At 37.7% G+C, this 71,856-nt stretch overlaps 3 protein-coding genes across 36 annotated transcripts; 1 reads left to right on the plus strand and 2 right to left on the minus strand.

Moving 5' to 3' along the window:
- Nucleotides 1-10,391: 10,391 nt before the first annotated feature.
- LOC107827161 (uncharacterized) lies at nt 10,392-23,689 on the minus strand. Of its 30 annotated transcripts, none has more exons than XM_075241001.1 (12): nt 23,513-23,689; nt 22,760-22,862; nt 20,473-21,864; nt 19,234-19,329; nt 18,984-19,130; nt 15,355-15,458; nt 15,089-15,263; nt 14,580-14,642; nt 14,445-14,487; nt 13,254-13,842; nt 11,061-11,223; nt 10,392-10,665 (listed from the first exon to the last, which is right to left on the minus strand). In XM_075241001.1, the coding sequence occupies exons 5-7, from the start codon at nt 18,986-18,988 to the stop codon at nt 15,097-15,099; spliced, it is 276 nt and encodes a 91-aa protein (XP_075097102.1). In that variant the 5' UTR covers nt 18,989-19,130; nt 19,234-19,329; nt 20,473-21,864; nt 22,760-22,862; nt 23,513-23,689; the 3' UTR covers nt 10,392-10,665; nt 11,061-11,223; nt 13,254-13,842; nt 14,445-14,487; nt 14,580-14,642; nt 15,089-15,096. The 30 variants fall into 30 exon arrangements, 27 of the variants coding, with proteins under 27 accessions (XP_075097102.1, XP_075097104.1, XP_075097101.1 ...); XM_075241003.1 differs by having other exon boundaries at nt 13,617-13,842; nt 22,760-22,962; nt 23,513-23,661; XM_075241000.1 differs by having other exon boundaries at nt 22,760-22,962; nt 23,513-23,661.
- Nucleotides 23,690-23,837: 148 nt separating this feature from the next.
- Nucleotides 23,838-39,176, plus strand: LOC107811632 (transcription initiation factor TFIID subunit 10). 2 transcript variants are annotated; one of them, XM_075241014.1, is made up of 7 exons: nt 23,838-24,113; nt 24,229-24,293; nt 25,148-25,210; nt 37,879-37,936; nt 37,998-38,048; nt 38,481-38,519; nt 38,781-39,033. In XM_075241014.1, exons 1-7 carry the CDS (start codon nt 24,015-24,017, stop codon nt 38,859-38,861), a joined length of 456 nt encoding a protein of 151 aa, XP_075097115.1. In that variant the 5' UTR covers nt 23,838-24,014; the 3' UTR covers nt 38,862-39,033. The 2 variants fall into 2 exon arrangements, with proteins under 2 accessions (XP_075097115.1, XP_075097116.1); XM_075241015.1 differs by lacking the exon at nt 38,481-38,519 and having other exon boundaries at nt 38,781-39,176.
- Nucleotides 39,177-41,193: 2,017 nt separating this feature from the next.
- Nucleotides 41,194-46,811, minus strand: LOC107776109 (uncharacterized). Of its 4 annotated transcripts, XM_075240771.1 has the most exons (5): nt 46,654-46,750; nt 44,538-44,586; nt 43,508-44,449; nt 41,876-41,912; nt 41,194-41,569 (listed from the first exon to the last, which is right to left on the minus strand). In XM_075240771.1, exons 3-4 carry the CDS (start codon nt 44,368-44,370, stop codon nt 41,876-41,878), a joined length of 900 nt encoding a protein of 299 aa, XP_075096872.1. In that variant the 5' UTR covers nt 44,371-44,449; nt 44,538-44,586; nt 46,654-46,750; the 3' UTR covers nt 41,194-41,569. The 4 variants fall into 4 exon arrangements, with proteins under 4 accessions (XP_075096872.1, XP_016451421.1, XP_075096871.1 ...); XM_016595935.2 differs by lacking the exon at nt 44,538-44,586 and having other exon boundaries at nt 46,654-46,811; XM_075240770.1 differs by lacking the exon at nt 41,876-41,912 and having other exon boundaries at nt 46,654-46,751.
- Between the last annotated feature and the right edge of the window lie 25,045 nt (nt 46,812-71,856).

A 71,856-nucleotide genomic window follows, 5' to 3' on the forward strand; every position in this document is an offset into this window, starting at 1 on the left:
CTGCCCTCAAATAGGATATGTTTGGGTTCATCCGCCCTCAAATAGGATATGTCGGGTTCATCCGCCCTCAAATAGGATCTGTTGGGTTCATCCGCCCTCGAATAGGATATGTCGGGTTAATCCGCCCTCAAATAGGATCTGTTGGGTTCATCCGCCCTCAAATAGGATATGTTGGGTTCATCCGCCCTCAAATAGGATATGTTGGGTTCATCCGCCCTCAAATAGGATCTGTTGGGTTCATCCGCCCTCAAATAGGATCTGTTGGGTTCATCCGCCCTCAAATAGGATCTGTCGGGTTCATCCGCCCTCAAATAGGATATTTTGGGTTCATCCGCCCTCGAATAGGATTTTATTTTCAAAGTTATTGTTAAAGACAGGCGCCCACCTGAATAACGAGAGGAATACATTTCAGTCTTTAAATTTCTTGACAGGCGCCCACCTGAATAACGAGAGGAATACTTTTGTCTGTGCATTTCATATTTTAGGCGCCCACCTATATAACAAGGGAATACATTTTGTGTCTTTACCCATAGGAGATGCATTTCCTCCTAAGTTTTAGTTTTACCCATAGGAGATGCATTTCCTCCTAGGTTTGTTTAGTTTCACCCATAGGAGATGCATTTCCTCCTAAGTTTGAGTTTTACCCATAGGAGACGCATTTCCTCCTAAGTTTAAGTGTTACCCATAGGAGACGCATTTCCTCCTAAGTTTAAGTTTTACCCATAGGAGACGCATTTCCTCCTAAGTTTAAGTTTTACCCCCTAGGAGACGCATTTCCTCCTAAGTTCATTTTAGTTTCACCCGTAGGAGATGCATTTCCTCCTAAGTGGTTGTTAAAGAAAAAAAAAAAAAAAACAAGATACCAAAAAAAATGATGACCTAGTCTGATGAACCTTCTCCTAGGATCAAAATCTTAGTCCGATGAATTTTTCTCCTAAGATAGAGACCTAGTCTGATGAACCTTCTCCTAGGATCAAAATCTCAGTCTGATGAATCTTTCTCCTGAGATACCAAAAAACAAAAAATCTTAGTCTGATGAATCTTTCTCCTAAGATACCAAAAAGAAAAGACCTAGTCTGATGAACCTTCTCCTAGGATCAAAATCTTAGTCCGATGAATTTTTCTCCTAAGATAGAGACCTAGTCTGATGAACCTTCTCCTAGGATCAAAATCTCAGTCTGATGAATCTTTCTTCTGAGATACCAAAAAGAAAAAAAACCTAGTCTGATGAACCTTCTCCTAGGATCAAAATCTTAGTCTGACGAATTTTTCTCCTAAGATAGAGACCTAGTCTGACGAACCTTCTCCTAGGATCCAAATCTTAGTCTGATGAATCTTTCTCCTAAGATACCAAAAAGAAAAGACCTAGTCTGATGAACCTTCTCCTAGGATCAAAATCTTAGTCCGATGAATTTTTCTCCTAAGATAGAGACCTAGTCTGATGAACCTTCTCCTAGGATCAAAATCTCAGTCTGATGAATCTTTCTCCTGAGATACCAAAAAACAAAAAATCTTAGTCTGATGAATCTTTCTCCTAAGATACCAAAAAGAAAAGACCTAGTCTGATGAACCTTCTCCTAGGATCAAAATCTTAGTCCGATGAATTTTTCTCCTAAGATAGAGACCTAGTCTGATGAACCTTCTCCTAGGATCAAAATCTCAGTCTGATGAATCTTTTCTCCTAAGATAGAGACCTAGTCTGATGAACCTTCTCCTAGGATCAAAATCTCAGTCTGATGAATCTTTCTTCTGAGATACCAAAAAGAAAAAAAACCTAGTCTGATGAACCTTCTCCTAGGATCAAAATCTTAGTCTGACGAATTTTTCTCCTAAGATAGAGACCTAGTCTGACGAACCTTCTCCTAGGATCCAAATCTTAGTCTGATGAATCTTTCTCCTAAGATAACCAAAAATAAAAAATCTTAGTCCGATGAATCTTTCTCCTAAGATACTAAAAAAAAAACATTTTGAAAAAAAAGTCATTTTCCTAAATCGAGGCGCCCACCTGTATAGCGAGAGACATACATTTCAGTCTTTTTCATTACAAGTGTTGAAGTTGGGAGCCCGCCCGTAGAACAGAGGAATACATTTCAGTCCTTACATTTCAAGCATTGAAGTTAGGCGCCCACCTGTATAACAAGGGAATACATCCTAATCTAGTGTTTGGTTCACTCTCAGCACTGCATCAGTAGTATCAGTGGGCTACGATTTTGCTAACGACTCACAAACCTTCCCAGTACAAACTGGGTTAGGAAATTTTGTTTGTTTTGTTTGTTTTGATTGTCAGGGGCCTGCCTGTAGAGCAGAAGATTGTTATATGTCAAAGATTGAAGAAGTTAGGGGTCCGCCTGTAGAACAGCGGGATCGTTCAAAGTCAAGTCGTAACCCATTGGGAGGCAGAAGGCTGCAACAAAAATCCCTAGCACTCAATCCAAGATAGAAGCGACAAGAATCTCGCCCCAAGAATGCGAGTCAACAGTCTGAGAGGGTCAACAAAAGCTAGTCACAAAAACAAAAAGAAAAAAGAAGAAAAAGAAAAAAGAGAAAAATGAATGAATCCGAAGCACGGATGAGGAGAACAAATGTGATCTGCTCAAGAACTAGCGCCTACAACTGGCAAGTGTCAAGGTTCAGATCCAAAGTCTGTATGAAGCACCATTCAAGACTCAAGACCAAGTTTCAGAAGACTTAAGAGATAGGAATCCTTGTAACTAGTAGCTGATAGGCTTAGTTAGTCTTTTTCAGTTTTCATTTTTGTTGTAATGACAGGACCGCGGACAGGAACCTCCACGGAACGACACCTCGATCGGCTCTTCACCTCGGTACACTTCACTATCTCTCTCATCCCGAACTACACGTGGCCTGATTCCTGTATAACCAAGGATATGTAGGCAGCTCGGATACCAGGGCTCGGTCACATTCCCTCCCTTTCCTGAAGTGTAGTCCGTCCAAGTAATGGTCGGGTCAAAAACACGGCTAGTCGTTCTTTGTCGGAAAACTCTTCGTGTTTCCAGTCAAAGAGGGGCAGCTGTAAGCACGTGATTTTTGACCCTCCCCGAGAATTTTCACATTTTTAGTGTGCATATGTGAAATTGGGTCTAGTATAGCTATTTTAACTATTTTTACTTTATTTCATTGCAAAAAAAAAAAATTACAAAAAAAGTATATATATAAATTTTAGTTTATGTATCCCTCATAAACTCGAAAAAATCAAAAATTGCACTTTATTTTGGTACTTTATATAAATTCGAAAATTAACAAAAAATATATATATAATTCTATTAATGTTTTGAAGTCATTTTAATATAAAAAATATTATTTCATATTTTTGTCTTTATTAAAAAAAACGAAAATTACAAAAAAATAGTTTTATTAATATGTTATAGTTATTTTAACTTTGAAAAATACAAAAAAATATTACTTCATATTTATCTTAATATTTACGAAAATTACAAAAAAATGGTTTTATTAATATTTTTGTAGCTATTTTAAAATCTTGAAAAATATTTAAAAATATATAGTTTTGTTTAAATACTAGTCTTATTTTTGGTAGTTATTTTGCTTACATAGGACTAGTTAAGCAACGTGATCCTATTTCTCGGGTCCGGGCAAAAGAATAATATTCGGGTTCAAACTACCCGGTTTTAGGCCTAATTTTCGGACCTAGCCCATAATAAACCGTGTCCAGGACACGTGGGGAACCCCACCACGCGTGGGGGACATATGCCTCGAACCCCACCACGCGTGGGGCTCATTTTTTATGGGCATTGTATTACAAATACACGGACAAAACATGAAAGGAAGGAGGGACTTTTGAAAATTTGGAGATATACTACTGTTCATGCTTCTTCTTCAAGAAGAAGAAGAAGCAAATACCCAGCTGAGTCCCCGTCAACCTGCTGCCCCCTGTGCCCCCCCGGGCGCGGAAAAAGGAGGTGTGACAGTGGTGATACTATAGTGGGAGGTTTGGAGAGATCAAGGAGGCCAGAGCTATGGGAAGAAGAATTTGTCAATGCCAATGCCTTTGCAAAATTTAAAGAATGGTGGTCGCAAAGGTCGCTCATTCTTGAGCGTCCATTCTTGATGAAAGATTTGAACAAGCACAACCCCGATGTCGTCGATGTCGTTAGGCAATTCCAGGAGTGCAAAGGATGGAAATGGTTCACCCACAGCATTCTAGATGCAAATTAGCACTTGGTCAAAGAATTCTACGCCAACGTTGCTCACATCAAAAAGGGTGCCAAGGTGACAAAAGTCCAAAATCTGAAAATCCGTTTTGACTCATGTGCACTGAACTCATATGTAGGCTTTGAAGAAGTAGAAGTAGTGCAATACTTGGAAAAGCTAGTTATGGGCAATGTAGCTCGTCCTTGGCTAGCTGAGATTCTAGTAATCCGAGGGTCAACACCTCTGTGGCTCACAGCAAGGGTTCCAATAGTTCGAGCCACCCTAAACTTTGAAGCAAAAGGGTGGCAGACATTTATGTGCAACCGCATTGATCTGTGCCTCAATGAGAACATCCTCCCACTTCTCCGTGCAGTTTTGGTGGCATCCATTATGGCTGGGTATCCGATTAATATTGGTGCCATCATGTCCACCAACATCTCTTTAGATGTCTAGAAAGGTGAAAGATTATATCCGTACTCGAACTTCCTCACTGAATATTTCAAGGATTAAAGGGTGGAGCCGAGGCATTATGACACCAAGGTAAATGCCAAGAAGACTTTCTTATAGTACCACCTCCAGGGAGCTGACAACCCGAAGTTCAAGGGTAAAGCTACTACCTTCGTTATCCAGTATGAGGAGCTAGTGGTAGTGGTTACTGATTCAGCTGTCGAGTCTTCCACAGTAGCTGGTCCTTCCACCGGGACAGCAGCCATGCCACCTTCATCTTCCGGACCACCTGTTTCTGCCAGACTATCAGTTCCATTATCAGTGTCGGCGTCATCTACTTATACTCAGACTGTGCTGCGAGTCTCCTAGACACTGGCCAGTCTCAACAACTGGATGCAGGCAACTACTACAAAGCTGACTGACATATCCAGTGTTGTTACAGTACAGTCCTCAGCCCCAGCAGCCCTAGTAGAGCCACAGGTACCTCCGTCAGTGGAGGAATCATTGAAGAAGAATTTGGACAACCAGAAGACCATTATGGACACTCAAGAGACGCATGGGAAGGTCATTAAGGATTTAGGAAAACAGGTCAAGAAGATGCGGAAGTCTCAAGCATCAAATAAGTCGCTGGAGAAGCTGAGAAAAGAGATTGAAAATATTACATTTGCCGGAGATTTACCATTGGACCTACTTATGGAGTCAGCAGCACCAGCAGCACTAAAGGCAGCAACCGGCCAATCTGAGGAGCCAGTTGCGACTGCCCACATCGTTGAGGAGATAATCCAGGTGCTCAGCAACGCTGTTGTCCCTCAGCCAAGTGATGATGAGATACATCTAGAGACCGAGGGTGCTGAGGATCCCATGCAGACTGAGACAACATAGGGAGTTCTCTTAACTCTCTACCCTTCCCTATTCTTATTTTTTTTAAGCATTGGGGACAATGCTTATTTTTATTTGGGGTGGTCTATTTTGATTGATTGACCTTGACATCTGAATTTTGCATGTAATAACTCTTATACTATTTTTCTTTTATCTTTATTTTCTCTTTGGTATGTATATATTCTTCCCTCTCATTTGATGTATATAATCATTCCCCTATGTACATATTCATTTCCTTTTGGTTTGTATATTAATTTATCTTGTTTTCCGCAGTTTATTTCATAGCTTCTTTAGTTTGTCTTTCCTTAGTAGTATAACTTCTTATTTGCCTTAGTAGATTCTTTTTAATTTTTTAGTTTTTTTTGTTGAGTGAACAATAAGCCTTTGGTTTTCTTAATGCCATGGTTCTTTCCAAAGGTGGATTTTATGTGAACCAGATGGCTCTTCCCAACGATAGATGGCGTGACAACCTTCTTAAGGGATTGAGTCCGTTTTCTTGTATGTTTTGGCAAATATAGTAGTAATGAATAAACGGGGTCTCAAGCATGCTTCACTTGGTACCAACACATTTACCTATGATTGTATGATTAAAAACAAGTTGTTGGCAGAAAATAGCTCTAGTTGTGACCCTTTTACTCTTGTGTTGACTTAAATAGTCATTGAGTGGTTCAGTCGAGCCATTTGTGATTCTCAATCTAACTAGGGTTTATGTGGGCCCTCGACTCTGTTCTCTTTAGCAATCCAATAGCATGAGAGGTGAGGTATTGGATTGCAAGTCCAAGCACCCGTGCTTATAGTCTAGAACATGCCCTGAAGTTTTTTCTAGGCAAAATTCTAAGTGTAGCTTGGCTTGAGAAATGATTGTAGGCTCTCCTTGATCCAATTTGAAATTTGAAATCTTCCATAGCCTACCAATGTGATGTTCCTAGTCAACCATTTTGAGTCGAAGTCCTTTTTCTTTCAATAACCATATTACAAGCCTTTATCCGTTTTGTAATGACCCTCTCTTGGCACCCGGTCTTTCCTTAGCATTCTTGAGAAACAATTGACAAAAACATAAGTTTGGGGGAGAGGCTAGGAGTTTGAAACTGATAAAAGGTACAAAGAAGAGAAAGAAATGAAGAAAAGGGAAGGCAAAGAAAAGAAAGAAGGAACAAAAAGAAAAATTCCAAAAAGAAAGTGAATAAGGTAGTAAGTTGAAGGAATTCAAAGAAAATATTGATGAAAGGCGTGAAGTAAATAGAAAAGGAAAAAAATGAATGTCATGATCAAGAAAGAGTGACGTTACGCCCCTCTAGTTCCTCCGAGGAAGAAGAAAATGACTCAAAGAGTCGAGAAAGTATGAGCCGAAAAGAGAAAATGGAGTGCTTAAGGAAAGATGAAACCATTATATTCCAACAAGTCCTACCTTGGTCAAAAGCCTTCATTACATCCCCCAAAAGTCCTATATGATTTCAAATTGAGAGCTTACATTAGTGGTGATTTACATAAGGGGCAAGCTTATGGTACTTAAACCCAGACTTGTGAAGTTCTTTTGAGAGAGATGAGCGAACTTTTCACAATCCTTGTTCCGGGTATTACATTCTAAAGTGAGATTTCGTAATGGAGAGAAGAGGAGGAGGAGTTTAGGATCCACAATGACCTACATGAAAGAGCGAGCTTCCTTGATGAATAGAGTCAACTCTTGATACTTTAGTGTCACATTAGAATTATTGTACTCAAAAAGTCAAATCATTGCGTTGTTGATAATTCATATGTGTTGTGGGTAATTGTTAGTCCTAATTGATGTGTGATTGATTCACCTTAAGCCAGCTGAAATATCTCTTTTTTTTTCTAGTGGAGGTGGGAATTGCCTTATTTTCTTGAGGACAAGCAAAAGCTTAAGTTTGGGGGAGTTGATAAGTAGGAATTTTGACCAATTATTTGCTCTCTTTTACTTGCGATTTAGCTCAAAAATGCTTAAAGGCATTCCCGGAAACTAACAAAATGTGCTTACTTGCAGGAATATTGGGAAACGAGCCAAAAAAGTCAAAATCAACTCATAAAGGAGTCAAAAGTAAACAAGAACCAAAATAGAGGCAAAAGGGCTACATAAGAGATTCAAAGAGTTAGTTTTTGGGCCAACTGAAGGCATGCAGACCACACCATAATTGTGCGGCCACAGAAGTACAAGTGCGGCCACACTCAAAATTATGTGGTCCGCAGAAGACAGAGATCAGAGAGATGAGAATTCTAGAGTCAAGCTAGAATGCGGACCGTACTATTTTTGTGCGGGCCGCACAATCAAAAGTGTGGTCGCACAAATTTTTATGCGGACCGCAGAAGTCTCAAAGTGCCAAGCCCAAGTTCCAGAATGCGGACAGCACTATAATTGTGCGGTCGTAGAAGCTCAGTGTGTGGACCGCACACATAATTATGCAGTCGCCCAATCTTCGTAGGGGCATTTTTGTTAGATATTTTCAGCTTAGTATAAATAGAATTTTTAGTCATTTTTAGGTTAAGTTTTATTTTGAGAGAGCATCTGAGCCATTTTCTTTACTGTTTTAGAGTAATTTTGTACTAGATTAACTTCTAAACATTAGATTTCCTTTCTCTAATCAATTATTATGCATTCTATCTTAATTTCTTCTTATTTCTTCATTTTTGATGAGTAGCTAAACTTCTAACTAGGGTTGTGGCCCAACCCTAGTGTGGGTACATAATGAGTATTTGGTTTAGGGCTTGTTTGTAATTGAGTTAGTGATATTTAGCCTTGTTCATGCTTGTATTCAAGAATTAATGATTGCAAACATTGATTCATGCCTATTTGACTTAGTCTCTACTTGAGAAAGGGTAACGGATGCGAAAGTGTTATATTCCTGTCTCTAGAAATTCTAGAGAGAAGTAGGAGGTTCTCTTTCTGAACTAACCCATTGTATATAATATTTCTATCTATTCTTGATGGCTTCTAAGGTTTTGGTTTGATGTACGTTTGAGGTGTTTGTAGTTGTACTAATTTAGATTTTTAGAGGTATATTGTCCTTTGACTTGAGTGGGCTATTTTCACTAATAGTTTATGTTGGGACATCTTCTTGGGTGGTGGAATAATCCAGATCCATGTTGTTGCTGCCTGTTTCTGATTTGATCTTATCATCTAGAAGGTTTTTTGTTTGCTCTTTGTTCCTAGGGCTTACAGAGGGATGTCCATTGGGCGCAGGAGTTTTGGTGGCCTCTTCCGTGTCTTTTGCAGATCTGGGCTCTTGGTTATTGAATTTAGGTATTAAATGCTTAGCAGAATGAAATACATCTGATGGGCTTGGGTCATTGACCAAAGTTTTATTAGCAAACTTTTGGTTTTGGTGTCCTAGGTTTAATTGATTAATTGTGCCGTTATTGGAGGCTGCATTAAATACCTCACCATGCTTCTTTGTAGTCTCTTCACTGGTCAACACACTACCCGATGTGTTAAGGGAGTTTCCATATAGTTGGATATTTCAATATTTTTTCGTCTAAACTCTTGTTTCTGGGGTTGCCCTAGTTTTGCCTCTAGTGATCCTAAGTTACTTTCCATCGATGCTTTGCCGCTGGATCTAGTTTCTTGTCTTGGTTGTCTTTGTGGCGTCTTGTGGTTTCGCCTTGTATGTTCTTGTATTTTTTTTTTTATCTTTTCTGGTGTGTAACTATAGTTCATTGGCCTATTTCCTTAGTTAAGGTTTCTAGTTCTTGAGTTTTTTCTTTGTTTGTTGGGTTCTTGGCCTCTATAGGTGTTCTTATGTTAGGGCAATTCTTTTGTGTGTGTCCAAGCCTTCCGCATGATTCACACAGTAGGTTAAAGCCCTCGTAAGCTATTTTTGGTAGTGATTTCCGATGATGATGTATGTTTTGAGGGATTTTTCTATGGGTGCTAGATTGCAAATCCTTGCATATTTTTCCCTGATGGTTGGGGATGTACATGGGGATGTACATGCATCAATATGAAGTAACTTTCCTTATTTGTTTCCTATTTTTTGAAGAATTTTATAGTCATAGAACTCCGTTAGGAGCTCTGGCAACCTAACCCATATGATTGAATAAGTTAGGGATGCCTCTACGGCTATGAACCTAGGTTCCCATTTTTTTAACTGTAAAGAATTGGTTTCCTATGAACTAAGGCCCCCCATCGAGAGCCTTCTCATAATTTTCTGGTTTAGAGAACTTTATGAGGTAGTAGTCGTAGCCTAGGTCGATTAATGTTACAAGTTTTGATGGTTTTCAAATTACGGGTGATTTTTTGTTGAATGAATTGTACGTTACCCTTCTGCCAACGATATTTATTACTGTATTAAGGAATTTTCCAGTTCTTATAAATTCTTTCCTTATCCTCCGACGTAATGGGGATAAAGTTGTCAAAGTCGAAGTGGTTATTAGTTTCATCCGATATATCGAACCCTACAATGGATTTTTGCACCACTATTTGGTTCCTGTTTTGGGCGTTTTTTGACCTGTAGTTTATTTTCAAAAAAAAATCGTGTGGTCCAGCTGATCATTTCTCCGGTCGGGTAATTTGTAGTACTCCTATTTTAAGGTTGTTCTGGTTTGGATGGAGGTTGTTTTTTGTCTGTTGACTTGTTTCATCTTCTAGGTTTTCTATCTCAATGTCAATTGGTAGTGTCTAATGTTCTGGGAACATCTTCTAGTGTATTAGTGTTTGTTAGTGTATTCATAAATGAGGTAACAGATGCGAAAGTGTTCTATTCCTGTCTCTAGAAATTCTAAAGAGAAGTAGGATGTTCTCTCTCAACTAACCCATTGTATACAATACTAGATGAAGATTGCCCATGCTATCGCACGGGCCCAACATATTAGCATTCTGCTTTGTTTTTTTCTAAAAGTGTTCTGATGCCAATGGAATAGCTCCATTCATAAATAAGAAACTGGACTATCATAACCAATAGGCTTTTCGATATATCATACCAAATGCAAAAGAGGATATAAAAAGAATCTACAACGCCACTGCTATCTAGTCAACCATCGGTAGCTACAACCAGGTATTTTTGATGCAATACCCATAAAATATAGAAAATGTGCATCTTCAAGTAAAGCAACCTGTGTTTCCCTTTTGAGTATCACCTACAGTGCCCAGCTCAATAGTCGCTCTTATTATACCAGAAGCATAAGCAAGCAACAGACAACATAAGAGAGGTTTTATAGTACCTTCAACGACAAATAAACACCATAAGGTATTGTCAAATATACAATTGTTTGTGGCAATTTGAAATTTTAAAATATAATATTGAGTACTGAGACAGCTATACATTTGCAATTAAAACAGAAGTACATCAAAAGCAAAGTAAAGGAAGATACACGACAAGAGTTTGAGCTCTTTATCAGCTTTCTTCGGAATAGGATGTGCACCTTTTTCAACATGGGTGACAATATTCATTTGTATAAGAAAGATATTAGAAAAAGAATTATGGTGCAAGTCAGTCTCTTTAGGCATACAAATAGTACACAAATTGCTGCAGTAATGATTTAGTTAGAGATCACTTGTTTGAAAAAGAAAAAGTTGCTACTGGACTGCTGATGTCTATTTAAGATAGAATACATACCAGTTTCTATGATTTTCACGGGAAAACTGATTGAATTTTGTGTCTCAAATCTCAGTAAGAAAATATGCTTTCCTACAGTTTTCCTCCACATTCAGCCTCTTTCTCAAAAGAGCTTCTTTCATTTCTATTGATTCCATTCTCTACAACCTTGGTTCTTCAGTCTCTGCTTGCAAGAAAAGTATATAATAATTTCACTTACGTTATAGATCTACTATTATAAGGTCATGCATTCAACCAACTGTACTCACCAAATTTGGTGATAGTCCTAATGAACTATCATGACAAAACTAATTTCTTTAAGATAATTAAGAGTGACTATGGACATCTGACTCAAAAGAATCTTTAGAACTGATTGGTTATATTATTAGGGTATTTAAAAAATGCATGCACTAAGCGAGTGGAGATAAATATAAAAGTGCTAAATGGACACACAAATGATAATGGGTTGTTACTTCCAAGAAAGATAAGCAAACTACTATAGAGAATCTTTAAAGTAGAAATATGGCACAATTTTAGCCTTACCTGCTGTAAGTTTACCATGGAATAGGTTATGTAGCATTTGAACATATTGCAAAACAAATTGAGATAACTTTATTAGGTGCTCACTTAAATAAGAAGCAAATAAACAAACAACCACATGGTCAAGCATGTGACAGGTTAAAAGGAGCTCTGGAACAGAGAGGGAAAAGCAGATGATTAGATACAAATCAAGCAGCCACTTTGCTATTATCGTAAGAGCACATCATGCCTTCCTATGTGCACAACTGGACATGTTATGACTCATCTTGAGAATACCTAGGCAGGTAGTGCACTAAATCTTTTTCAGCTTGTTAATTCCAATAGATCCCCGACCTAAGTTCAATTAAATGATGTTCTTTTAGAAGCAACTTCCTTTCCAAATAGCTTAAGCCTTCATATACTATATTTTACTGCAACCAATCTTCTTTAATATCAGTTAAACCTTTTCAATTTACTACATTCAGTAGTTTTTTTCTAATCCTATTAAAGTTTAAAATTTGATAGAAGAAGTCGAAAGTAGAAGATAGAGACTCCATGACAGCTGGTGAATCTATTTCTGTCACGCACTAAAATGAAAACTCGAGATCCAACATGAGTTATGAGAATTTGAAAAATCATCCCAGTAAATCCAGCAAAGCATACTGTTCATTTCAGCATCTTCTTTATCTTATTATTACACCTAACAGCAGGCTGAATCCTTGTCCAATAAAGTCATCAGAAGTATTTGTGTACTTTGCAATTACACAAACAGGGTAAAAAATATTCTTCTTTAAAATTTTGTAGCTATTTGGAGCAAATACAACAATCTGGCTATCAACGATATATTTTTTATCTAATCAATTATGTATAATAGTTGTGCAACCATTGTTCAGTGTGGTCATCATACATATTGTATGATGCAACTTACAATCTCACGAGAAGTTTTATTTTGTGTCTCATACAACTTACACTAGTTGTATGAGGCTCCTTTTTGTCTCGCAAATTTGTGGACCCCAATCTTACATTTTTGGGGACCCCAATCTTACAACAACTGATTTAACTGCTACATCTTTGTAAATTAAATTCGACTTCGATGTATGGAAGCTCCAAAAACATTTGGACAAGAAAATCAGTGTTTCTGGGCAGGTTTGTGATAACTTTTTCTCTACAAAACGTGTTTGTTGAATTTTAATTATAGAACATCACATCTATGTTATACTTTCTCTAGTTAGATCATTATTAGCTCTTTTTCCAAACATCACTGTCAGATTAGTAACCAAATTTTATGAAGCTAAAATTACGGCAGCTAAAAGATATGAAGCGATAACACAAAAAGTTCCAAATAATGAAAACCTAACTCATCCTTTTCATGTAAATTTGGGGAAAAATGAAATAAGTAGGAAACAGATCAAACAGTAGTTGAAATCCAAGTCAGTCACAGGCTCATCCATTCTAAAATCCTCAATTTATTACTCTTGGCCAAAATGACAAAATCTTTAAATAGAATAAAGATGGAGAATCATCAAATAATCAGCGGAAAGCCCAGTTTCTTTTCAAGCTGTTTTTTAAATTTCAAAAAATCAAGAGAAAATTATGACGACATTTGGAACCACAAAGCAACAACTAACAAGACCCCTGAAACAAAACAATCACAAAACACATAGAAAGGGAATAAAATAGAGCAGTAAAACTAACCTTTTGACTATGATCTTCATGGAGCAATTATGGAAGTGTGAAGAAACTCAGCAAAACCCCAATTTTCTATTACAGTATCATTTTTTATTTCAGAAAATCGATCTTCCGTTAATGAACACAAAGACTTTAAAGTCATAAGGATGGCGGATCAAACGATGAAGAAGGAGAAGCGATGGCAATTCTAAACAAAGGAAAGGCAGAGAAGCAGCGCAAAGTTTTCCTAAAGCCAAGCGGTGGCCGTCATTCCCATCAAAGGTGAAGCCGAAATTACCTATTTAGTCTTTCTCTAAACATATAAATCAGCAAACGCGGGGGCACAACAGAAATTCTACCCAGCATAAAACTGAGAAAAGACCAAGTTACCCCGCCAAGCAGGGATGTCGACGGCCTCCTGCTTGCTTTAGGGCTCTTCTATATAGTAGACTAGATGAAGATTGCCCGTGCTATCGCACGGGCCCAACATATTAAGCATTCTGCCTGTTTTTTTTCAAGTGTTCTAATGCCAACGGAATAGTGTTCCATCTACTCGCAGCTGAGCAAGGTACAGTTCTAGCCTCAATTAATCCGGCAACTCTTGTAATCTTAACATCTGAAATTGAAAAAAAATAAATTAAATGCATTACCATACTGTTATAGGTTCTGTGACTATCAACTTTATAGGCGTCGAATGAGTGAATATAACACTTTCAAGATTTGGTTTTGTCCAGCTTAAGGGGTAAGACAGTATTTGCCAATAGAGAGGCGTGAAGTTGGAGCAGAATTGGTATAGTACAAGTTAGAGTATGATATCTTAGAGCTGCAGTGGTTGACTGTAAATTTTCCTCTATGATTAACCAAGTAAATTGTGAAACTTATGGGCTCAAAAAAAATTATTTGCCAAAATGTAGAAGGCAAAGGTTCAAAAACATGCAACCAGCAAATTTCAAGTGCTTGACCAAATGTTATAAGGAAAAAGTACCAATACATTTAACTGCCCCATAATTCATACTATACATTTTCTTTCCTATTCATGTTTATCAAACTGTTTCTAAATAAAATGATTAACATTGTGCTTATAATTAAAAGAGCAAAGATGTTAGAATAAGTATACGTGAAAGCTAATTAAATCAATCTGTAGCGAGTTGAAACGATTAAGATATTTCAAGAACGTATGTGCAATTAAACATTATGCCTAAGAAGGAATTGACTAACCAGGTGTAGACTACACTTTGAAAACAGCATAAGCAGCACAGACCTTTTATCATTGAAAATCAAAATACTGCATAAAAACAACCACAAACAAAATATACAAGAAGTAACTTCATAACTCATATGAAGAAATAGTACCTCTTGGTCATGCCACAAAGAACTTAGAGAAATACAAGTGACAGAATCCAAATAAAGGAACCCCTGGATGGCAAAAGAAATCATATGAAAAATAAAAGTAGATTTAACTAATGAAATTAGAAGCTGACACAAAAGTATTGTTTACTGACAATAAAAGTATAGAAATCTTTAGTTGTAAAAGTAAAACATTTTTCATTTATATATTTCTATCACTAAATCCTAGTTCAGTAAAATGTAAGATTCTACTCTAACTCATTTGCACCTCATCCTACTTTGGAGGGAAACATATAACTAAAGACATTGTTGTTTATATACCATCACTTGCACCTTGCTAATTTTTCATTCTTTCTCTTTAAAGCATATCATCAGACACATAAAGAGCACAACAAAGAACGTGTAAGTGATAGAGCAATTTTTCGTTTCCTTCTTTAAAGCATAGTGACAAAAGCAGGGAGAACATATTAACTCCCCTGAAATCTTTAGTAATTGGCTATGAGTTATGGGTTTACCTATTAAATCAGGAAAACCACCCTACTAAAAGTAACTTAATTGCAGCAGTTCGGTCATGCTCATTATCTTTGATAACTTTTCCAATTAAATTATCTCGAAATTGAACCTTGTCCAAAACTTCTCCAGTTGAATCTTTGTCTACTTTTCCTTCTGCCATAGTGAGACGCCGCAATTCTAGCATAACGTGATAAATAGCTACATATTATAAAGATAAACTGCAAACAAGTAAAATGATCAAGAAAGCATCCATATGAAGAAATTTTACCTTCAGCAGAGAAAGATATGGAAGCACAAAAAAGCAGCTTGTTCTGCCCCATCTTCGGAAGCCCCTTCTCAGGGATTCCTTCATTGACATTGTAGGGAATCTCACTGTTAACATAGTTAGTACGGGAAACAAAATCAAACAAACAAAGAATCCAACACTTTGTATTAGAGCATGTTTCATTTCGATAAATACAGTTTGTCAGTGTAAAGAGTACAATATTTACAAGGAAAAATACTTGCAAAGTAGGGTAGTTGAGAAGTTGAATTAACATTGCAATACAAAGGCTTGCACAGATATACCTAGTTCCTATATCTGGTAGTGCGTAAAAAAGGCCTATGAAGTATATGTTAAGTATTGTATTAGTGTAGGAACCAGATAATAGGTAAAAGAAAGTAATATACACAATAATCATGAAATCATAAATAATGTCGCTGCTAACTTTGCTGTTGTAGCTGCAAGGCAAAATATAAGGCTGACCTTTGCAGAAAAATAGTGGGTAGGGGAGAGAACATTGATTTGTTAGGAAAGAATATTAAAAGCTACAAGTATGCACTTACCGCACCATACAAATCCAAAAACACCAAACAAGTTCTATTGAATTTGTATATATAAGCTACTAATCACTGAGCTCGAAAGTAAGAAGCCATGTACAAATCTTTGAAACAATAAAGAACCAGCTCACTTTTTTCATGTAAACTCAGAATAACAAAATGAAATAAATCAACAAAATAAAATATATCAGTAGTAGACTAAAATTGTAGCTTAAATCCAACAAAGTAACCTTCATCCATTCTAAATCCCCAATTTATAACTCTTGGTCAAAATACAAAAAACCTTCAAACATAAACAAACATGGAGAATAGTTAGATAGTAGACGGAAATCCCAATTTCTTTCAAGGTATTTTTGAATTTCACAAAATTAACATAAAATTACAATTTAATTTCGAGCAATAAATCAGCAAGAACCCAAAAATAAAACAATCACAGTAACATATAATGAAAAAAGTATGTCAATTGAGCAACCACTGAACTGCAAAACCCAAGCGAAACCCCAATTTTCTGTTACAACGAAGAAGCAGAAGCCAAAGGAATTCTGAGCGAAGATCAGCGGTGACCGTGAACCATGTGATTATATCAATTTAGCAACTAACGAAGTACAAAAATCCAAGTCAAACTCCAATTCTTTCTTACAGCGAAGAAGAAGGTTATGGAATTCTGAGCTAAGAGAGACAAAAGCAGAGCAAATTCAATTCTGGCCTTTGAAATTACCTATTTAATTTTTCTCTGAAAGATACAAATCAGAAGGCAGACAAAGACAAAGAAGATGAACAGACAGAGATAGAAAGTGACCTATCTGTCATACTGAAATACCGTAGACCTCTAAGCACAGGATGAGGACCAGCGTAGACAAACAGTAGCAGCGAGAGGAAGCAGAGATTTCATGGAGGTGTTGAGAGAGATGGGAACTTTGAGATAGTGTTATGACTGATAATATCAAATGGTCAGATGTTACATGGAAGTCCACGCGTTGAGCCAGCAACATAGAAACCCAAGCGCCCATCATAATCTAGGCGACTACTTTGTTGCTGTCACTGTTAGAGCGCCTACAGGTGTTTTAAGGGAAATTAAAGACTAAAGTTGAAATGACCAGAATACCCTTTTGTAGGCAAGCACACATGACGACCTCGACCTGCTTCTCTTGCTCTTCTATATATTAAGTAAAATGTCTATCTATTTTACCCTTAAGACGGATGTTGTGCTATCAAGCAGTCACCATACCAATGTATCGCTGCCTTTTCTTGTTCTTAATTGGAATGACCAACTAACATCTTTGGTGAGTGTAAACTTTAGTCTAAAACTGTCAATCATGACAATTGCGGCAGTATGGGTTGTAGTATGTCAAAACTTGACACTTAGTTATTATTAATATATTTCCTACTGTTCAAAAAAAAAAGACAATAAGATCAGCAGCACCTTTAGTGATACACTACCGAAGCACATATTGTACTCTTTACATTGGTTAGTATTCGAATTTGAAGCATTGGAGATCGAGTGATAGAGATGAAATTCAGCAAGAACAATTGAAATGGCAGCCAAAGTTAATCTGACCAATCCATGCATAAACAAGAAGTGTTTAAACTCTCACATATGATACACCTATTGGGTACTTGATGGAAGACTGTAAGGAATGGAGACAAAGAGGGTGTAAAATAATCGCCAAAATAGCTCTATTGGCAGTTATCCATTTATTATAAAGAGTCATGATCTCTGTGTCACGGTCATTAACCTTATCCAGCACATCAATTGCAATTACCTAAGACTGCAGAAGCCCAGTAGGCAAGAAAATTACTTCAAATGGATGTCAGACTTACCTTCTTGGTCATCTCAACATGTAACTTATCAAAATCAGAGTTGCCTCTAACAGCCCTAGCTAGAGCATCTGGGATTTCCGAATGACCGTACCGAGGAATTCTACTGTACTCCGTGCAACTATAATTATTGATCTTGCATAGTCTATCCAAAGGTTCACGCCAGATATACTAACTCCATGAACAACCAAATTGAGCAATAAATCAGTAGAACAAGAAAGAATTGCAGTACCCATGATGGCAGTACTATACCAATTTTCAGATCTCAAGAATATTCTCTACTCACCATAAAAAATAAGTAGTAGTAGAAAACACCTAATTGTCTCACACTCTCCTCGTCCTTCCTCCCTACTGAGCTTTGAGAACTCTTTCGGGCAATAAGAAAAAGCTTTGCTTTCGGCACCACCTATTCATCACTATCACCATCAACACTTTTCTCTACCTCCCACCACATACGATCTCACGTACTTTGATCACAAAGGCTATTATAAAAACAAATACTACAAAATATTTTTATTTTAATTTCTAAATAAATATTCTCCAGTTTTCTAGAAAAACAATGAATTTTAATCATTAAAAAGACATGAAAGGGTGACATATTTCCATTCTATTAGACGTAGTGAAGATCCAATAAATTAAAAATTGAAACTATTAGTCGATTCCAAATTTCAACTATTAATTTTCTCGAGTCAATTATTCTCAGCATGTCAGTCCTGACCGTTGTTTTGCAAGAAAAATAAAACACAAAAAACATGGTTACTTCAAACCCTTCAATAAAATTTACTTTTTCTGATAAAGTTGCTTCACAGAAAATTATGACAAAAATTTGTTTAAAAGCTTCATGTCTCAACGAAAGCATATAAATCAGAAAATTGATCATCTTCGTATAACTAATCAACATCCTTTTAGCTAGAAACCAGATTTTAAATTCACCTGGAAAATTAGTTATATGCTTACTTCCAAAACTAATTCAACATCTTTCTGAAAAGATAAAATTAGTGCCACAATGATTTTGCCAACCGAATGGGTAATTTTAGTAAAATAAATGATATTTTTTGAGAAGATCACGAATTATTTTATTCTACAATGTGGACCTAATAATATGTATGGACACCAATAGCCCCTAACCCCACCCCAATGCCCAAACTTCATATGTGAAATTCACATAAGCACATGGGAGGATGTAACGGTGTGAAGGAAGATTAACAGCCAAGTAATTGTGTCAAAGAACATAATGGCAAAAAGAATGGAAACACACACCTCATACCAAAGGTCTCATCCAGGTAAACATCAAAAATTATGCAGTTGTTACATAATTTCAGCTAATTATGACACCAAATGTTGAATATGTTGATATGCAGTTTAACAGCAACTACACCTCAATCTGAAGTTCCTTGGGGTCTGATTCTGCAATTTATCAAGTAAAAAGATGCTACAACTTTTCACGTCAAAGTAGAAATAGAAGGTTACCTGCTGAGAAAAAATACAAAAATGTGGAGATAACATGTACCCTGAGCTCTTGACTTCACTTTCCTTTTTCCTTAAATGTTGAAGCAGTAGCCCACTTGAAGTAACTACAGTTTGATTCAGAACTTGATGTAGGTCCCTGGAAGAGAATGTAGATTTTAAACAGAATTTAGCAAGATAGAAGGATTAAAATACAACTTTTTGTTAGACACAAATTCTACCATTTTGGGGGCTTCTACATGAAAAGATTTGATGAGACAATCACTCATTCATATTGCGGAAAACATAATGAGTGCAAGCCATAGAAAATACAATTTTTAAATAAAAAGATGATATCCAGTTAAACAAATTGGGAAAAAAGTGCAAGTCTCAGAGTCATCTCAAGAGTTATTTTCCAATAAAATAGAACGAAACACTAAAATTATACTGAGAAAAGCCCTCATCCTTTTCATTTTGACAAGTAAAGAAGTAACTTTAGTCAATAGTACCGAAAAAGTGTAAAAGTAATTCTTTTCTTTACAACGATGAGAGAGCAAGAAATTACACTGAAACTCCTTTAGCTAAGTAAAGAAGTCCATAAAGATTATACAAGTATCCAGATTATGTCCGTCATATCATTTATCTATTAACCCAAATATTGTGAATATCCTTCTGTCAGGCACAAGCCCTATCTTTTGCATTAATAGTCAATATTGACTGGGAGAAGGGGATTGAGCTTGCAGTCAAAGCAACAATGCACGGACAAGCTAAATGAAGTCTCTTAATTATGTGCAGCGTATGCCAACGCAATTTTCAATTGGAATCCAGGAAAGAATTGCACACATATTTTATCTTTTTTATTTCAGAATACAGATATTTCACTTGGTGCGCTAGAAAAAAATTAGATATAGTAAATTAAATCTCTAAACTAATCTCAACAAACAGCCAAACATTTTATGTAGTCATTGAACAACTTAGAACTCAAGAAACATAAAGCAATGTAGTTTTATGATAATTTAGCATTCAAGTCACAACTTTAAAAAACACCGACTAACAAAACAAGTATGATGACTATGCCATACCAATATAACTAAAGACTTACCATACATAAATTGTGATCAGATAATATTATCCAGAAAAGGACAAAAACCCTATCGGTAGGACGCGACAAAGAGGTCAGAGAGAAGTGAACGGATCCTTATAGTAATATTAAGGTGAAATTGGTCATAAATTTGAAGATATAAGAACCAAACATGACTTGTAAAGAAAATGGAAGCTATAGACTGGAAAAACTCGCACTTACTGTTGGATAGTCCAATTGTTCCCTAATAGCAACTCCACTTTGCAATGCCTTAAAAAACTTTAATTGTTGCACATCAATTTTCGTCTTCTTTTTTCACACGAAGCTGTTATCAGGGGTTGAATCAGTCGTTATGGTTACCAATCTTTCTCCAGTTCAAGAGTTACGCCGGTAGCGAAATTGGACTCCGAACCATTTAAACAAAACTGATAAGAACTAAGCTCAGAGAAGGAAACCAATAACCCAAAATCCGCAGATTTAATGAAACCAAACGGTAAAGGAAGAAAATGAAGGGGGAACAAACAGCTCTCGCTTAGAGCTAGTAAGGTGCATTTCCAATGAAAGAATAACATTACGTCAAGCAAAAACTTTTCATCCTTGTAGGGAAAAACCTAGGCTTGAAGTGTCACCTAAATATCATAATTTGACACATACCAATGGTCAGAAAAAAGGATTTTGATACTTCAACTTTCTCTAGAACAGATTAATTTTGCAGTAATTAGTTTGTACTAAAAGAGAACATTGACAAAACGCCATTAGAGAATTTTGGTCAGTAATTTTCTCAAGCAAACGTCATTAGAGAAATAATCAGAAGAGACATCAAATAACAATTGACCCAAATCACGCACTGGAGTATCAATTTCTAGACATGCATGGGAAGATCAGATAAAAATACTGACACATATGTAAGAATCTGGCAAAATTTTAGCCACAAATAATTGCAGTAAGAAAAGATTACTTGGAGAAAAAACTTACCACAACATAGAGCTAAACTTGAGACAAATTAGACGAAATAAACAACCTTCGCAAAATCTTAATCTACAAATTGAATAAACTTTGAAGAGAATCCAGTATTCCCTAATCTAATCTTGTGATGGAAACTTGGATATAGGAGAAAAGAAGGTGAATTTGTGAGCGAACATTGAAACGGGTAAAAGAGTGGGACTTGTAGTGAGAGACACGTGTTTGGTTTTCAGGTGTGAAAGACACCTTTGAATTTAGCCATAAAGATGTTTATATCTACTGAAATGCCCAAGCCTTCACTTATTATATAGGGTAAAGTAAAACTTCTATCTATTTTACCCTTAAGCTAAATAAAGGAACCAAAAAAAGAAATAAACTTCTTTTCAATTTTCCTCCTCCTTCATTTTCCTTCACAAAGCGAGCGTTCGAAAACCTCCTTACCTCTGTGGTTTCGCACCCCCCATTTTACCTCAGTCGAAGTTGAAACTCCGAACGGCGCTGATCCGCCGTTGAAATGAACCAGAGTCAAAGTCAGCAAACGAGTGAAGGAAGACACGAAGATGACACTGCCCTCGCCGATTTCCTTGCTTCCTTAATGGACTATACTCCCACTGTCAGCTCACTTTTTCCCCCTTCTCTTTTTATCAGCAGCTATTTTCCAATAAAATAGAACGAAACACTAAAATTATACTGAGAAAAGCCCTCATCCTTTTCATTTTGACAAGTAAAGAAGTAACTTTAGTCAATAGTACCGAAAAAGTGTAAAAGTAATTCTTTTCTTTACAACGATGAGAGAGCAAGAAATTACACTGAAACTCCTTTAGCTAAGTAAAGAAGTCCATAAAGATTATACAAGTATCCAGATTATGTCCGTCATATCATTTATCTATTAACCCAAATATTGTGAATATCCTTCTGTCAGGCACAAGCCCTATCTTTTGCATTAATAGTCAATATTGACTGGGAGAAGGGGATTGAGCTTGCAGTCAAAGCAACAATGCACGGACAAGCTAAATGAAGTCTCTTAATTATGTGCAGCGTATGCCAACGCAATTTTCAATTGGAATCCAGGAAAGAATTGCACACATATTTTATCTTTTTTATTTCAGAATACAGATATTTCACTTGGTGCGCTAGAAAAAAATTAGATATAGTAAATTAAATCTCTAAACTAATCTCAACAAACAGCCAAACATTTTATGTAGTCATTGAACAACTTAGAACTCAAGAAACATAAAGCAATGTAGTTTTATGATAATTTAGCATTCAAGTCACAACTTTAAAAAACACCGACTAACAAAACAAGTATGATGACTATGCCATACCAATATAACTAAAGACTTACCATACATAAATTGTGATCAGATAATATTATCCAGAAAAGGACAAAAACCCTATCGGTAGGACGCGACAAAGAGGTCAGAGAGAAGTGAACGGATCCTTATAGTAATATTAAGGTGAAATTGGTCATAAATTTGAAGATATAAGAACCAAACATGACTTGTAAAGAAAATGGAAGCTATAGACTGGAAAAACTCGCACTTACTGTTGGATAGTCCAATTGTTCCCTAATAGCAACTCCACTTTGCAATGCCTTAAAAAACTTTAATTGTTGCACATCAATTTTCGTCTTCTTTTTTCACACGAAGCTGTTATCAGGGGTTGAATCAGTCGTTATGGTTACCAATCTTTCTCCAGTTCAAGAGTTACGCCGGTAGCGAAATTGGACTCCGAACCATTTAAACAAAACTGATAAGAACTAAGCTCAGAGAAGGAAACCAATAACCCAAAATCCGCAGATTTAATGAAACCAAACGGTAAAGGAAGAAAATGAAGGGGGAACAAACAGCTCTCGCTTAGAGCTAGTAAGGTGCATTTCCAATGAAAGAATAACATTACGTCAAGCAAAAACTTTTCATCCTTGTAGGGAAAAACCTAGGCTTGAAGTGTCACCTAAATATCATAATTTGACACATACCAATGGTCAGAAAAAAGGATTTTGATACTTCAACTTTCTCTAGAACAGATTAATTTTGCAGTAATTAGTTTGTACTAAAAGAGAACATTGACAAAACGCCATTAGAGAATTTTGGTCAGTAATTTTCTCAAGCAAACGTCATTAGAGAAATAATCAGAAGAGACATCAAATAACAATTGACCCAAATCACGCACTGGAGTATCAATTTCTAGACATGCATGGGAAGATCAGATAAAAATACTGACACATATGTAAGAATCTGGCAAAATTTTAGCCACAAATAATTGCAGTAAGAAAAGATTACTTGGAGAAAAAACTTACCACAACATAGAGCTAAACTTGAGACAAATTAGACGAAATAAACAACCTTCGCAAAATCTTAATCTACAAATTGAATAAACTTTGAAGAGAATCCAGTATTCCCTAATCTAATCTTGTGATGGAAACTTGGATATAGGAGAAAAGAAGGTGAATTTGTGAGCGAACATTGAAACGGGTAAAAGAGTGGGACTTGTAGTGAGAGACACGTGTTTGGTTTTCAGGTGTGAAAGACACCTTTGAATTTAGCCATAAAGATGTTTATATCTACTGAAATGCCCAAGCCTTCACTTATTATATAGGGTAAAGTAAAACTTCTATCTATTTTACCCTTAAGCTAAATAAAGGAACCAAAAAAAGAAATAAACTTCTTTTCAATTTTCCTCCTCCTTCATTTTCCTTCACAAAGCGAGCGTTCGAAAACCTCCTTACCTCTGTGGTTTCGCACCCCCCATTTTACCTCAGTCGAAGTTGAAACTCCGAACGGCGCTGATCCGCCGTTGAAATGAACCAGAGTCAAAGTCAGCAAACGAGTGAAGGAAGACACGAAGATGACACTGCCCTCGCCGATTTCCTTGCTTCCTTAATGGACTATACTCCCACTGTCAGCTCACTTTTTCCCCCTTCTCTTTTTATCAGCAGCTATTTTCAATCTCGTGCAGTTTTAGGTCTATATAATTTTACATTCTGTTTGTGATGGTTAAAACTTTTTTGATCAGATTCCAGATGAATTAGTGGAGCATTACTTGGGTAAAAGTGGTTTCCAATGCCCTGACGTTCGATTGTATGCACTCTCTTCCTCTTTTTTATTTTTATTTTGCTGTTAGTCCTATTTAATCTTTTAAGTTGCTCTTAATATTATTCATAGAAAATTACAAAAAATACTAGGAGATTTCTTCCAATCTGCCTAAGTCTTGGTGGGCGGAGATACTAGGTTCCTATGCTGGTGACAGGTAACAGGTATCCCGTGGAATAGTTGAGGTGCTCACAAGCTGGCCCTGACACCACCGTCATTAAAAAGTACTAGTCATAGAAAATTTGTTCCTTGTTCGGATTGCACAAAAAAGAAGAAGGCGAAACTATCTTAGTATATGATTTTTTTTGGTTCTTGGATGATAAACAATTTTTACTAGGTTTATCTTCTCCTTAAGATGATAAACAATTTTTACTAGGTTTATCTTCTCCTTAAGTTACTAAATAATAGAGTGGAATCCAAGATTTGAACTTTATGGATTCAGAAAGCCACCAAACAGTGAACACACTGGCCATTAGAGTTACTGTGTTCGAAATTTAATATTTGTACGTATTTAGTAGATTTATTAACACATACGGAGTCTGGGATAAAATTGCGGCGTTCGGCTGAATTCGTAGTTTATACTGTACATCTGCGCTTAAGTTCCTTCCTTTTGATTTTTAAACAATTCTTTTTTTTTTTGTGGTTTGGCAGTAATTTTTTGCAAAATTAATGTATATGTGAATTGGGTTCGTATTTGCTTTCTTAAATAGTTGTAAATTTAAAGAGTTGTGGCACTTGATGTTTCTTTTGGCAGCAATGTGTGTTTCAATTTTGCTATTTCATCTAACTTATTTGTTTTGAACATTGTATTGTTACATTGAGTGTCTCCTCTGTATATGCAGAATAAGGTTGGTGGCAGTTGCCACACAGAAGTTTATTGCAGATGTTGCCACCGATGCTCTCCAGTATGTTCATAAATTCTGTTTCCTTTCTTATCCCCCCCCCCCCCCCCCACACACACAAAAAAAAAAACTTTTATTAAGCTGCTAATTCTTCAGCATATTGCTCACACTGATTGTCTCTTACTTCTCGAGGCTTCCACGCGTGGTAGTGCTGGTTCAAGTGTTTGCCATTCTATGACACTTCTACTGTTGTCCCCTAACCTTCCAAAAAAAATTGGTTAGGCAGGGGTGTTGTAGCTAATTGTCAGATACACCCTTTAACTTTGCAGGGGTCCTATTATCCCCTCGTATTTGTTCAAAGTATAATAAATATCTCTTTTTGAGCTGATGTGGCACCTTTAGCATTTTGCACGCTATCATAGCGCGTGAGAAGTAAAAAATTTCCCCAAATCTGGTTATTTCTCCTTTTTTTTCCTTTGACTTTTTCGTTTTTATTTGCACCCACTTTCTAGTTATTTCTCCATTTTCATTTTTCTTTCTTTTTCATTTTCTTTGTTCACTGTCAAGTCATTGTTCAGTATCCTTAATTATGAAAAAGATTGAAGGTGAAGAACGAAAATTTAGTTGTTGGGTTTTGAAGAACTGAATTTAGTTGTTGGGTACTGTAGTACTATTTTTAAAGTCCAAAAATCAAATCTGGAGCGGAAATTCGGGTTACTTACTGAGGATTTCGAACTGCAAATTTTGAACTCCATTGCGGGTGCTTCGAAAGTCCGATACAGGTGATTTGAATCCTCAAAGTTAAAAAAAATTGGCTATTCAAACCTTCTGGGAGTTGAAACTTGAAGCTACATTTTGAGGTTACATTGATTTGAATGTCTGAAACTTGAAGAAAAGCGCTCTGCTATTGATGTAATTTCGAAGCTCAAAACTGAAAAGCCATCCGCCATCTTTCTTTGGTGGTGGTGGCTTTGTAAAGCTTTTTAGAAATATGGATGAATTACTCAAAAATTGGTACTTTAAATTACGTGTAAGAAATCTGGAAAAAAATTGAGTATAAGCAATTTGCAATAGCGAAGATGAGAAAGAAGATGGCTAGTTGTTGCAATGTGACAGAGAAGAAGAAAAGATAAGAAAGAAAAAGAAAATAAAAATAAAAGATAATGTTAATTAAATAATGAATAAAAAGAAAATATAAAGAGTAAAACAAAAAAAGAAAAGAAGAAAAACACATGTCAATACATGATTGGTGCGTGCCATATATTATTTTGGTTGAAAGTGGTGCTAACCACGGAAGGTGGTATTTATTATATTTTGAACAAAGACAAGGGGGTCATAGGACCCCCGCAAATTTTGAAAGTGCAACTGGCAAAGTGGGACAGCCCCAAGGGGTAATGATGTATTATCCCTAAAAATTAGTGATTATATATCACTTATAATCATTGGTAGTGTCAGTGTCTCCCTCATTAAGATAAGAGGGCATGGGCTCAAAGGTGCATTTCGGAAGATATCCCTTAAAACCTTGGTGCTTGCATTGAAGTGCTGCCTAGCAAGATGAAGTGTCTAACTTACTTGACACCTAGTTTTGAGTTTAACCATGTCTCAGCGTGCTTTTAACAACATTAGGATTTTGTCACACCTCCTTTTAAAATAAGATAAAAATACTACACAATCCAAAGCTAATCCTAATTAATTAAACTAAACATGAAACTATTTTTGTGTTTTCGAAATTATATAAAGATAAAAATAAGGTACCATTTTTATATATATATTTTAAATTTTTTCTATGAAAAATACATAAACTAAAATATTTTTTGTGATTTTCATTTTTCTTGTAACAAAATAAAGTAAAAGAGACAAAATGAGTTGAAATAGCTATATTAGGCCTAAACTAAATATTTACACGCTAAAATATATAAAATCTTGGGGAGAGTCAAAAATCACATGTCTACAGATGCCCATCTTTGACTGAAAACGCGAACAGATAAAGACTGACTAGACAGGTTTTTGACCCGACCCTTACTTGGAGAGACTAAAACTAAGAGAAAGGAGAATGTGACCGAGCCCTGGTGTTTGAGCTGCTTACATATCCTTGGCTATAAAGGAATCAAGTCAGTGTAGTTCGGGAAGTGAGTGAGATGATGGAGTATGCCGAGGTGAAGAGCCAATCGAGGTGCCGTTCCGCCGAGGTTTCGGTCCGCAGTCCTGTTATTACATCAAAAATCAAAACATGAAAAAGACTAGCTAAGCCTGTCAATTACGAGTTACAAGATTCCTATCTATAAGTCTTCTGAAGCTTGATCTTGAGTCTTGAATGGTTCTTCATGCGGACCTTAGATTTGATGCTTTGACGCTTGCTAGTTGCAGGTGCTAGCTCGTTCTTCTATAGCTTTTTGGATCAAGACCGGACATGTAGTGCTTATGACTTCCACCATGTCTTAAGCAGTTCACATCTTCCATCAACTTCTGCATTTGGATTCACTTCTTGCTTTTCTCTCTTTTTTTCTTTATTGTGACTAACTTTTGTTGATCACCTCGGACTGTTGACTCGCATTCTTGCCGTGAGATTCTTTGGTTGCTGACTTGAATTGCAATTTGAGATGCTTTTCCTTTTCTTCAGGTGGACGCCTGATTGTTGAACTCGAACTGTATTCCCTTGCTCTCCAAGTGGGCGCCTGACTGCTGAACTTGAATTATATTCCCATGCTTTCCAAGCGGGCTCCTGATTGCTAAACTTGAATGTATTCCCTGCTCTCCAGGCGGGCTCCTGACTGCTGACTTGAAATGTATTCCCTGCTCTCCTAGCGGGCTCCTGATTGCTTAACTTGAAATGTACTCCCTGCTCTCCAGGCGGGCTCCTGACTGCTGAACTTAAAATGTATTCCCTACTCTCCAGGCGGGCTCCTGACTTCATCAAAATAAACAAAAACAAAGAAAAATTTTCTGCCCCAGTTTGGGTATCTGGGCACATATGTAAGTGTAAAACGAACCACATTACCAAATATCAATAAGAACTTGAAAACTAAAACTTGAGTAATACTCCCTTGTTCTCCAGGTGGGCTCCTGATTGCTGACTTGAAATGTATTCCCTGCTCTCCAGGCGGGCTCCTGACTGCTAAACTTGAATGTATTCTCTGCTCTCCAAGCGGGCTCCTGACTGCTAGACTTGAATGTATTCCCTGCTCTCTAGGCGGGCTCCTGACTGCTAGACTTGAATGTATTCCCTGCTCTCCAGGCGGGCTCCTGACTGCTAGACTTGAACTGTTTCTCCCTATTCTCCAAGTGGGTACCTGATTTCAACAGAAAATAGACAAAACAAAGAAAATTTTCTGCCCCAGTTTGGTAACTGGGCACATATGTAAGTATTAAACTGAATCATATTACCAAATATTACTAAGAATTTGAAAGCTAGGTCCCATTATCCAGGGGGGTCCTGACAACTCTTAATTAAACGACAATTTTAAATCTAGGTTATATCTTCTAAAGGTGTGACTTATGCTAAGTTTTGCTATCCAAGCAAGTTTTAAAACTATATCTCATTATCCAGGAGGGTCCTGAAACTCAAAATCAAGTCTTGTCCTAAAAAATAACACTTTTACGATTGAATTATACTACCCTACGACAGAATTTACGATACATCTTCTGATCTAATAGAAATCTTAAAACTAGGTCCCATTATTCGGGGGGGGGGGGGGTCCTGAAAACTCCTAATTGAATTCTATCTTAAACATGCAAACTTTGAAACCAACTTACCTTCCTCTATGCTATTCATGATTGTTTTGAATTTTAACTAAGCCACATTTTCCAGGAAGGTCCTAAGAGTTTACAGTCAAACCTGTCTGGTGCTTGCTTTTCCTTGCGGAGGGTTTCTCCGAAACAAACGAAATTTCCTGCCCCTGTTTCAATCAAAGAAAAATCTTGTCAGTTTAAAATGTGGTAGTTGTTTTGTGGCCTTGACTTTGAGGGCGATTGCTCCTTCACTTCCCATGATAACCGATTTCCACTCGAGGACCTTGCTTGCTTATGGACTAACCACTTTCTCTGTCATCCTTATCACAGAAAATACCCCTTCTCCGTTCAGACCCAATTCCCTTTATCTGTTGCATTGTTCATGAACTGATATTTACCAACCTTTGTATTTCACCGAAAATACCTTTGATTCGTCCACCTAACACCCTCCATCTGTTGCATCGTGCTCTTGTGTTGACATGAATTCCAAAGCACGTTAATTGCCATCCACTTAGTGCACATGCTGTTCTTTCCTGACTTAAATCACTGGCCTTGGCCTTGAAGTCTATTGTTCCCTCACTTGTCACGATAACTTTGATTTCTGCTTGGATTACCTTGCTTGTCACTGGTTAAACACTTTCTTTGTTGATCTCATTACAGAGAATACCTTTGACCCGTTCACCCAACATCCTCTATTTGTTGCACTGTTCACGAATTGAAATATACCAAACCTTTGTATTTCTCATGGACTCCAAAGCATGTTGATTGCTACCAACTCAGTGCGCTTGTTGTTCTTTCCTAACTTATGCCACTTTGATGTGCTGGTCAGATCCCGTTTTGTGCAATTGAAAAGCTGGTGGCAAATTTTGAAGTCATTTCTCACTTATTCGGACCAAACGGACTCAGGAAGAAGAAGTAAACAAGACAAAAGGAACAGAGTAAAGGACAAAGGAGAGAGATGATTCCTAACAAGAAAACTACAAAGTAGAAACCTATCAGATGTGTATGGAGGATCATCTGGCATTATGTCCGGAGTTTGGGTAAGGGCAGCATCTAGGAAACTAGATGGTGGCGGGGGTGGTGTGTTCCCAGTCATCCAAGCCTGATACATGTCCGCCATGTGTTGTCTTAACATCTCTACCTCTTCAACCAACCCATTGTCCTGTTCAACCAACTGCTTTCGGGCACCAGTATCAACCAACTCAGTTCTGTTGTTGTCTGCCATTGTCTTTTGACTTTGTGTTGTAGAGAAGAGTTACCACTTTAAAAACCACAAACCAACCACCCTTCTGCTATGAATATAACAAAATGAGGCCATCACTTTAGCATTAGAGCATTTAACAACAAAAATATCACATTGCGTGCAATGCACCTAGCCACAATTAACGGTTCTAGAATGACTTCGAGGGTCATAATGTCACTTGGCATCATCCCAATTTATTCATTTCAACCTCCCTTTTCTTTGTTTTTCTAGCACTTGCTTGATCATTTTCCTTCCTCTTTTTTTTCTAATTATCACTCTTTTCTTTCCTCTCATTTCTCACGTCCCATAATTTCACCCTTTTTTATTTTCTTTTCCCCTTTTTTTTTCCTTCTTTTTTTCTTTTTTAAAAAAATAAAATGATTCGATCGAATCCTATGTAGGTTGCCTACGTATCATGACGCCGCATGAATCAAATCTTTGCGTAGTTATGGAAGATCGGGAATAAAGTAAACAAACTGACATTTTTTTTACCTTAATGATACCGTGAAACTGGACTTCAATGCTCCGATTATCCAATCTGATTCACAATCCTTATTCGACTTGTAGTGCCCGAAGGGTTTTCACCATCAAGCCTTTCTCATTCTGTCTTTTCTCTCAACTTACCGTCGCCCTACGGTGCCCGTGAGGGTTTTCACCAATAAGACTCTCTCATTTTCATTATTTTTCTGCTTGGACCAGAGTGTTGCCCCTGACATGAATTACCTCTCCTTGCTTGACTTGACATCTCTCGAAGACTGATCGGAAGGTCTTTCTTTGGACCGTAACGTGGGCTTTTGGATAGGGTTAAAAAGAAAGGATATCAAAGGCTCAAAACAATTCACATGGGTTCAAAATTACGACTTTCGGAATCAGATTTCTTACAACAACCACAACTTCTGCCCCAGTTTCTTGCTTGGGGACTTTTGGATTTTTATTTTGATGAAACCGAACCGTGAGGTTGCCTACGTATCCTTAAAAGGAATCAGGTCGAACGTAGTTCATGACATAAGAATTACTTTGTTGTTGTGATTTTCTCTTTTCTCTTTCTTTTCTGTCTCTTTTTTGCTTTCTTTTTCTCTTTTTGTTGTTTTTCTTCTTCTTTTTTTCCTTTTTTTTTTTGATTTTCATTTTCCTTCTCTCCCTTTTCGTTCTTTTCTTTTCTCCTTTTCCTTTACTTATCTTTCACGCTTGTGTTTCTGATCTTTGCTACTGATTCCGAAAGAGGGGTATGAAAGAAAATAAACAAGGCTCAAAGGGGTAACGAAGGATAAGGTGTTTAGATAGCAGAACAAAATGCCTTCATCATTCCAATCTTCAAAACATGCCAAGTACAAACAACACAATTAAACAAACCAAGGAAAACATTCGTAACATCTTTTGATTGCGCTAGACTTGATGACCATATCCACACATTCGCCTTATACATCTGTTACATACAAAGCACCATTGGACAACACTCTCACTACCACTACCACAAACGACCCCCTACAAATTTGGGGCAAACTTGCCGTTATCTTCACCCGATGCAGCATGATGCATTTCAATAGTGTATTTTTATGTTCTATCTGCCCCAGTTTCACACAATTTAGGCTTGAAGTGATCTCAAAATGCTTTCACTTATTTCCCTCAAATGTCCTTACATCTTCAACATTGTTTCGTTGCTTCGTGACTAAACTGATTTTTAAACCAGGTTGAGAATTACGCGTGCATGTCATGTCATGTCACTCGAGTCAATCAGGAAAAGAACTATAAAAAGAAAAGGGAACTAAACGAAAATGACTAGAAATTACAGAAAACAAAAAATTGCATTAGACAGATGGTGAAAGAGTTTGAACAACAAAATAAACAAACTAAACTGGGGTCACAAACCTAGACAACACTAGACGGGCTACTATGACTAAACAAACTAGGAAAAATAAAAGGATAGAAGGGTTCGAGTCACAAGACAATATCCGGATTACAACCCTGAAATAACCCGGACAACAGAAATGACAACAAAATAAACCACCAAAACTCCTCCCCGACTAACCAAGAAATGAGCGTCTTTCCAATTGTCAAGCTCGGCATCTTAGCCACTGAATTCCGCATCAACATTACTAGGACCCTCACAAACCTCCATCACATTGTTCTTAATAAATTGCTTTTGGGTTCCCTTTGCTGGCTCGTTCTTAAGATCAACCTCTGATAGCACTGAAAACTTTGCAGCGCGTGGACCTTCGAGGATCTCAGAAGAATTCTCATATTCCTTTTCAAAACAAATCATACTAACCATATGCATCTCATTACGAACAGGCGATGGACTTTGGCTAGTGTCTGCTGCATCTGGATTTTGCACGACAATGTCACCTGCATCAATAAGCTTCTGAATTGCTTTCTTCAGATTCCAACACTTCTCTATGTCATGCCCCTGGGCATGTGAGCAATATGCGCACCTTTGAGAAAAATCAAACTTCTTTGACAGAGGGTTGGCATTTTTATATGAATCGGCTTCAACATGTCCAATTGCTTCAACTTTTGGAACAAACTGGCGTATGATTCTCTAATAGGGGTGAAAGCCTTTTAGAGAATGCTTGATTGGGCCGGAAACCTGATCCAGGAGGTTTTCGGTAGGCTCGTGGAGGTGGATATGCATTTTGTGGAACTGGGTACTGGGAAAGTGATGTGTGATTTTGGGAGTTCTGTGGAGAGAAGTGGCATTAGGGAGGATCATCTAGCGCACAAGGATATCCACGGGGACGATGTCGAGGCTGGAAGTGTTGATCGGGAAAGCCCATCAGATCATCTTTTCTGTTTCTCTTTCTTCCACCCAAGCTTACTGGGATGTTCTGAATGTCTTTCGAACAACTCATGATCTTGCCTGACTTGATTCCCTCTTCCACTAGCTCCCCCATTTTTAACACATCTTTGAAAGGCTTTCCCAAGGCCGGGATCAAATGACTGAAGTAGGTGGGCCCCTGGGCTTGTAGGAAAAGCTCAACTATTTCTTCTTCACCAATCGGGGTATTGACTCGAGCAGCTTGCTCCGTCCATCTGAGCCCAAATTCCCTAAAGCTTTCCTCTGGCTTTTTTTCCATTTTAGATAGGGAGGAGCGGTCTGGGGTAATGCCTGATCTGTACTGAAAGTATCGAACAAAATCTTGAGCCATGTCACCCAATGTAGGCCACTTACCAACATCTTGACGATTATGCCATTCCAAAGCTGCCCCGGTCAGGCTCTCACTGAAGTACGCCATCAACAAATCATCTTTCTCGCCAACACTTCTCATTTCACTGCAATAATCCCTCAAATGGGCTACCGGATCTCCACACCCATCATACAAGTTAAATCTTGGCACTTTGAATCCCGCGGGCAGGCGAACGTCAGGGGACACAGACAGTTCTTTGTAAGCCATGCTACCCTGGTCTCCCCTTCCTTGTTTGTTCTTTAAGGATTGTTCTATGCCTTTCAGCCTCCTGGGTATCCTATTTTGCCCTTTTCTTCCTGTGAACTCTTCATTTACAACATGAGGCCCATCTCGCGGACCCTGCTTGTATGAGTTGGGAACCTTGTGGGCAACCTCTGAGGGGTAATATTGGGCATCATGAGCTTTGAGTGGGTATTCATTGTTGGGGATGGTGGATAAGACCGGAGGGCAATTTTTGGGAAATGTAATTGGAAGATGAGTGATGGAGCTACTAGGGTGGTTGGGAAAGCCATGATAAGCGGGTGGATCTGGAGAGTATGGGGGATCATCTGGCACTGTGACCGGTGTTTGGGTAAGGGTAGCATTTAGGAAGCTAGGTGGTGGCGGGGGTGGTGCCTTCCCAGTCATCCAGGCCTGATACATGTCCGCCATGTGTTGTCTTAACATCCTCACCTCTTCAACCAACCCATTGTCCTGTTCAACCAATTGCTTTTGGGCACCTGTATCAACCAATTCAGTTTTTTTGTTGTCTACCATTGCCTTTTGACTTTATGTTGTGGAGAGGAGTTACTACTTCGAGGATCACAAACCAACCACCTTTCTGCTATGAAGATATCAAAAGGAACAAAATGGGGTCATCCGTTAGCGTTAGGGCATTTAACACCAGAAATATCACATTGCGTGCAATGCACCTAGCAACAATTAATGGTTCTAGAATGACTTTGATGGTCATAAGGTCACTTGGCATCATCCCAATCTGTCCATTTGAATCTTCTCTTTTCTTTTCTTTCCTCGCACTTCTTAGCTCGCTCATTTTCTTTCCCCTTTTCTCTCTGATTGTCGCTCTTTTCTTCCTTCCCAATTCTCACCTCCCATAATTTCACCATCTTTTTCTCTCTTTTTTTTCTTTTTTTTTCTTTTCTTTTAAAAAATAAAAAAAAATGATTCGATCGAACCCTATGTAGGTTGCCTATATTAGTCGACCAAGTTTAATTAAAAAAAAATGTAGATTGCCTACGTATCATGACGCCGCATGAATCAGATATTTGCGTAGTTCGGGAAGATCAGGAATAAAGTAAACAAATTGACGTTCTCTGTTTCTTTTTCTTTTTCTTTTCCTTTTACCTTAATGACTACTCTGCTGAGAAAAGAGAAATAAATGAAGCAAATCTTTTTTTTGAATTTTCTAAACTTAATGTTCTATAACCTATTTTAAACTCAAGCTTAACGGATTTTTTTTCTTTTCTTTGAAACAAATACTCTATTAAGGAAAAACTCTAGAAGAGAAAGATATTTTTTGATTCCTTTTTTTTAGGAAGAAAATCTAAAGAGTGAACCACAGAAAAATATTTAGAATTTTCATTTGATATTCTGATGCAAGGTTTCGAAACAAGCAATAAAAAAGATAAAACAAAATGTTTTTGGATTTCAATTTTGATTGCCTAAAGAAGAATTTCTAATGATAAACAAAGGATAAAGTATGTTTTTTTTCTATGTACAATATCCTAAAGTTCTAATGAAAATGAAAAGAATTTTTTTTTCATTTTCACTAATTTCCCCAAGAAACACCTCAAAAGAAAATCTTTTTGGATTTTGGAATTAATACCTTAAAGAAGGATTTTAAAGAAGTACTAAAAGAAAATTCTTTTTTTTTTTTAATTTTGGTCTTAATATAGTAGAGAAAATATAAAAACAATTCATTTTAAGTCCTAGATATTAATTGCCTAAAGGAAAAACAATCTCAAAAGAGAATTTTTTTTATTTCTTATAACAAAATGCAAAATTTCTTCTTTTTTTTTTCTGGATTTTCGACTTGTAACACATTTCCACATACAAAATAAGAAATACAACAACAAAAGACTCGACAAACTTAACCTGATGACTACAAACTCTAACATCACCTAAAAGACTAAATACTACTATACAGGACTAGAAAATAAAACAAAAACAATTGACTCAAAAACATAAAATGGCTCCTCGAGCAGCTCCTGAATGCAGTGATCCTAGGGTATCTGTCATGCTCAAACTCCAGTAAGTAGATCCACACCTGTATGAGAAAACTTAAACTAGCACTATGTGAGACAATAACATTCCCTAAGACACATGCAAGACATGATTGAGGCTATCTTTGCAAAATGGCTTATTTGGCCAAAAGGTGGCTAGAAGTGCAAAATTTGGCTATGACCCCGCAATGCCAAGAACCTAAGATTTACTAGGAAGACCGGACCATATATGGGTTGCCTACGTATCACGTTCCGAAAGACGAGAATCAGGTATGCGTAGTTCGGGCAGATAGGATACGGGCGAGAAATAAAAATAACAACTAATTTAGAGAAAATATGTTTTTTTTCTTTCTCTTTTTTTTTTGAAAAATGATGAAACATGTAAACTCTTTTTTTATTTTCTTTTTCCCTTTTTCTTTTTTTTTATTTTTGAAAAATGATGAAAAAGTACAAAAATCTTTTGAATTTTCCAAGCTCTTTTTTTTTCTCTTAACAAAATGTAACAGAAAACATAATTAGGCCCCACTCGCTTTATCTCCACACTTCACCCTCTCTTTTTCTTTTTCTTTTTTTTTCTTTTTTTTTTTCATTGTTTTTTTTTCATTTCTTCATTTACCCTCAGCTATCATTGGTCCGCCAAATGACCCTTTTACCCTTGAATAAATGCAACATGTAGCACATAAAAATGTTGAGTGCCCTAAGTCAAATGCACATGATGCAAACAAGCGTTCCTACTAGGGATCCGACATGAAGCTAAGTTATTCTAGGTTCAAAACCTGGGCATTTGTTCTAGACTTGTGTACCCGAGCGGATAACTCGAGCCGAGGAGGCTACGTACCGGGAACCAAAAGGCCATCCGGCTTAGTAACTTGTCCGAGCCTCTTTCTTATTTCAAGGTATGACACTAACAGAATAGGGAGTCTCGACCAGCGAGTACATCCTCGAAGATGAGAAGAGAAGGGTTTCGTAACAGTTTATATACAGTTCAGATAATATCAAAGTGGTAAAAGCAACATTTAGCACATTAGGCCCAACCATGTAATAAAATCAGATAATAGATAAAGTCAAATATAACAATTCATCTAAGCTCGAATTCTGAACCCTGAACCAGAAGTTCTGGGTTCTTGTCCCCAACAGAGCCGCCAGAGCTGTCACACCTCCTTTTAAAATAAGATAAAAATACTACACAATCTAAAGCTAATCCTAATTAATTAAACTAACCATGAAACTATTTTTGTGTTTTCGAAATTATATAAAGATAAAAATAAGGTACCATTTTTATATATTTTTTTTTCATAAAAGTTTATGAAAAATACATAAACTAAAATATTTTTTGTGATTTTCATTTTTCTTGTAACAAAATAAAGTAAAAGAGTCAAAATGAGTTGAAATAACTATATTAGGCCTAAACTAAATATTTACACGCTAAAATATATAAAATTTTGGGGAGGATCAAAAATCACATGTCTACTGATTACATGTTAAACTAAAAACTATTCTTAGCTAACTTGTTCCAGAGAGGAAGATATTAATTTTCTTCCGCATGTTAGAGTACCCCTTATTTGCAGCATCTGATCGTCTTTGCCACCTAGTCTCTTTTTAGTTGAAAATAACATTTGCAGGAGTGCGTCATGGCTTGTAGTTACCTTCTAGGATTCTATCCTTTTTTCTACTCGAGTTACTTTTCTCTAGGCTACAGGAATCCATATTGAGTAATAAGGGAGTTCCTTGTGTTCTATGCAGAAGTTCTCTTGGAAATTTTTTTAAGCAGTTAAATACCATTCTCTCTTAATTAAACTGTTAAGCTCCTCCATCTTGTAGTCTTGCAAGTTTCTTTAGATCCCATAGGATTCCGGGAAGAACTTAGGTTCCAATTGTGATACTTTTGAGAATAAAGTATGGCCTTATCATTGGTAGAATCAATAAGGGTTTGAGATTGGTGTCTTATCTATCATTAATGCTCCAAAGAATTGGAATTTATGAAAAGGAGTTGTTGCAATGGCAAAACAACATAATGACAGTGGTTAAAGGCAAGAAGGTCGATGAAAGCTGTGGATATATTAGGAGCAAGGGATATCCCCTTTGGTATTCTGTGTAGAGACTAGAAATAGCGTTGAAACAACAAAATGACAGTGGTTGAAGGCAGGAAAGTTGATGAAGTTGTGGGTAGATGTGGATAAAGGATAACCCCATTCTTTGTGTTGAGACCAGAAATAGAGTTGAATCTCTTGTGTTGAGAGTTGAGACCAGAAATAGAGTTGAATTTCGAGAACTTTCACATGTTCTTGGTTTATGTTTCTCGGAATCCGAGCTTCTATTAGATAAACTAACTTGTTTCTCACGGTGATGCAGGCATTGCAAGGCAAGACAGTCAGCCATTGTCAAGGATAAAAGAGATAAGCAGCAAAAGGTGCTTCACAGATTTCTCTTTTCATTTGCCTATGTTTATTGGTTCTAACTCTGTTTAGCAGGACAAACGCCTTATCTTGACGATGGATGATCTTTCAAAATCTCTACGAGAGGTAAGCATCGGACTAGAATCATTATTTTCTCTATAAAAAAACAGAAAAAAAGTTAACCCATCACTGTAATTTCATCTAATATACCCTTAAGCAGTCTCTTGTATAATGTTTTTTGAGCAATAGTTCTTTGTTGAAGTGGTATATTCATTACAATTGCTTTTTTTTTCTAAATGATTTTTGTAGTTAAATAGCTGTGTTCAGTTAGTACTTTGAGAGCTAGTGAGCAGATCGAGATATAAGGATGAAATTTAATATCCGTGCATAAGCTGTTTTGGCAGAATCTGCTTGCTGAATACTGCTTGATCTGGATGTTTTTTCTATGTGAACTTGAAAAGTGATGATTCACATTGTATACAATCATTTGTGTCTATGAAGTTCCTGGATTATAGATCTTTTTTAAAATTTAATGTTTAGTTTAAATTTTTTGGTTAGGTAAAGATTTTGTTGATGCGAGCGGACAATACACTATGGGTATGTAAAAAGTAGAAAACCTTACACAAAATATATGATTCTCTACCAAGAGCAACTAAATCATATATACCAACTAGGACTTGTTTAGAAGCGAAAGACATGCTCTCATGGGTAGAAAGGTGTTCTCCATCCCTTTAGAACCTCTGTTGTATCTTCCTCTCCGAAGGTTGTCCTTGATATCGATTCAGTGTTATTCTTGCATATCTTTGGTGTTTCAACTTGCTTACTATGGTTCGCTTTAACTTTTGATTTGCATTACAGTATGGTGTGAATGTCAAACATCAAGAATACTTTGCTGATAGCCCGTCTGCTGGGTTAGATCCTGCTTCAAGAGAGGAATGATGTATTGCCTGCCTACAAATCTCTGTAATCACATCCGTAGTCTTCTGATGGTTGCGAGGGCATTGTCTTGTCATCTTCTAGATATCTCTAAAGCTATATATGTGTTGAAGGATACAACTTTTGACTACTTTGTATCCGATTTACTTATCAATGTTAGCTGTAGTTGCCACCATTGTTGGATTGGTAGTTTTGAGGTTCATTGTCGACAAGTAGTGCAGGAGCTTAAATCAGCTTCGGACTGGTTGATGAATGTACACTATTTGGTCTAATTCCTTGTGCTTAATTGATAAGAAAGAATCCATTGGTTTATCATCATCAATAGTGCACTTCTTTTTTCCGTTGGTGTTTGTGTGAATGAAGAGTTATAAGAATCCATGTTTGGTCTCCCCATGTCATTTTATGACCACCAATATTTTCCTGGTTTCTTTTGGGATTCGTTAGAGAGCCTAATTGGGTTGGGAGAAAATAGGCGTAATACATACGGAGACACCTAAAGTTGGCACAATCTTTCACTTAGACACTTAAACTAGGTCTCTTTCCAATTAGACACGTTTCTTAGGCAATTCTCATACCAATTAGACACGTTTTTTGCTGGCTTATTAATTAACCAAGCGCATGTTCTGCAATCTCCGTTTACGTGGCAAAAGTAACCATTATAAATCGTGCCACATCATTTTTTGTCCACCTCACTATCCACCTCAGCTATATAGTGTTATTTTCACTAAAATACAAATACCCCCTTCGTCCCCAACCTCCAACGTTCCCCCACCCGCCGATGTCTCCAATCCCGTCGCCGACATCACCCCTGCTTCCTCTTCATTGTCCAATTTTTGTTGTTGTCTGATCTCGTCTGGCAAGCGGCGTCAAACAGATCCAAACTCCAAAGCCTAAAGTTCATAAAACCCATTTATCAAACTCCTTAATGAAGCCAAGAATTTCCGCAAAAATATCAAAATTACATAACAATGGCCAAGTAATTTTATTCTATTTATTAGGATATTGGTCTCATTTGTTCACCACTTTTTAGTTGTCTTTGTTTGAGATTGATAGTTCTGCTTGATGATTTTTTTCCTGCAGCTTTATTTACTTTTTGGTGTTATGGCAATGAAATATTATGGTGGTTGGAGGAGAAGTTTTGGTGGGATTTTTGGAATTGGGGGTTGGTGATGATAAATAAAAAATGGTTGCTGCTAGGTAATTTATGAGGAGAAGATGACTTATTGGAGTATTATTACGGAGTACGAAGGTTTAAGATAGTGGAGGAGCTGATATGGTGGAAAAATGGAGAAGATGATGGAACACAGTTTGTTTTTTGGGTGGGTGGGTGGGTGGGGAGATTTAGTGAAAATAGGGGTTTTTGTGGTCAAATGCATCTTTAATATTTAATTAATTGAAAAATACCATGTTTATTTCATTCACGCGCTCAAGGAGACTGAGAAACACTTTCTTTGTCATGTGATAGTTTTGTGTCTAATTGGTATAAAAATTGCCTAAGAAACGTGTCTAATTAAAAAGATGCCTAATTTAAGTGTCTAAGTGAAAGATTGTGCCAACTTTAGGTGTCTCCATATGTATTACGCCGAGAAAATATATACCATAAGTAACACTGCACATGGCGTGCTCTTTTGGTGTGCGTTGGAAAAAATTGATGGGAGGGAGGAGCATAGAATCTTCAACGAATTCAATGTCCATTAAACCAGGAGAATACGATGGCCTCTTCTCGCAAAATAGTTGATTGGCGAGTCAGTGATGTCTTTCTTCTTTTGGGAAGGGTGTGACAAGAGAGATTAATAAAAGCCGCAGTCACTATACTAGGTACAGATTTTTTTTATTAAAGAAAAATTAAGCCGAATGTATAATATATGTATAATCATTGATAACTATAAGTGGATTTTGATGGATTGGGAGATACGGAAATTTTAGTCCACATTAACATGTCAACTCATCACTCAACCTAAAATTGAAAGGACTATTGTTTGATCCTCAAAGCAAACTTTAGAAGTGAGTTCTCAATTATTCTCTGATTATCCAGATCACCTCTTTTGGTTGTAGGCAAATTGGTTCAATGCGAGAGTTTTGTTTTGGGGAGGGGGGGGGGGTTGTTACTCGTTAATTTGATTGGTAACTCAAGCGTACAAAAGCAATGATGTTATACTTGTGAAATATACTGTTAACTAGATGAAAAATGTCTTGAGAATGTCATCCTCCTTTAATAACTGAAAAGTGAACTTAGTATTAACATTTGCAAGCTGCATCATTGCAAAAGTTCCAAAATCATTCATTGAACTAATTTATCAATATCCATCACCAATGAGAAATGCAAAAATTGATACAATCAACAAATCATTATTGGATTAAAAAAACAAATAATTATTGGAGGTTACTATTTACCCTTTTTAGAAACTGAAGAAGGATCTAAAGCAATTGGCAGTCTGCAAAAGATGATGATAAACTGATTCAAATGGTCACTAACACAGTAAGTTAAATTGTCCAAAAGACTATGTATGAAGCCTTCAGTTTATCATGAGCAAGCATCAAGCTTACAATCGTTTGCACCACAACTACATGAACAAGTTTTATCCTTTCCCTCTTCACTCCATAGCCACTACTCCACCAGGAATACTTGGGAACACTTCCTTCTTTGGATGATGCTAGCTTTCGAGCAAATGAATAGACACTTCAGTCTTTCCAATGGATCCTTATTAACCCTACAACGTGAAAAAATCACCCGTAAGAAATGGAGCGATCTAGTTACTGGAGCAATGGGAATCATGGATTGGATCATGGTAGTCAGGGCGAGCCATTAAATTGGCTCAGTCTACTGGGGTTGGGCTGGGAGGAGGGAGAAGGGGGAAATCCAACAGCCTCCTGACCTTTTTCCAGGTGCAAGCCATTTCAACTGTTGTTCCTGCACCTAGTTCTAATATAAGGTACTAATTAACGAAAATAATCCACATCAAACAGACTATATGAATCAGCGAGGAGCACTGGAGTTCAATTACAGTAGTAGTTACCTAATTGTCATAGAAGCGGGAACGACGCCTTCGAGAACTGTACCAAAAAAGGATGAAGGAATAAGTGGTGAATCTGACTGAATAATGACAAAGAAACTAAGCAAATTGGAAAAAGCAATCTCCTTCATATGTGTCATTTCTATGCTTCAGCAATAGCAATTGCTTAAATTGAATCAGCCTATTGATGACCCTAATTCAGTTCCATTTCTGTGGTTAACTGTGTCTCCTCCGTATTAGTCAGAAAGATGAAAAACAGAATGACATTATCTCACCATCTAGGAAACACGGATTTCTTTTTTTTGCTACATACTAATGATAGAATCAATTTTCACTGTCTTGCTTTTTTGGCAACCAAAATGCTTGGTGAAAACAAATATAAAACTTGAAGTCACATTTAACCCTCCATTTTCTTCCCATATCAATTCTCTATAGTTCCCACAAGGAGATTAGCATTAGCAAAAAAGTAAAGGTAAGGGACAAAGATTCAGGCCATAGACGAACAATCAAATTCTCCTAAAGAAGCTGCAATTGCCTGCAATCAAATGAAGCTACTTTGATTGTAGATGCCAATGATCGACACTCAAAATATTTGAGAAGCTCAAACTTCTGAATGTCAGAACACCAAAATTAAGGACAAAGAACTTCCACGGTATCAAGAAGGGTCCAAGTTTGTTAACGAAATAATAGAATAAGTGATGATGTCCAAGCATGGGAATCTTTGATATATACAGGTATAATGCATACCGTTGGTTGGTCATTGTAATTAGACATGGGGCTGAGTGAATGCCAATGCAACGTACTTTAGCAACAGTATGAGAAAAAGTAAGCCAACAGTTCCAAAGATAGGAGTTTAAATGCAACTATAGTGGAGTTCATACGCACAGAACGAGAAGTTTCAATCAGTCAATATGTATTTGTAAGCGTGCAAATGAGACAATCTAATTAGCAATCAACTGAAAGACTCAGAAAAGTTAATAAGAATTATTAAAAAGGAGAAAGAATATCTAATGCATCAAAAATGTGTGAGTAATCTGCTCAGAAAACATATGATGTGGAGTGCAGTTCGTTTGATTCTCACTTCACTAGAAGCAAACAATCGATCTGGTGAAGGCCACGACTACATAAAGGACACATCAACCTAGAGCATGTTGCAATAAAAGCTCGATTCGAGGCGTTGTCTAATAGGAGAATAAAGGGAGCAAGGTTTCCACAAATCATAGCGGACCAAATGAGAAAAGGCTGGAAGCTTAAAAGGAAATTTGTGGGGCCACATAGACTCTACACCAGGGGAAAAAGTCTGATGTGAGATGCCACCAGACTTTGCCTTTTATCTGTTAGAAATTATACACACAGCAGCTTTTTATTATCACCCCACTGCATTTCTCACATGCTCACCCTATGGCATGTAAACTAGATGTTTGGATATTTCTTAATTAAAACAGGAATTCCATATTTTGCTCAATCTTATAGGAAACAAAGATAGCAGCTTGAGGAATATCGAAATAGCTGAGATTCACAAAAATGGATTCTCACGTTTTAGAGTGGCAAAAGCATTTCAAATCAACATGAGCTTAAAACAAGGGTAGTGCATAATGTAAATAAAGGCCAATAATCTGTATAGAACTTGCTGACCTGCGACTATCAGCTCTTCTCCTTGAGAGGCCAGCAGCACTTACAAGCTCATCATCAGTCTCGTCAACCCCATAATCTACATATTCTACAGATGTCACAGAACTCTCGTCAGAGTTTGAAGCATCATAACCCAAATGGCGGTTTCCTCTTCTTGTATTACTTACTCTAGATCTTCTTCTGTTTCTAGACGTCCTAAAGTTATTAAATACCTGATACAAGATACATGATGTCCACCAGTTGCCTTCCGCTGAAGGGAAGTCCTCAAAGTCATCTTCAGAATTATCATTTCCATATTCAATCACATAATCACCTAAAACAACCCCTCGGGGAACTTCTGCATGAATAGTACTCAAGACGTCTATTATTTCAGAGGACTGCTGAAAATTTTCCCAATCAACCTGTCGAGCAGGATCTATTTTTGAGGGACATGCATGAGGGTGGTCAAGTTTAGCATGTTTCTGAAGTTCCAAATAGGTGCCCGTAAATCGACATTTATCCTCTTCACAACAGCGTTCCTTGACATCGAGATGTATGCGAGCCTTCTCAACAACAACCCATCCAGTAACTTCTCCCCTACACAAGGGGCAGGCAGGCCAATTCTTGGCTTCCGATTTTGTCATATCTTCTCTGTCATTGGATGCTGAAAGTAATTGTGACCCAGCTATCATCCGATGTGCTTGTTTGAAGCGTTCTAGACAGTTGGAGTGCAAATGATCTGTGTCACACAAAAAGGGCCTGCAGCCCTTCTCATAAGATGAGCACTGGAGGAGAACACCGTTGTGAGGGAAGTCCAAGCAAATGGGACAAATCACATTATCCCAGTTGGTATACAATTCCACCTCCTCCATAGAGAACTTTATCATAGCCACTTTCAGCGTGAAGTTTCAGTGATTGGAGAGACTAAAAACCAAGTTCCCGTCAGCATGGAGCATCTCCCTTCGTCTGGTCAGGATTAAAGAAAATTGAGCCCCAAAAAAAAAAAAGGAACTGTGAAATTATGCGAACAAAAGCAACGGTAGAGAATGAGTACCCAAAAATTTTCACTTAAAAACAGGCCTGAATTAAGTCAGGGTCAACAGCTAGATAGAAGAACAAGCATATATCAGAACCGTTAAGCCAAAAAAAAAAACTTGAAAAAGAAAGACAAAAAGGGAGAAGAAAAGCTAATCAAGTGAAAGCTATTAAAACTCCAAAGGAAGACAATTGATTGATCACCAATTGCAACTTATCTCAAAAAGAGCATTGAAAATATAATTGAGTAGAGGTAAAGAGATCCTTATATGAATTTTCTAGACCAAAATGCCATCTCCTTAATACATTGTCCCTTTCACCTCATAAGCCATAAATATACTCATCATCAATTTATCTTTGCAATAACAATCAACAAAGTAATGGTATGGAAAAGCTTCCGTAAGAAGATAGAAGCATTGATTCTTTTATAAGAAAATCCAAGTAATTAAAAAGAATTTGTATATAAAGAGATTAAACGATCACTATTGAACTCAAGAACTATTGAGATTTGCTGTCTTCGTTCTTCCATATATAAACCAGAGAAGCATAACAAACTGCTTTTGACTCTATACTGCATATATCCATCAAAAATGGGTAGAGCTATTCTTCCCCTTCCAAAAAGTTCATACAGTACTATGAGGGTCCTGCATCCTAATACTTCAGGGAAAGACTTGGCAAACATAATGCCCTCCTGGACCACTATGATTCCTAGAGACATGTCCCAAGCTTAGGAATGTAACAAATTCCATAGTACCTCATGCTGAAAAATAAAGTTTTAAGTGAACTTCTTTTACTTTTATCCTTTTAGAAATTTAACTATTCAAGTAGTTTCAGTTGGCCAACCTCTTCCCTCGTTTAAGTATGACCATTTTGGCAGAGTAGCTACCCAAAAGAATACTTGCAACAGAAAGGGTTGTAACATGCGAGATCAATTGCTCATAATAAGATTCAAACAAGAATGAATCACATGTTAGTGGTGTTTAGAGAATGGGAAAAGCAAGGCACAAAGCTCTTTAAGTTCTTCCAGATTAGAATAATTGTGATCCAGTATGGACTTTAGATCTGAGCACTATCCATCAACTTCTTGAACTCCACAACAAAAATTTAGGCATCAGTTAATGGAAATAGATCTTGCCCACCAATTAGGCAAAAACTTGATCTCTCTTCCATCGTCGAGCTTGAAGTTGATGTACCAAGAAAAATCTTCCCATCCCTATTTATTATTTCCAACATATTCAGCAAATGAGATGCATGGACAGATAGCATAATGGAATCGCATTGTGCAGTTCAACAAATTCAAGTAGTAATGACCTCCTCCTGAGTACATCAGCATTACTTGATTATAAGGCGCACAGTCAAGCTGACCTATTTTCCCTAAAACCCCTAATAGCCAACTCCCCTATAAATTGACTTGGGGATGTTCCCTGGTCCAAATAGATTGAAACCATACCTCATTAATTGTTTATCACTATAAAATGCAAATTTCTACCTTCGCGAAGACATAAATGGAAAGGGCCATCTTACTCACTGTTGCTTCACTTCAATCATTGAAGTTTATGAGACATATACTAAAAATTAGAACGAAAATAAAACCTGCGACCTCTCACCAGCATAGGTATGGGGTAACTATGCCCACCTAAGACTTAGGCTGATAGGAAGAAATCACCTAGTGGCTTTTTGCCTCCGATAAGATTTGGACCTAAGACCCATTTTATACACTCTCTATCTTTCAATTTTTTGGCTTCCTCCTATCTCCTCTCGCCTCTACTTAAATATCAGATTAATGAAGACTTTAATATAATATAAGGAGTACTAATTTTACTTCTTTACCCTATTTCCACCATTTCAACAATTCATAGAGCAACCCAAGAAAATCAAAAGTCAAAAGGGTGTGCTCAAAGACCAAAAATTTATACGGGAAATTGCTTTAAACAGATAAATATTAGCATCAATAAAATCAACAAAGACACCCATATAAATTAATATCAAAGAGCACCCAAAAAAAGATCAATTTGACCTATGAAAAAAGTCAACCCATAGAATTCGAAAATAAAAACAGAAAATGGAAACAGTGATGGATCATTCAAAGACCTATAGAGCAAAAGAGTAAAAGATTTTATGGGGACGGATCAAACCTGATAAATTTTGGAAAGAAATCAAGAGTACCCAGAAGAAGATTGAAGAGAGAAATAGAATAATATGTTGATGAGAGATGCTGAAAAGAAGCAAATGAAAATGAATACAAAAGTCAGTAATAAAGTTCTACAATGTGAGGTTTTTGTGTTTCTATTTTTAGTTTTTTTTTTTTTTTTTTTTTTTTCCTTTCTCCAAATCCTTTCTGATCTAATCTTGGAATAATAATTAGAATATACTTGGTCACGTTTTTTTCCTGTCAATAGTATACATACTTCGTTTTGTTTTGATTTCAGTGAAGTTAACAAAAGCTAAAAGTTTCTGGTTGCCAAATTAACAATAGTCAACCTTATTTGGGTCATTTTGTCAATAACTAAGACAGAATTTCTTTCTCCTTTGGCACCAAGTGTGAATTAGAGTTCTACTTTTAGACTAAATTGCAAAATTGAGGGTAGGGGTGGCAAACAGGCGGGTTGGGTCGGATATGAACGGGTCAAAAATCAGGTAATTCAAAAAACGGATAAATTATCCGACCTAATCCGTATTTGAGACGGATAAAAAACGGGTTATCTGACGGATAATATGGATATCTGTATTATCCATGGCTTCTTGAATATGATTACTTTGGGAGAATTCCTAGTCTCCCAAAATTGAGGAACTCACAATTTGAGGCTTTATAAATGTAAAAGTTAAACACATTAGTTATCTATTGGTTATCCATTTAATTAACTATTTTCTAAGTGAATAACATGGTTCTTATCCATATTCGACCCGTTTTTAAAAAGTTCATTATCCAACCTATTTTTTAATGGATATTATAGATGGATAATTATTTTCTTTTAACCATTTAGCCACCTCTAATCGAGGATAATAAGGAATTCAAGATCCTTTTCTAGTTGTTATTAGGTGTAGCTACTAGAGATGGCCAACGGGGTAAGGTAGAGAGAGGCCGAATAGGTGAAGAATAAATACTTAAGAACGACAAATATTGTCATTTTCTTAAGAGTATGCAAAGTCTATTGGCTCAATTAGTTCAAATTTGTGCTGCATATGACTCATTTAGGTGCAAGCGTTCTTTATCATGAGTTCATCTATTCCCATGTTTAAACGTGAGAATTTGAAGAACATGAAGTGGTGGAATGCCTCAAGCCATGTGCTTCAGACAAAGCACCAGGACTTGATGGCTTCACCATGGGATTTTTCCAGAAGTGTTGGCCAACAGTCAAGGAAGATGTCATGTTGACCATGAAGAATTTTCACTCTAATGAATACTTTGAGAAGTGTTTTAATGCATCATATGTGGCTCTCATCCCAAAGAAGAATGAAGCTAGAGAACTTAAAGATTTTAGGCAAGTTAGCTTGATTGGAAGTGTTTACAAGATTATAGCCAAAGTCTTAACTGAGCGGTTGAAGTATGTAATTAACAAGCGCATTGGAGGTCATCAAATGGCCTTCATAAAAGGAAGGCAAATCATGGATGCTTCTCTTATTGGTAATGAGGTGGTAGAATCAAGGCTCAAAAGCAAAGTTCCAGGTGTTCTATGCAAGCTGGATATAGAGAGGGCAATCATGTCAATTGGAAGTTCCTTCTGAGATTAATGTTTGATATGGGCTTTGGATCTAAATGGATTAACTCGATCTGTTTCTGTCTTAGCACTGTAAAATTCTCTATCTTGATTAATGGTTCACCCCAAGGTTTTTTCTCCTCAGAAAGGGGGTTAAGGCAAGGGGATCCATTATCTCCCCTTTTGTTCTTGATGGTAATGGAAGGGCTGAATCAGATGATAAACACTGCAAAGTCAAATGGCTAGATCAAGGGGTTCAAGGTGTCTAACAGACGAAATTGCAGCCTAGAGATTTCATATCTACTATATGCAGATGACTCTATCATTTTCATAGGTACTCAACTAGAGGAGATGCTGCATCTCAGACTAATATTGACAACCCTTGAAGTTGTGGCAGGCCTACATGTTAACTGGGGATAGAGTAAGCTATATCGGGTAAATGAAGTTCCTAACATACAGTTTGGCTAATATCCTGGAATATGGAATAGAGAACCTACCTACCAAATATCTAGGTCTTCCTTTGGGCTCCAAAAACAAGTCACAAGAAATCTGGCAAGAGGTGATTGAAAGGACTGAAAAAAGACTTTCAAGATGGAAGAGCCAATATTTGTCACTTGGAGGCAGAGTGACTCTTGTGATAGTGTCTTAGATGCACTGTCTTCCTATGTGATGTCCTTATTTCCAATGCCAACTAAGGTGAGTGATAATAGGCTATATAGACGATATTTATACTATGTACCATGCTTTATTGTTGTTTTAAAGGCTAAATGATAACAAATACTCTAATTGGTGGTCTTTTGCGTTGCAGGGACTAATTCAAATTAAGAAGAGACTATGGAGTGTTTTTGAGTCAAGAAGGTGGATAAAAGGCCAATCAAGAAGACCCCGAGCAAAAATAAGCAAGGAAGAGGCGAAGGAGGACTGGGCTGGATTCCACCGTGACCGCGGCTGGACCACGGTAGGCAAAGAAAGTGAGGCAGAATGTTTGTGTTTCACCGCGGTCGCGGTCGACTGTGTAACTGCCCAAAAAATTATGGGACTAAAGTGTAAATCGGGGGAAACTTATCCTGATCCCTTATAAACTCAAAAACTCGCCCAAGCAAAGGTTAAGCTTGTTTTTAGACTGATTTGGAGGCAAGAACAAGTGTGAGAAGAGCAATCAACCATTAGAGTTTTTCAATATTCTCTTTGTTATTTCAATTGCACATTATGAATACTTTTGTAGTTTTATCTTGCTTTGCTATGAGTATCTAATTCCTTAGTCTAGGGTTTTTATGGAACCTATTGAGGATGAACTTCTTGTTATATTAATATAGTTTGCCCAGTTTAATCTCTATTTGTTCAACTACGTTCTTGTTGTAGTTAATTGATAGGATACTCAATTAGTTGTGCCTATTTAGTATGTATTACTCGGGAGAGAGTGCATATTTAGGTAATTGTTGAACATCACCACTCCCAAAGTATATGAGGGATCAATAACCAAGGGTTTAAAGGCGGGATTAGGGATAACGAAGCCTTGGGTGTGATCTAAAGTGAGCTGAAATCAAGGCTAGCTAGCGTAACTCGGGAAAGTGCGTTTAGTAAATTATCGTAATTACTCGGGAGAGATTTATGGAAATAAGAGTGCTCATGATCGATAGAGATGATTGGGCAAATCTGTATGAAACATAACATGAAGGGATTCCATTAATAAGGGAAATCACAACCTTGGATCCTTCTCTTAATTGTTTACAACTTAATCATAGTTAGTTTTTAGTTACTTAATTGCAATCAGTTATAGTTAGTAGAAATATCGTCAATTGTTATTAAAAACGTTTGGGAAGTTGATTCCGTAGAATTTAGTGAGTCTAACAAGAGTAATTGATAGATTAATTCCCTGTGGGTTCGACTCTGGGCTAAATACTCAGATTATATTTGTAACGTCTGCGTGTCCTTTTTATAAGGCATAGTTGGGCATGATCAAATTTTGGCGTCATTGCTGGGGAATTAACGGTGTTATCAATTACAATTGAAAGAAGTACAAAAATTCTTAGTGTGGTCAGTTTTCTCTATATCCAATCTATATATTGAAATTTTAACGTTCGTTGACTTAGTTGTATAGGTGCATGCCTAGAAACTTATCGAGAATTGGTGAAGTATTTGAAGCATTATTAGATCCTGAGAAAGTTTTCAAGGCCTTAAATTGGGCCAACCGGAAAATCAAACAACAACAAACAACTGAACAATTCGAACCAGATATGGGGGATCACGTAGTAGACCCAACTGCGCCGGTAGCACCAATGACACCTCTTGTGCCAGAGGTTGCTTTATATGACTGGGCACAACCCACAACAGAGAAATTGGCCACAACGATTTTAGTCCCGCAGATACAGGCTGAATCGTTTCAAATCACGAACAACATGTTGCACTTGTTGCAAAACAAGGGACTATTTTTGGGGTCACAAATCGAAGATCCTCAACAACACTTGAAGAATTTCCTGTCAAACCGCAAAACTCAAAGACAACCCAACGTAGCTCAGGAAGCAATAAAGTTGTTGTTGTTTCCATTCTCAGTGACAGGAGCTGCATAGGCCTGGCTAAACTCACTCCCCATTAATTCCATAACGACTTGGGAGGAGTTAGTCAAGCAATTTGTGAACAGGTTTCATCCACCCAACAAGACTGCTCAACAAATTGATGAAATTTTGAGTTTCAAATAGAAACCAATAGAGACACTGCTAGAAACATGGGAACGATTCAAAGGGATGTTGGTTATATGTCCGCACCACGGTATTCCAGATCAGATGTTGGGACAACGATTTTACATGGGTTTGGCAGATGGCGTGTGTTGATACCCAATTTTTCCCTTTATATTTTCAATATGCAAAATACCTTCAAAAGGCATATACATACATACATACATACATACATACATACATACATACATATATATAAAAGTGTTTTATTATTTTTTCATAATTTTTAAAGGTTTTTAAACCAATTTATTTTCTTTTTTATCTATAAAACCCCAATAATTATTTCCAAAATTATTATTTTGGTAATTCATTTATTGGACTTTTATATTTATGATAAAATATAGCTAAATTAATTTTTGCATATTTTTTTCCAAATTTATTTAGTATTTGTTTAGCTAAATTGCATATAATTATAATATTAGCCCTTTTAAGATTCAATTGTATTTTATATTCATAAAGTTAAGTCTAGTATTTTTTAAATTGTTAATTATATGTTATAAATCATTTTAATGCTTTAAATTTATTTCCAGAAATTAATTTACTATTTTTATAATTTTAAAGAGGGGAAATTGACTATTTAAATAATAGCCCAATTACATTTCAATTTTAGCCTAAATTTGACCCCAAATTAAACCCAATTTCCCGGCCCAATTCCTTTTAAAACCAGACCCCTAACCCAATTAGATGACCCAACCCGGATTCCCCTACCTACCCTCTTTAATCCAGGCTGTTGATCATTCATATCAACGGCCAATATTCGCCCTTTCTATTTTTAACCTTAAACGACCTCTTACCCTACCTCATTCTTCACCAAATGCCGCCCTTGAATCCCTCTTCTCTCTATCCTCTATGAAACCTCACATGAACCCTAACCGCCGCCATCTAACTCCACCTCAATCTACCTCAACCCCTGCCTAATCCATGGCCTCTCATGGCCATTGGAGATGTGTATTGGCCTCCTATGGCTCCTGGGTGTTTATTTCTGTGGTTTCATGGCCAAACCTCGAGGCAGATCCTTGACTTTTCTGGTTAGATCGGTAACTTTCAAGGTCTTTCTCACCTTTTCTGGGTTTTCCGAAACCCTAATCTTTAAGATCTTTCATTTTTCTTCAGATCTACCTTAGATATGTGCTTACTATGAACTTCTTAAGTGTTTTTTCTCAAAGATTCTCTGATTTTCTTTCAAAGCGACTCTTCACTTTTCAACGATTAGGGTTTTCCTTTAAGCTTTTTTTAAAAAAAAAAGATCTCTTCTCTGATTTTAGTGTTATTTGTGATTTTACTATGTTTGAAACGATTTTCTCCTGTTGTTCTTCTATCTATTTCAACATGTTAAAAAAACCCTAGTTCCTCTTAGTCTTATCCAAGTTCTGAAATTGTTTGCCTAAATGTGTACTTGTTCTTTGTTTCTGACTCTCTTTTCCTTGTCTGACTTGTTTGATTTTGAGGTCGTACCATCTCTTAAACTTGACTACTGTCGAAGCCTTAATTTCTTAAAAGGGGTTTTCTCACCTATTATTACTCTGAGACCTTTACCTTTTTCTAACCCTCTTTACCTGTTATTATGATCTTCTTCACTGTTGATTCTATGTGACTACTTGACCTACTTGACTACTGTGCTTCAAATATTTTCCTTACTACTAAATCCTAGCTTATTTCTGCCACTGCTTTATGTTTAAGTTATCTCTTTTGCCAATGTGTTTGGCCTCGCATGTCAGATGCTTCTGTTCACTCTATTTATATACTGAAGTGCAGAATCATGTTTCTTCCTTGATTGATCTTGTTCTTGTGACTGATTGCAAAAAGCTTTTCTTTTAGGAACCCTAATTTCACTCGCTTATAACAACAACAACAACAACAACAACCCAGTGAAATCCCACTAGTGGGGTCTGGGAAGGGTAGTGTATACGTAGACCTTACCCCTACCCCGAACGAGTAGAGAGGTTGTTTCCGAAAGACCCTCGGCTCAAGAAGACAAAAGGACAAAAAAAGACATGCTTGTTCATCCCTTGCTATTTATATGGTGAAGTGTAGAATCATGTTTCTTTCTTGATTGATCTTGATTTCCTCAATCTTCCGACTAATTGTAAAAGGTTTTCTTACGAGCCCTAATTTTTACTCATCTGTTTAAAATTAATTGATTCCTTTCCTTTACTGTGATATTTTACCTTGCTGAATCCTTTCCCAAAATAAGCCTATTTTGTACTTAGACTTGGTTATTTACTTCATACTTTTACTGCCCCCTTATATGGCAATAATCAATTTGTCCCCAAATTAATTTCCTTTCTTAATTAAACCTGCTACTACCCGTTGAACAGTGATTCCTTAATTAAAGGGAATCACTTGTGGTAATTGATTCTGACTTGTGATTGTTTCCATGTTTGTGTTAAGAGTCACTCGTTTTCAAAAAGCTATAAATACCTTGTACCCCCTCTTCTTTCAAAGACACGAACAATTGAGTTTAAGAACACACACTTATACTCAAAACTTTCTCTCTTTTCTCTACTACTACTTGTGCTACTGCTTTGTCTAGCTGGCTGAAAGCCAAAGCTAGACTGTGGAATCTTGCTTATTTCTTTCTTTCTGCATTTTGCTTCTCTACTGGTATGTCCTAGTTAATCTTCAAGCATCAACAACAACATGTTTCTTTAGCTGTTTCAGTTTCCTTCACTCTTGCCTGCTTCTTCTTATGTTTATGCAATCAAGTTACATTACTAAGCATGCTGTAATCTGTTGCCTCCCCTTCTAAATTAATGTTTTCCCTTATGTATGTACTCTGTCAGTTGCTTGTTATGTGATTTGCTGACTTATGAATCCCAAACCCCCATATCCCCCTATGTGTTTGTGTTCTCTGGCTAGTTTGTGGGCATGCCAACATCATCTATTGTTGTACATGACCAAACCTGACCCTTTCTGGGGTTATATACTTCATACAATGTAATCCCAAAACCTTGTCCCCTTTGTGTAACTGCTGATTCTGTGTAGTTTGAGTTTTATTACTATTGTTTTCAAATCACCCTTACCACTTACTATTTTCAACCCAGGTTTAAATAAATCTCTGTATTCTGCACTTCTACTATATTCTTAGAACCTAGGTTCTGCCTCTCTTGTGTGGGCTTTGCCTTGGGACCCTTGAGCTCCCTCTGAACTTAGACACATAAGGGTTGGCCCTTCCACACTGCACTCATCTCTATCTGGTTATGCAAACCTGGGTGTAAGCACTGCCCGGGGTGCCTTGAGACCCTTAGGGAACTTTGACACACCCAGGTCTAAGAAAGGCTTTGAAACAAGTGGCATTTGAGGTAATTTATTCTATAACTCAGAGAGGAAGTCAGAATCAGGCTTCATATGGTTGTAACTTCTTATTTTACACTTTTATGATGTAGTTCAGTATTTTCTCTGTAATAATTTATAACAAATATTGGGGGCTGGCTAGTAAAAAGGGATGGGGTAATTATGCATGTTTTAGCTATTAGAAGGATAGAGAACATGCCTATAGGATCTGTTCTATTTTAATTCAAGTTTTGCATGCTTTATTTTCATGCAGATAGAGATCATGCCTATAGGATCTAAAACCAGTATAGTTAAAATCAGTTTGACTCGTACTATCCCAGTGATAGATATCATGCTTATAGGACATCACCAATACACACTTAGGCAAGTCTTAGGTAATTGCTTAATAAAAATAGATTCGCCTTTGTTTAATTAGCAACTGCTACAACCAGCAAGCAGGCCTGATTCAGACTTCTTATTTGAGTTATGTAATAAATATGGTCTACTTCAACAATTAAAACACTGCCTTAGTACTTTAAATTCTAACCCTAATTGTGTTTAAGTCATGCTATTTATGTGCATTGTTTGTGGAGGTATATATGAGCATTTTATCTGTTTATATGTTTCCCCCCTAATATGCAGTCCTACGTGTTTTGTATGTCGCCTTAGTCTTTTTACCTTTGAAACCCAAGAGTCAGCCTAAAACCCTCCCTCTTATAGGAATAATAGTCCTAAATTCCTCCGGGACTGATAGGAATGGGACGAGTGATACCATGCAATAGAGGTCGAGACCAATCCGCGCTTTAATACTTTAACGGGGTGAAAAGGGTAGATATGGATATGATCTCCGGTGCGCTAATGCCACGTGTATCCCCTCTTCTGAGGAGTGTCATACCGGGTATCGCATTGATGTGATCCATATTGTAAATAAACCTAGGACCCCCCTCATCCCTTTTAAATTCTCAAGTGTTTGTAGAGCTGTAACTCTTTTTCAAAATTCGCCTTTTAATAAGTGTTTTCAAACTCTTATGTGTTCAAACTTAAATCCCCTACTATTTGAGCCTATATTTGTCTATCTACTAATTGTACAAAATTCACAAAAACTGTCTGGCCGGGAACCACACTAGTGGATCCTGAGGGGTGCCTAACACTTTCCCCTTAGGATAATTTCAAGCCCTTACCCTGTCTCTGGTTATCAAACAAACTTAGAAATGAGCCCTATAGGTGTCCTAATACACTTTAAATTATTAGGTGGCGACTCTCCAAATGCAAACCCAGTTCCCAAAAGGAATGAGTTGTCCCATACCTAAAAATGTCATAAACCCGATTTTTCGATGCGAATAGGGAAAAAGGGGGCGTGTCAGCATGAATGGTAAGGTTGATGCTTCAGCTGGTGGAGCATTTTTAAGCAAAACATAGAGAGAAAGCAAGAGTCTTCTTGGCAAGATGGCACTGAATTCGGAGTGGACAACCAGGAATGCACCTATCAGTCTAGTGGTTCATTCAGTGCCCTTAGATCCATCCAACACTCTTGCTGAAAACATGGCCACATTAATGACACAGATGAGTATACTCACCAAAAAGGTGGAAGAGTCAGGGCAGAAATAGCAGGTACACACTGTAGATACTACCAATGAGGGCTTATACACATCTTGCATTAGTCAGCCAGTTGGTAACCAGTGGAATGCAGAAAGTGATCATCACTACCCTGAGGACATGAATTATATGTCTAATTATGGAGGCTAGAGACAGGGTAGTCAAAATTGGGGCCAACAAAATCAGCCATACAGGCCAATCCAGCCACAGCTCAATAATGGAAACATGGGAGGTATGAGACCTCACAATAATATGGCGCCTTACCAAAGGACACAGGGATATAATAATCAAAATCAACAGTAGGGCTATCATCCTCCTCAGTAGCAGCATGGTGGAAGGCAGGAAGATGGGTTTGCTAGACTCGAGGCAATGATGCAGCAGGTTATTGGGTCAAACGCAAAAATGAGTGAAAGAGTATATGCACATGAGTCAGCTATTAAGAATATTGAAGTTCAGATGGGCCAGATTTCGATGTCTTTGAATAATCGTCCTCTTGGGACATTGCCCGCAGATATGCAGGTGAATCCAAAAGATCAAGGCCCGAAGCAGATGATGATAGTGAGTCTACGTAATGGCAGAGACTTAGACTTGGAGCAAGACAAGGCTCGAGAAATTAGACAAGCTAAGACACTTGTACCAGTGCCCATTGAGCTAGACGAGTCAACAAAACTGACAGAGGTGACAGTACAACCTGCCTAGGAAGAACATAACATACAGATATAGGTTGAGACAGCTCAAGAACTGGCAAGTTGAGGTGGGAGCTAACAAAGAAAATACCCAAATCATTGGGAAGAAGAGACCCCTCCCCCCCCCTCCCCGCACCATTCCCATAGAGGCTGGCCAAGTACCAAAAAGAGGAGGAATACAAGAAATTCTTGGAGATGCTGAAACAAATCCAAGTAAACATTCCATTGATTGATGCTTTGAAGGAGATAACTGGTTATGCAAAAATGATGAAGGACTTGATGCCCCAAAAATTCGATTTGCAAGACTTGGCCACAGTGACTCTTACTCAGACTTGTAGTGCGGTGGCGACTAGACCAATTGCTGAGAAGTTGTCTGACCCAGGGAGTTTCACAATTCCCTACACCATTGGTACATTTGCTTTCGCCAAAGCACTTTGTGATTTGGGGGCTAGCATAAATCTTATGCCCCTGGCGATCTATAAGAGGTTGGGGATTGGAAGAGCTAGACCCACTTCAATGTTGTTGCAGCTGGCTGACAGGACCGTGAAAAGACCCTCTGCTATCTTGGATGATGTGTTGATTTAGGTAGGGAAATGTTTGTTCCCTGCAGATTTTGTGATTCTAGATTACAAGGTGGATGGAGAAATTTCCCTAATTTTAGGAAGGTCGTTCTTGGCTACTGGGAGAACTCTCATTGATTGTGAGACTGGAGAGCTCAAGATGAGGTTGAACGATGAGGAGATAACATTCAATGTGCAGAAATCTATAAGGCAACCAAGTGAATTTGCCAATTGTTCTCTTATTGATGTCGTGGATGTTATCGTAGAAGATGATATGAGACGCTAACTAGTGAGGACCCTCTTGCTGCATGTCTAGTAAATATAGATGAGGTAAATGGGGAAGAACTGGCAAAATGGGTGTTGGCTTTAGAGAGTAGAGGGTTTTGGGATAGAACTCTTGAATTCGAGCCCCTGCATTTAGAAAATAGAGAAACACCTCCAGCCAAGCCATCCATAGAAGAACCACCAAAGCTGGAATTGAAGCCACTGCCAGCCCATCTCAGGTATGAGTTCCTCGAACCTAAATCCATATTACCTGTTATTATCTCATCTAGTTTGTTAGATATGCAGGCACAACAACTTTTGCAGGTACTCAAGGAGTGCAAGATTTCCATTGGGTGGACCATGACAGACATTAAGGGGATCAACCTGGCATATTGTATGAATAAAATTTTTCTGGAAGAGGGACACACACCTTCTAGGGAGCACCAAAGAAGGCTGAACCCCAACATGAAGGAAGTGGTGAAGAAAGAAGTGATTAAGTGGTTAGATACGGGAATCATTTTCCCAATCTCTGACAGTAACTGGGTTAGCCCGGTGCAATGTGTTCCTAAGAAGGGTTGCATGATGGTGGTCAAAAATGATAAAAATGAGCTAATCTCTATAAGAACCGTCACAGGCTGGAGAATTTGCATAGACTACAGAAAATTAAATCTGGCCACCCGGAAAGACCACTTCCTACTTCCCTTCATTGATCAGATGCTAGACAGATTGGCAGGTCTCACTTCTGTTTTCTGGATGGGTACTCAGGGTACAATCAAATCACCATTGCACCAGAGGACAGAGAAAAGACCTCCTTCACTTGCCCATATGGCATTTATGCTTTTCGGAGGATGCCCCTTTGGCCTATGCAATGCACCCGCCACATTCCAAAGGTGCATGATAGCTATACTCACTGACATGATCGAGGACATAATGGAGGTGTTCATGGATGACTTCTCAGTGGTGGAAAACGCATTCGATGAGTGCCTTATAAATCTGAACCGAGTGCTGAAAAGATGTATTGAGACTAACCTGGTACTTAATTGGGAGAAGTGCCATTTCATGGTATAAAAAGGGCATAGTCTTGGGACAACGGGTATCAAGCAAGGGAATCGATGTAGATCGTGCTAAAGTTGACGTGATAGCAAAGCTGCCACCTCCCACTTCAGTCAAGGCAATCAGGAGCTCCCTCGGGCATGCCGGTTTCTACCGGAGATTCATAAGAGACTTCTCAGAAATTGCAAACCCTCTCTGTAAGTTGTTAGAAAAAGATCACCCCTTCTTATTTTCTGATGATTGCAGGGTAGCATTCAAGGAGTTGAAAAAGAGGCTAGTCACAACACCCATCATTGTCGCCCCCGACTGGGAGCAACCATTCCAACTCATGTATGATGCTAGTGACTATGCAGTGGGGGCAGTGGTGGGACAGCAGAAAGATAAGCTAATGCACCCAATCTACTATGCCAGCAGAACACTGAGTGGAGCCCAGCTGAAATACACTGTGACTGAAAAGGAGATGTTGGCTGTGGTGTTTGCATTAGACAAGTTCATATCATACATGATTGGCTCTAAGGTAATTATATATACTGATCATGCAGCTCTCATGTACTTGATCGAGAAGAAGGAGTCTAAACCGTTCCTGATTCGTTGGGTGTTGTTACTGCAAGAGTTTGACCTCGAAATTAGTGACCGTAAGGGCACAGAAAACCAAGTTGCTGATCATCTATCACGACTTGAGGGAGGAGAAAATTCAGTTGAGGTTGAGGATATTCTAGAAACCTTTCCATACGAGCAGATACTCGCTACAAGCCTTGAGGAAGTGCCATGGTATGCATAATTTGCAAATTACCTGACAAGCGGTATAGTTCCCTATGACCTTTCCTCTATACAAAAGAAAAAGTTTTATCGTGACTGCCGCATGTATTATTGGTATGAACCTTATCTGTTTCGAATATGTGTTGACAATATGATCCGGAGGTGTGTCCCCAAGATAGAACAATCTTCTGTTTTGCAGGCATGTCACGCATCAGCGTATGGAGGGCATTTTGGAGGAGTCAGGACGGCCGCGAAAGTGCTAGAGCCCGGGTTCTTCTGGCCAACAGTGCTTAAGGATGCACATCAGTGGGTAAAGGGTTGTGATGAATGTCAGCGAACCAGGAACATTTCTCGTCGCCATGAGAAGCCCATGAACCCAATTCAAGAGGTTGAAGTGTTCGATATCTGGGGGATTGACTTCATGGGCCCCTTCATCAGCTCCTTTGGCAATAAGTACATACTTGTTGTTGTAGATGTCCAAATGGGTAGAAGTTGCAGCATTTCCCACCAATGATGCAAGAGTGGTGGTGAGATTTTTGAAGAAGAATATATTCACCCGTTTTGGGACTCCGAGAGCCATTATTAGTGACGGAGGCACTCACTTCTGCAATCGAGCCTTCGAGAAATTGCTAGCGAAGTATGATGTGTGCCACAAGGTGGAAACCCAATATCATCCTCAGACCAGTGGACAGGTTGAAGTGTCAAACAGAGAGATAAAGAGTGTGCTAACCAAGACTGTGAATGCCACAAGAACTGATTGGGCAAAAAAGCTAGATGATGCACTCTAGGCCTATAGAACTGCTTTTAAAACACCGATTGGTATGTCACCATATAAGTTGGTGTTCGGGAAGGCCTGCCACTTTCCAGTGGAACTTGAACATAAAGCTTGGTGTGCACTGAAACAGCTGAATATAGACATCGAGGCTGCGGGCACTACGAGAATCACAGAATTGCATGAGCTCGACGAGTTCAGATATCTTGCTTTTGAGAGAACAAGGTTGTACAAGGAAATAATGAAGAGGTTGCACGACAAAAACATTGAGGAGGGAAATTTCAACCCCGGGGACATGGTATTTATCTATAACTCAAGATTAAGGCTATTTCCGGGTAAGCTCAAGTCACGATGGTCTGGACCATTTCTAGTGGTCGAAGTATTCCCTTTAGGGTAGGTAGAGATTGCCGCAGAGAAAGACTCTTGTACACTTAGAGCCAATGGGCAGAGATTGAAACTATATGCGGGCATGAATGAACCAAAGAAAGTGACAGAGATCTACCTGACTGAACCTCATAGGGCGAGCGAACCTTAAATGCGCTTATCTGCGTCGTGCCACGATGTTAAATCAGGCGCTGTGTGGGAGGCAATCCACGAATGTTGTTGTTTTTGTTTTCCTCTGTAACCTCCTTATAGTAAGAAAAGAAAATCCTCGTGATCGCGACCGCGGCAAGACCGCGGTGAAAGAGGAGTATTCTGCCTCAAGCTTGCGTGATCCACCGCAGCCGCGGTAAAACATAAGTATTCTGTCTCTCGCCTATTTATTCACTGCGGCCGCGGTCGACCACGGTGATTAACGACTTTCCATCGCCAGGTAAGTTAAATTTCATTTATTTATTTATTTTATTTTCTTTACTAATTTCCCCCACCCTTAATTTCATTAAAACACCCCCCACTTCCCCCATATTCTCTCTCTCTCTCTCTCTCTAAGAATCCTAAGCCTATTTTCTTTCTTCTTCTTCTTCTACTTTACTTCTCTTACACTCACACCCATCTCCCACTCTCTTTCCCCCAACCTCCATTCATCTCACTCTCTACTCGTCCCAGGTATGGCAAGCTTCTCTCTCTTCTCTTGTATTTTTATTTTAGTATTTTGCAAGTTCAATGCCTTAATTGTGTAGTATTTATAGTTGATTTTTTTCTTTTGATTTTCTTTTCTGCTTTTTAATGGGTTATGTGCACAATGTTGTAGAGAAGTGTGTGCACAATATTTTAGAGAAGTGTGTGCCTTTGATTGTAAAAGCTATTTGTGGTGGGGTGGAATGGTGAAGTAAGAATAGTGATTTGGGGGAAAAATTGATGTTCCATGGTGCTAGGTATGTTATGATAGAACTTTGCTCACAATGTGTTTGTGAAATTGCCCCAATGGAGTTGTAATGGCTAATGTGACCATGGTAGTGGTGAAGTCTGAGTAACCACCCAGGGTTCACACAACTCAAACCCTCACTGATAGGAGGCTCTGTGTTTGGCAGGTACAATGCATCAATCCAGGAAAAGACGTACCATAGGGTCCTCCGCTTATGGACTGGGCAGTTTGTCTATAGCTAGGGGTCAAGCTAGTGCGGAACAGTTTGACCGTGCTAGGTTTGTCTCCAAACCAACTGAGGACAGGTATAATGCCAAGGCGTCCAAGAAATTGTTACATGAAGTGCATATTGACCGGCAAGACTTGCAAGTGGAATGCCCAAATATCTTTACTGAGTTGAGTAGTGTCAGTTGGGCATCTTCTTTGATGAACCGGATGAGGAGAATGTACAGATGGTTAGAGAATTCTATGCTAACTGCCCAGAGCATGAGAATGGGGTGGTTACAGTTCGAAACACCTAGGTAAATGCACCCCTTGAGGCCATCCACCGAGTGTACCGGCTGCCTGTATTCACTGGGGATAGAGATACTTACATTGCTTATCATCGCCCAACTATTTGGTGGGCACCGATTCTTGAAGCAATATGTGTGCCTGACAGGGAGCATATATGGATAAAGTACCGGATCACATTGAACTCAGTATCTCAATTGGGAGGCTAAGTGTTAGCTCACAATTATCAACAGCCATTTGCTAACTTCCAGCAACACGACCAATGTCAATGGACCACGCGCCGTAGCTATCTACTGTTTTATGACCCACCAGGATTTTGATGTCGCCAAGCTCCTCCATGATGAGATGTTCATTCGCTCCCCAGAGGTACTCAAAGGATTTTAGTTCCCCTCTCTGGTTACCAAGCTGTGTCGTGCTACACGAGTCCCTGAAAATCCCAGAGTTGATTGGAAATTTCCATTGAAAGCCCCGTTCTGGGCTAGCAAAATCACAGTAGGAAGAGAGCCGGTAGTGATGGTTGAGGATGATGATGAAGCTGATGAGGATGCTGCTGCCCCACCACAGACGAGAGCTGATGAGGCAGGCCCATCACAGGCCTGCCGAAGTACCCGTATGACAGCCTTGGAGCAAGAAATGGCTGGTCTTCGCACTGCTGTCACTGACCTGGGCACCATAGTTGACAATCTGTCTGCTCAACAGGTCAAGTCAGAGAAAAAGATCATGGGATGGCTCCGGACACTAGGACAAGCATGTCACCTCAATCCTAGCATCGTCTCTAATCAGGATTGAGCATTAGGGAAGTCCCTTTACCTTACTATGCTTTATATTTCTTGACATGGGGACATGCCAAAGTTTTAAGTGTAGGGTGGGGGATGGTTGTTGTTGTAAATTGTATAACTTTGTATGGTGTTGTTTTGTTTGTTTGTTTGGTATTGTTGGTTTATATTAGTAAATTTCGACTTGGCCCGAAGACGGACACCTCACGACAGGTCTCTTAAGGGATATAAGTCGAACAAAAAAAAACAGGAATATGAGGACTTTTCCTGATGATGGATCTTTTTGATAGTTTCTTGAGGGAAGTAAGTCTAAAGAAAATACCAATTTTTTTTTGTTTTAGTTAGTGTAGTAACTCCCCCTTGGGTTTTCTTTGGGCCACGGTTCTTTTCCAAGGGTTTAGCTTGAACCAGGTGTAGTTAGTTTTTAGTTTATTTTGTTTGTAGTTTTAGTTAGTATTGATGAGCTACGAGCTGAAGTAGAAATAGAAACTCTTGGCGTTGATACACCTGAACATAGTAGACACTAGAGTATAACGCTTAGTCTCAGTGGTTGTTTAATAGAATAAGAGCAGATTTTGCCTTTTGTGTAAAGAGGATTTTTCGTGTCCCATAATGAATATAAATTCTCCTATTTATAGCTCAATTCAGGGAGACATGATCCCCAAATCAAGCTCTTTCTTAATATGAATAAAACCCCTCCTAATGACAGCATAATAGTTAGGCATTAATGCAACGATTCTTTGTATCAGCTGCTTATCGTATGCTGTCTTTTTTAACCGATATCTTCCTTTCAGAACTTCGTCCCGGGTTTCAACTCTTTCGGAACTTATTAAGCATCGGTTACATGTTCGTAATCGGTACTAACTATTTGTTGACTCATATCTAACTTATCTTTACTTTTACGTGTCAACTCGTTGAGCATCCACCTGTCGTTCATCAATTTAATCCCATACAGATAGTCACCATACTTTCCAGTGACAAAAGTTTGTGTTATCGATAAGTAGATAAGACCTTTTTTCTTGGCGAAAAAATTCCTGAATAGTTTCTGACACTTGAAAGGACGCACATCTCCTTATATTTAATGAACCGAACACGTGTTATCCCGTGAATTGGAAAATATTTTTGCTAGTTTTCAAGGTAATGATGACCGTGAATTCTGCTACCTATAAACTTTTCCACTACTCATCACTTTTACCTTTCACTTTTGCAAATTCTTCTTCTTTGAATTTCCTTAGAGCTTTTCCGCAAACACCTCTTTCTCAGTCAAATTTTCTTACTCAAATTTTCTATCACCATATCTTTTACTACTTTGTTCCCGGAAACTCTGGCCTTCACATTGGTGGTGGTCCTTTTAAGAAGAACAAAACCAAGGGAGGCCGATGTCGGTCCTCCTACCACAAACACAATCATACCCTCTCAACTAAACTCTGAGACGGACCTTAAAATACAAAAGAACCTATCAATACCAAAAATGATAGAAATTGGCATGTCAGCAGATATCCTTGTTTCATTCGCCCTGCTAGTATTCCTATTGTGAACGAAGATTGTGATTGACAAAATATTGAGATCTTATCCCCCAATGAAGTGGAAAGGGTCACCTTTAGCACACCGGGATTCATGTAAGTTTATACATACCCTTTTACTTTAAGAATGGGTCAATAAATTGATCTCATTATTTTAGAGTTTTGCCACCACTACCAAATCTGCTTGGTTCAGGTAAGCCCATCAATATGGCATATGGTATCTTGCCTTCGGGTATTGTGCTCCCTGTCTTATAACAACCCGACTGGTCATTTTACTTTAGATCCTCATTCCTCTATTCAAGAATTTTCGTATATACTTTTACTATTTTATGACTCGCGAGAGTCGTTAGTTTGATTTTGGAAGGGTTCAGGTTGAATTCAGAATACTTAGTTCCATAATAGTGGCCTAAGGCGACCAAGTTTGACTTGATCCAACACTTTGAGTAAACAATCTTGGAATCGAGATTCGAAGATTCCAATAGCTTCGTATGATAATTTTGCACTTGGACATATGTTCGGATTGAGTTTAAGGTGGGCTGAGAGCGTTTCGATGCTTATTGTTGAAAGTTAGTGTCTGAAGGTTTTAGAGTTTTCTAAGTTTGATTTGAAGTAGACTTTAGTGTTATCGAATTCCATTTGGGATTCCGAGCTTTAGCATAGGTTTTTATAGTTATTTGTGACTTGTGCGTAAAATTTGGCGTCATTCTGAGTTCTCTAAGTAAGATTTGTTGTGTTCGGAGTTAGTTGGAAGAAGTTTGAAGTTCAAAAGTTGATTAATTTGGAGTTGAGGTGCAATTCTTGATTTTCATATTTTTTAGGTGTTCTACGACTCCGAGTAGGTCCGTAGTATGGTTATGGACTTGTTGGTACATTTGGACAGGGTCCCGGGTGGCTCGAATGAGTTTCAGACCACCCGGAGCAAAGTTGAAGTTGATTGATATTGCAGTTTGCATGTGTACAGGTGTGTTTTGCGATTGCGAAGGTAGTACCACGATCGTGAAGGAGTCTGGAGATGGGCTCTGAGATTTGCTCTTAGCGAATGCGAGGATGGCCTCGTAAATGTGATGGAGGATTTGGTTCCTCTTCGCAAACGCAGAGCCACCTTCGTGAAGAAGACTGAGGCTGAGGGGGGATGGTAAGTTGTTGGCCTTCGTGAATACGGTTGGGGGACTGCGAACGAGGAAGGTTGGAGGATGGTTCATCGCGAACGCGAAGAGGATTTTGGGCAGCTGGAACTTTTTGCCTTTGCGATCGCGAGGAGAATTCTATGATTGCGAAGAGGAAAGACCTACGCAGGACATGAATTTAATATGGGACATAGGATTATTTCACATACTTTTCACTTGGGTTGGTCGATTTTGAGAGCTCTTTTGAGGGGATTTTTATCAAGCATCACAAGGCAAGTGAATTCTACCAATTTTTGAGTTAAATACATGGATTATAAGTAAATTTCAACATAGAAATTAGTAAAATTATATGATTTTATTAGAAAACCTAGGGTTTAGTAAAAACATAATTTGATCACGAAACTGATTATGGAATTGAGAATAAATTATATATTTGAGTTCGTAATGTCATGGGTAACGTTTATCTTAAAACAAATTTGGAATCCGAGTATGTGGGCCTGTAGTTGAATTTTATTGACTTTCCAAGCTGGTTGGAAAATTACTCTAAGAGTTAAATTATGAATTTTTGAGCATATATTGATTGGTTTGTACGGTCTTTGACTGGTTTTAAATTGCTTTTGAGGCTACTAGTCAGGTTTGAGAGTCGAGTAGAGGGCTTGGAAGCAAGGTAAGTCTCTTGCCTAATCTTGTGAAAGGGAATTATCCCCGTAGGTATTTTATTATTATGTGCTACTTGTTATGGGTATTGCGTATGCATGAGGTGACTAGAGTCCATATATATCTAGTTTTATGTTTATGTCTCGGTAGATTTAGATCTATACCATGCTCTAAATGTACTATTTCAATTAATCTTGTTTGTTTAATTTTTAAAAAATTTGAACGGATTGAGACTAGAATAAACTTATTGAACGAGTCTCTTACTTTAAAATTGTGAAATATTTGATGAATGGTAGTTCTATGTCTTCTCGACTCGCATTTATTTTTACGAATGAGAGAGTTTCTTTATTCTTATGGGATCGGGCTGTTTGCCTCGACAGAATTGTCAGTTATTCTTATGGGATCGGGCCGTTCTCCTCGAAGGTATTGTGAGTTATTCTTTTAGGATCGGGCCGTTTGGCTAGGCGGTACTATGTAATACTATTCTTTTGGGATCAGGCTGTTCGCCCTAGCTGACTCATGCCTAATACTTGAGATTTGATTTTGTATTGGAATCGGTTGACATTGTACCTTTAGGGCAAATTGTGGAAATTGGTGATTTCATAATAATTCTTGTCTGGAAGTTATTATTGTTATTTACCTGTCTCGCTGCTACTTGTTGAGCTTCATAAGTATCTATTTTATGTACTTTATTATTTGACCACTAATCAGTGTCAAAGTCAATCCCTCTCCACTACTTCTTCGAGGTTAGACTTGATACTTACTAGGTATGCGTTGATTTACGTACTCATACTACACTTATGCACTGATTATGCAGGTACTGAGACAAGTACTTCGGTGGTCACTCGAGCATATAGAAGCGCTACATGGAGACTTAGTGGTGAGCTGCCTTCCATGCTTCTATATGCAACACCCGGAGTCTCTCTCTTATCATATTTATTATTCTGTCTATTCTATATCTAGACAGTAGTTGTAGTGGTTTGTATATTTTACTAGATTGCTCATGCACTTGTAACACCGAATTTTGGAATTTTCTAGTGGATGTTTACAGTTGTACCTAAAATTATTATCACTTCACTTTTGTTTTGTTCACACTTTGTGATGGTAAGGAGAAATTTATGTTTTCCATGGTTTCTAAATTTCAGTTCACTTACTTAATCAAATTCCTGATTTTAAAAGTTAAAATGGATAATCAAGTTGGAGGTTCATGTGTTGGCTTGCCTAACAGTACCATTGGTCGCCATCACGGCCTATTATGGGATTTCAATCATAACAAGGCCTAAGAAACCCTCACTTTTTCCCATTTGATCAACCTCTACTACCCAAAGAATTTTCGTGGAGGCGTGATCAAACCCAGCAAATGCAGCTACCATGCCATTACTACCGGTGTCGATGATGACAATGACTGTGGTTGGATGGAATGGTACACTGTCATTGCTACCAGGGACCAGTTAAATAAAAAGCGCGCTAAAGCGAGTCACATATATTGTTCAGCGCTTCACACTGCGTCTAGTGAGGCTCACGTGCCGAAGGGACCCCTTTAGATACCCTTTTTAAATTATAAGAAGTCTCTCACCAATTCCTAAGCCATGATTATAAATAGCCAATAAAATACAAAATTATTAATTAAGGAAAGAAATCATAATTCCTAAAAAAATAAAAAAGGAATCAATGGAAGTATAAGACGGGGAGTTGAAGAAGAGCAGCAGAAATCGGCAAACTCAACTAAAACAGAGTCGAAGCATTGCAGCGGAAGAATCCTTTATCACAACAGGTATGCTTCTTCTCTTTCTCTGTTCTCTCTTGTACTTCTACTTCTTCTCTGCTTCTATTTCTTCTCTTTTTGCTTTTTGATTTTTTCTCCATTAAAGAAGTGCTTTGACCTTGACTGATTTTTTTCTAATTTAGCTTTTTTATTTTTTGACTTTCGGGTAAAGCTTAAATAAGTGCTAGAGGTGTTGTTGTATACTTGTATTTATTTTGTCTTTGGAGAAAATGAATGGAAGTATGAGACACTTATCACCATGAATTTTTTTAAACTTTTATAGTGGAGTTATCAGTGGGATGAGTCATTGAGTCTATACTAAAACACCTGTAAAAACAAATTAGACATAGCCATAGTGGTGAACCCCAGAAGGGCCAATACATATGAACTAAACTGATCTCTTTTACTTTTAAATAATTTACACAAATTGTTCTACTACGTTTTGTAGCTTTCTAATTTGTGCAAGAGCTGAACTACTTTCTGATGGAATTAAAATTGTTAAATCCGATTCTTTTATCACATGCAATTCTGATTGTCAATATTTATATTCTTGTTGTATATTTAATAATATAAAAATTATAGTATTTACGCATAAAATGCATAACGTGTTATTTAAATTTTATTTCAGATATAAAAATGGCAAAGGACTTGTCCAAAGGAAATAGTAGGATCCTGGTTGGAAATATAACTATTTGAAGGATCCTAATGATACTTCAGGAGTCACATGCAATTTTTGTGGAAACACAACAACAGATGAAACTAATCGGGCAAAACAACATTTGATTGGTAATTTTAAAAATCGAACAGTGTACCAAATGCCCAGAGGAGGTAGAGGAATTGAGAAGTCACATGGAGGGAAAAAACACGAAAGGAAGTTTATACTAATGACTTTTCTAAATTTGATGAGTTCGATTATCATGATGATGTTGAGGGAGAGGAAAAAGTTCCAAATATCATTCATAGGAAAAAAAGTGGAGAAAGCATTTGATTATAGACTATAATTACGTATTTTAGTCGCTTATTACACTCTAAATTATTGCACTTTAATTGAATTTGAACTTTAATCGCTAGTGTTTTACACTAATTATGTATTTTATGCCTTATAGGAGTGATTTGAAGCTATGTAGCTATTATGGAATGAATTCAAGTGATTTGGATCTTTGAAGTCTGAGTAAAAGCCCAAGGAATCAAGCCAGGATCGTGTTCAGGAATCAACGGATGATAGTTAAGAACGAAACAGAGAATCAAGCGGGCATACGACACATTGTCTAGTAAAATACACATAACCTTTTTCTCAGAAATCCATTTGGGCTCCACAATATATCGTTGGAAAGATATTTGAAAGGGCTACAACTTTCTTGTTTTGTATTTTCGCGAATTTCTATTACCTCGGTGCGTAGAGCAGCGCATGGTGCGCCACACCTGTGGAAATTTCATGCAGACTGTCAGAATCAGCGATCTAAACCCCGCATGGCGCGTCGCCCCATGCGACGCGGTATTGTAAAGTTTATAGAGTGATTTTCCTATTTCACGCGGGAGAAGGTATTTTCATCTAGGTCCGACCCTACTTGATATAAATACATGTAGAAACGCTATTTTGAGGGAGGGGGACATACTTTAGACATAATGAGGCTAATGAGACTGAGGATTCGACCTAAGGAGGAAAGAACACACTAGGAGCAAGGCGAAGAACTCTTCTACGAGTTTTTCACTTCCTTCTTTCTATTTTCAAAAGTATTAGTTATGAATTCTAGTATTGTAGTTATGCATACTATTATGAATAGCTAAATTATTATCTAGGGTTTTGATGGACCCTTTTGGAGGATGATTTTCCTGTTACATTAATATAGATTTGTTATAGTAATATTTTCTATTTGTTCAACTACGTTATTATTGTGGTTGGTTGAAGAGCTCTCAATCGACTGTGCCTATTTAGTGTGTATTTACTCAGGAGAGAGTGCATATTTAGGTAGTTGTTGAATAACATCACTCCTAACGTATATGAGGGATCAATACGAGGGTTTAAAGGTGGGATTAGGGATAACGAAACCTTGGGTGCGATCTAAGTGAGCTGTGCTTAATGCCAGCTAGCGTTATTCGGGAGAATATATCTAGTAAATTATGGTAATTACTCAGGAGAGAGTTATGACAGTCAGAGCGCTCATGATCCGTAGAAAATACTTAGGCAAATTTATAGAAAACATAGCCAGAAGGATTTTGACAATAGGGGAAATCATAACTTTAGACCTCCTTAATCTTGTCTCTAATCCTTATCCTTGTTAATTCATAGTTTTACTGCTTTCTATTATTTGTTAGTAAATTAGATAAAAATAAACATTATAATCTTTATAATTAGGAAATTGTTTGGATTTGTGTATCTTAGCAATATTGAACAACTGTAGCTAACCTTAATCCTCTGTGGGATTCGACTTCGGACTTGTAAACCTGATTATATTTGCAACGATCGCTTAGTCCTTTTTATAAGGCATAGTTGGGCGTGATCAAATTTTGGCGCCATTGCCGGGGAACTAACGATGTAGTTATAGATGTACATATTGCTAGGTTTCAAGTTTGCACTTTTATTTTATTTTTTAGTGTTTGATTTTTTGATTTTTTTATTTTAGTTTTATTTGAGAAACATGACATCATGGAATTATGAGAATTTTGATGTTGGTAATTCTACTTTTAATCCTCCTTATGCATGTTATGAAGGAAACCATCTAGGGCAAAATTATCAAATTATTCCCGAGAGCGAGTTTTGTGCACCAACTCAATCTTATGTGTGGAATGTGTGTGATATGTGTGGTGGTCAAGATGGTCACTTTCACGGTTGTGCTTATATTTCTTATCTTCCCCCAACCCCTTACTTTGATGGGTCTACTTTTTCTTGTGAGGATAACATGAACAAAAAACCCAGGGAAGCTGACCTAAAGAAGATCGAAGATATGTTAAAGTGCCTTTTGGAACAACATAGTAAATTTCAACTGCAGATAGAAAGGCAAGAGGAAACTATTCACAACGTGAAAGTTCAAGTGAGTCAACTACTTGAAGATTTTAATGCTCAACAAGCCAATATTGTGAATAGTATCCAAGAAGAGCGTGAATTAGATACAGAAATTGAGGTGCTAGCGGAGAAGACCAGAGTAGAAAACCAACAATCAATCGAACTAGATTTTGAGGATGCCGATGTTATAGAAGCGATACTAGAGTCAATCAAGGATATTGAGGATACATATTTAGTTGACTCTATTGTCATTAGTGTTGAGAATGTAGACAGTCCCAATGTTCATGTAGTTGAACACATTGGTCCACACTCCAAGTATTTTTCCATATTATGTTTGGATGATGATATGGAAATAGAGTCGTCCGAGCCACTTTAGGAGTCAAGGAGTAAGGAACAAGATGCCTACATTCTGGAATTCTTCATGCCAGAAAGTCGGGAATACACATCTCATCCAAAGGCCAAGAAGTATAGAATACTACATTATTTTATTGGGCCAGTAAGATTCATTCTACCACCCTAGGAGCATGATCATAGAGTAGAATCAAAACTTGGGGTCCAATTCATAAGTTCAAAGTGGAGGCCGAAAGTAATTCGCATCGTGCCGCGACGTTAAATCAAGTGCTTGTTAGGAGGCAACCCAGTTTTACTGCTTTCTTTTATTTTATTTTTTTTATTTTTTTTAATTGTATTATGTTTGTAGTGTCGATTTTTAATTTTCTAGGAGCATGAAAAGCAAAGTTATTGGAAGGATGCAACAAATCATATGGTTGGAACTAAGTGTGAGGTACCCGCACGAAGGACCAAGCCTGGGAGAAGTCTGAGTACCCCATGAGCTGCTAGTGCTTCGGCCTTTGGCCTACCAGAGAGTTTCTTTTACCCTCTTATTAGTATGGCGTGCATTGGGGACAATGCACAATTTTAAGTGTGGGGTGAGGAGATTGTCTGGGTGACTTTCTATGCTATTTTAGTTGTGTTAGTTTAATTTTTTTTTATTTTTTAGAAAAACAAAAAAAAAAGGAGTGGACTTTTCCCGACGATGGATATCCTAGACAATTTTCTTGAGGGATTTAAGTCTAAAGGAAAAAAATTCTTTGTATGTAGTGTAGTAATTCCCCCTTGATTTTTCTTTTTACCGTGGTTCGTTTTCAAGGGTTTTGTTTGAACCGGGTGTAGTTAGCTTTTATTTTTTGTTATAAATAGGAAAACTTGTGTTGTGTTTTGAATTGAAGCAATATCTCTTGACTTTGTTATGCCTTGAGAATAGAAAGTACTTT

The sequence above is a fragment of the Nicotiana tabacum genome, chromosome 20 (assembly GCF_000715075.1).
Source record: "Nicotiana tabacum cultivar K326 chromosome 20, ASM71507v2, whole genome shotgun sequence".
In the NCBI taxonomy this organism is placed as follows: domain Eukaryota; kingdom Viridiplantae; phylum Streptophyta; class Magnoliopsida; order Solanales; family Solanaceae; genus Nicotiana; species Nicotiana tabacum.

Coding starts and splice junctions, on each gene's coding strand:
- LOC107827161 (XM_075240987.1), bottom strand. CDS start 15,766: ATGATTATTGTGTATATTACTTTCTTTTACCTATTATCTGGTTCCTAC. Junction 15,264..15,354: donor CATATCTTTCTCTGCTGAAG/GTAAAATTTCTT, acceptor ACGTTATGCTAG/AATTGCGGCGTCTCACTATG. Junction 14,643..15,195: donor CTGGAGAAGTTTTGGACAAG/GTTCAATTTCGA, acceptor TTTGCCATCCAG/GGGTTCCTTTATTTGGATTC.
- LOC107776109 (XM_016595933.2), bottom strand. CDS start 44,370: ATGATAAAGTTCTCTATGGAGGAGGTGGAATTGTATACCAACTGGGAT. Junction 41,570..43,507: donor AGAAGAGCTGATAGTCGCAG/GTCAGCAAGTTC, acceptor TTCACGTTGTAG/GGTTAATAAGGATCCATTGG.
- LOC107811632 (XM_075241014.1), top strand. CDS start 24,015: ATGAACCAGAGTCAAAGTCAGCAAACGAGTGAAGGAAGACACGAAGAT. Junction 24,294..25,147: donor CAATGCCCTGACGTTCGATT/GTATGCACTCTC, acceptor CTGTATATGCAG/AATAAGGTTGGTGGCAGTTG. Junction 25,211..37,878: donor GTTGCCACCGATGCTCTCCA/GTATGTTCATAA, acceptor ACGGTGATGCAG/GCATTGCAAGGCAAGACAGT.